The sequence below is a fragment of the Helianthus annuus genome, chromosome 12 (genome assembly GCF_002127325.2).
Source record: "Helianthus annuus cultivar XRQ/B chromosome 12, HanXRQr2.0-SUNRISE, whole genome shotgun sequence".
Classification (NCBI taxonomy): Eukaryota; Viridiplantae; Streptophyta; class Magnoliopsida; order Asterales; family Asteraceae; genus Helianthus; species Helianthus annuus.
The window spans coordinates 33,966,760-34,038,848 of NC_035444.2; the positions used below are offsets into that span (position 1 = coordinate 33,966,760).

Consider the following 72,089-nt stretch of genomic DNA (forward strand, 5'->3'; position numbering starts at 1 on the left):
GTCAATGCATTCAATGAAAGCCTTGAAAGTAGAGCATCCACTTCAGAAGGTTACGCCAACATGCTTGAAAATGACAAGAAGGCTTATGAATTGGAGAAAAAGGCCTATGCCACACTTACTCAAGCACTCAACAAAGACATCTACCATCAGTTTTCATATTGCAAGACCACGAAAGCATTGTGGGATGCCTTAGTTGCTAGAGGAGAAGGCAATGCAGCTGCTCGAAAATCTCGGCATGATTTGTTGAAGAAAGAGTTTGAATCCTTTCAGTTTTTGGAAAACGAGACTCTGAATGATATGACCACACGTTTCTATCATTTGATTAGTGAAATGTGTGCTTATGGGGTGGCAGCTACTCAACAAGACATGGTGAATAGGTTTGCTGACGCCCTACCCCCAAAATGGAGTTCGTTTATTGAGTTGTTGAAGCATACTAAAGCTCTAGATGAAATCAACATCTACGAGTTCATTCAGAAGCTGGAACATAAAAATGATGAAGAAATTAGGAAAGCAAGGCGTGCTCCAGCTCCTCAGAATACAGAAATGTATCTTCCAGGATTCGATGCTTTGGCAAGATCCGCTGCAGCTCAGCAACAGCAACCTAAGCTGCAGACTGCATTTATGTCCAATACAAGTTCAAGTTCCTTTCCGTTTCCTCAGTCAACAGCTGCTCCACCACAACCTCAATTCGATCCGAGGTCTTACATTCCTGTTCCAACACAGCCACAACCACAACCTCAACAACAACAACAGCAAGCTCACTATACAAGCAATCCTCAACCTCAATCCCAAAGTCATCACACAATCCGAGTCGACAACTCAAATCTTTCACACCTTAGCATTGAAGTTGCTAAAGAACATATGGAGATTATCAACACCATGGTCAGTGCATACTGTGGTTTGGTAGCTGGTCAGCTTGGAAACATCAACATGACCAATGAAGATTATGATCAGATCGACAAGGAAGAAATGGAGTTGATGGATATTAAATGGGCTTTTGCTAGTGCGGTTAGAAGGGCAAAAGATTTCATGGCACGAACTGGAAGAACTTCGTTGGAAGGAAAGAAAAACACTTAGTATGGGTTTGATATTAATGCCGTCACGTGCTTTAACTGTGGCGAGAAAGGGCACTTTAAACGTGAGTGCACTCGACCAACAAAACACGGCAATCACAACCCTTTCAGAAACCAGAAGAATGTGAATGCCCAACAAGAAAACCGTGAACGGAGGATGGTGGCAGTGAACAACAATCAGGGACAGCCTGGAACTGCAAATCACAATCGGGCTTTGGCTGTTCAAGCTGATGAAGGCTGTGACTGGTCAGTGCAGTTTGGTGAAGGTGATCAGGGAAGTGGAACTGCTTTGTACGCTAAAGTCATCGAGCAGGTTCATAAAGAAGAATCTTCTGGAAGTGATGACAGTTCTGGTTATTCTGGAAGTTCAGATGAAGAAGGCTCTGTTTCTGGGGATAATCACTCAGAGCCTGATGAGGAGGAAGAAGGTGAAGATATTCAGGATCTTCTGAATGAAGCTGATGAGCTTAAATGTCAGAAATCAATTCTGATTAGGAAGGCTGCTGCTACATCAACGGAAATGGAAAAACTGTTTTCTGAAGATGGAGCTTTTTCTTTTCAAACTGCCTTTATGGCAAATGGTTCAGCCTCTACTAGTCAGGTAACTTCTGAACCTTCTGCTCCTAGTATTTGTAAATCATGTGCAGATATGAAGCTTGAATCAGAAAAGCTTCATAGTCATAATCAGAATTTGGTTATTGAACTGTCAAAATGCCAAGAGGCAAACATGGCTTTAACCCGGAATGAAAAAGAATTTAAATCTGTAATAGAAACATTAAAGAAAAATGTGTCCGAGGTTAACAAAGTAGTTTACCACAAACAAGTAAGTATAAACGAATACATTAACCTTGTGGAAGAAACTAAGAAGCAATTAGCCATTGCCCAATGCAAGCATGATGCGATCAAACAGAAATTGGATAGTTATTCTAACTCCCAATTTGTGCTTGATCACATAATTGACGTTCAACAACTGAAAGGGAACGTGAAAGGAGTTGGGTATAAGGCATGTCCACCTCCTTTGATGAGCAACTATACCAAGATGCCTGATGAAGAAGAAATGCCTCGGTATGAACCCAGTGTGCCTTTGAACTTTGAGGAATTTTCTACTGGCCTAGGGTTCAAACCGGAGAATTCTGAAAATACATCCACAAAGCAACAGGAAGCTTCAACATCCGTGAAACAAAGTCCTCCAATCATCGAGGACTGTGAGTCATCGGATGATGAACCGGAATTGGATGTAGGTGATCAGGATAAATCACTTAGCAAGATGAAAGGAGTAGTCATTCCACCAGAGAATCACATCCTTTGTGATCCTGATACTCCTGATGTTCCATCTGTTAAGGAGCAAGTGATTGATCCTGTCAAAGTTGATAAAACAGGTGTGTCTACTGTTAAAAGCAGTAATGTGTTGTACACTTTGGTTGGAGATAATAAAATCTACTCAGATCATGTTTTTCCAATTAAAAATGTAAATAAATCTTTGATTGACAAAGTCTTTGAAGACAATACAAACAAATTTTTGGGAAAAACACTTCCGGGAATTGTGGTAACACAATGTGATCCAATTCCTAAGGCTGAGATTAGGAAACAGTTTGGTAATCAAAAATCTCCAACCACTCGACAACCTACTGCTTCTAAGGGTAAACAACCTCAACGAGCTCCAAAGCCAAAGGCTAAAGTTGAATCAAAAGGAGCTCGTTACATGAAGAAAGGAAAAGATGTTAAATTTGTAGCATCAAAAGGTACTGATAAAATTGAGACTTTTGAAAACAAATCAAACAATGATTTTGTGCAACAAGTCAAAATTTTGAAACGTAACAGTGATAACAATTACACCCAACATACAAATGGGTGTGATGAACGAGCAAGTACCTCAGGTTCTACAGGTTCAACATCTGTCAGTCGATCAAGCTCTCCTAAGTTTGTTGAAAGGAGAACTTGTTTCAAATGTGGGAAGGTTGGGCACATCATTAAGGATTGCACCAACTTGCCCAAACCAAATTTCGTTGAGCGAGCCCCATCTGAACAGTCTCACCCACAACGTCGTCCTGTTCCTCCAAAACATGATAAACGAACTGTTAAGGAACAAGAAACAAAACAACGACGTCATAACATTAAAACTGTTGAAAAGGCTTTGAAATCTGAAGTCAAAACAGTTAAAAGGAAACCTAGTTTGTCACAACCTTTAAAATCAGAAACTGTACATAATACACAATCTGGTAAACAAAAACAAGCTAGGAGACCTAAAAGGGGTGCTAGTTCAGGGGGAGTAAATGTGTTTGAAAACCATCAGCAAATCGAGCTCATTATTCGAGATGCTCAGGGACGACCCAAGACCACTAAGGCTTGGGTCCCCATCCTCAACTAATGTGTTCGAATGACATGTGCAGGATGTTCTAGGAGGAACTATTAATAGTCATTGGATTGTTGATAGTGGAGCATCCAGGCACATGACTGGCGACTTACGGCTCCTGTATGACGTGAGAAATATTAGAGGAGGGTATGTTGCTTTTGCGGGTGACAAAGGTGGATACATCACTGGAGAAGGAAGCATCTCCAATGGTATCGTGTGCTTTGATAAGATCAATTATGTGAAGCAAATTGATCACAATCTTCTGAGTGTGTCGCAAATCTGCGATAAAAAGTTCTCAGTGATTTTTGATGACGCTGGCTGCTATGTGCTGAAACCTGGATTCAAAATTCCACAAGAATGGATTCTCTTATCGGCTCCGAGAGTTAATGATCTTTATATTCTCGACATGAGCCAGGCGATTACAACATCTGCACAAGTCACTTGTTTTGTCTCAAAAGCCACAGAAAAGGAGTCTATATCTTGGCACAGAAGAATGGGACACATTCACTTGAGAAAGATGAACCATTTGGTGAAAAATAATCTTGTGAATGGTGTGCCGGTAAGAAGTTTTCATCTACAAGATATCTGTGTCGCGTGTCAAAAGGGGAAGCAAACAAAGAAGTCTCACCCTTTGAAGAAAATCAACACTGTCAGCATGCCTCTCGAGCGTCTTCATATGGACCTTTTTGGACCTATGAAGCACAAGACAACGTTTGGTGATGCCTATTGTTTAGTAGTTACTGATGACTACTCTAGATTTTCTTGGGTATCTTTTATGGCACACAAGAGTGAAACTCCTGGCATCCTCAAGGATCTTCTTACAATGTTGGAGAATCTCTATACGTTGAAGGTGAAAAGGATCCGAAGCGACAATGGAACTGAATTCAAGAATCAAGTTATGGATGAGTTTTGTACTTCTAAAGGCATTCTTCATGAGTACAGTTCGCGTTATACTCCACAACAAAATGGTGTCGCTGAGAGGAAGAATCGGACTATTATTGAAACTGCAAGAACAATGTTAGTAGAGTCGGAACTCCCTATTCAATTCTGGGGAGAGGCTGTATCGGCTGCTTGCTACACGTTGAACAGAGTTCTTACAGTAAAGAGACATGGCAAGACTTGCTTCGAACTCCTTCAGAGAAGGAAACCGGATCTTTCTTACCTTGAACCGTTTGGTGCTCCTTGTACTATGATTGAGCCAGATGGAAAGTTTGGTGCAAGAGCTATCGAGGGTTTCTTCCTTGGATATGCAACTCCGAATTTTCGTGTTTGGAATCTAGCTACCAAGAAGATTGAGCTATGGAGTGAAGTTAGGGTTCAAAGGTACACGAGTCCTGTTAGGGCTCCGGGTGATCCGTGGATGTTCGATTATGATGGGCTATTTGACTCCTTCAATCTGCCAACCTTTGACGAAGAATCAGCAGCGGCTCGAATGTTGTTGGAAAGTGACAACGCTGCTGTCTCGCCATTGGTTAGACCTATTGTTGTTGACCCTCAAGCTTCTACGTCAGTCAACAATATGGTTCAAAATGAGGTTTATGAAGATGCTGCTGATTATAATGACTCTTCTGAAGATGATGAATATCATGATGCAGCCGAAGGATCTTCAGCTCCAGCTGCTCCTGTTCAAGGTGCTTCTGTAGATACACCTCATACGCAGAATGTAGACACTGCTGAAGGGAATGCATCCACCTCTAACCACATTCCTGGTGTGGAGTTGGTTGTTGATCTTAATCTTACCAATTTGGGTATCAATGCTCGTGTGCCAGATAATCCTGAAATGAGGATTCACGATACCCATCCCCAGCAGAACATAATAGGAGATGTCCATCGCGGTGTGCAGACGCGTAATCAGCTGAGAAACAACCGGAATGCTGGTTTGTATTCTGCTATAAGAGAATCTGGTCAACAAAATGACTGGTCCTTCGCGTGTTACGTGTCACAAGAAGAACCAAAGTCGTGGAAAGAAGCATTGAAAGACAGTGCTTGGGTTGAAGCCATGCAGGAAGAATTACAGCAATTTCACAAGCTTGGAGTTTGGAAGCTCGTTGAAAAGCCTGAGAACTACAAGAAGATTGGCACTCGATGGGTCTTCAAATGCAAGAAAGACGACCGTGGAGTGGTTATTCGGAACAAAGCTCGGTTAGTCGTTCAAGGTTTTCGTCAGATTGAAGGGATCGACTACAACGAAGTCTATGCACCAGTGGCACGTCTGGAAGCTATTCGGATCTTTCTGGCTTATGCCTCATTCAAAGGATTCAAGGTTTACCAGATGGACGTCAAAAGTGCATTTCTACATGGTGTGGTTGAAGAAGAGGTATATGTCGAACAGCCTCCAGGTTTTGAAGATCCTGTCCATCCCGATCGGGTTTGGTTGCTCAACAAAGCTCTCTATGGTCTTCATCAAGCTCCACGAGCTTGGTATGCAACCTTATCTACATATCTGCTGGAGAACGGTTTTCGAAGAGGTCTTATCGATTGTACTCTCTTCATCAAAGAACAAGATGGAGATCTTCTTCTGGTACAGGTATATGTTGATGACATTATTTTTGGTTCTACTAATGATGTTTTGTGTAGGAATTTCGAGCGCATCATGCAGGATAAGTTCGAGATGAGTGCTATGGGGGAAATGAATTTCTTTTTGGGCCTACAAGTGCAACAAACGGAGTCTGGGATATTCATCCATCAGACCAAATATGTTGGAGACATCTTGAGCCGGTTCCAGATGTCCGATGCAACGCCCATTGGTACCCCACTGCCAACTAATCACGGAATAACTCCTGACTTGAAGGGTGAACCTGTTAGCCCTTCATACTATCGCGCGATGATCGGATCCCTAATGTACCTCACAGCATCAAGGCCAGATATAATGTACCCAACGTGCCTACTTGCCAGATATCAAGTTAATCCGAAGGCCTCACATCTTGCAGCTGTCAAAAGGATTTTTCGTTATTTGAAGGCGTACCCTGACACCGGTCTGTGGTACCCTAGGGATAATAACTTTGAATTGGTAGCTTTCAGTGATTCTGATTTTGGCGGATGCAAAATCGACGGTAAATCCACAACGGCTGGATGTCAGTTCTTAGGAAATCGCCTAGTCACATGGCAGTGCAAGAAGCAGACGTGTGTCGCTACATCAACATGCGAAGCTGAATACATTGCTGCCTCAAGTTGTTGTTCACAAGTTCTTTGGATCCAACAACAATTGCGGGACTACGGTTTTGAATTCCTAACTACTCCTATTTACGTTGATAATTCTGCTGCTTTAGATATCACTAAAAATCCCGTGCAGCATTCAAAGACCAAACACATCGAAATCAAATATCACTTCATACGTGATTGCTTTGAGAAAAGGCTAATCGATGTTGTTAAGGTCCACACCGATGACCAACGTGCCGACTTATTTACCAAAGCTTTTGACAAATCTAGATTTGACTTCTTATTATTGGTAAATGGCATTAAGGTCAAGCAAGAGTAAACCAACATCGGAAAATCATTTTTGTAAATATCTTTGTGTGTTTTTAAATTTCTCTTAGTTTATTGATTTTAGGGGGAGTAAATTCAAAAATCAGAAAATCCAAAAACATCGAAAAAAGTTCAAAAACACAAAAACAATAGAAAAACAAAAATGAGTTTCCTGGCGAGCAAAAGAGAAAATGATAGTACATCAGTGGTCTATCCAAACCTCTTTAAACCTTAAATGCAAAACGATAAGCAGCTCTATATAAGATGTATCGGTAGGCTCACAATTATTTTAAAGTGTGCAGGGTGATATAAATCTTAATCGACTGAAGACCAGGTGGGAACCATTCATTGGCATATGGTCTTAGTACCGAAATTTCGTTTGATAGATTGCCGAGGTTCTGAGATATTCGGTCTTTATGCTGCTTATCATCTGGGTATCATGGTTGTATCTTTTACCGAAAAATAACGGGGACGCAAGTCTAGATCTTCCATGATACTATACATACGTGTATATATTACATACTGCATTCGACCTCAATAAGTGATAAACAATCACATGTCCAATCAAATAAGTGATAAAATATCACATTTATCCGGGTGTCAAGTTCGTCTCTCTGCTGTACGGAAGTACTGACCTGTTCACGGACTTGCACCTGTGCCCTCATGCATATGAAAATCAAGTTCCTCATCAATAAGTGATTATATCACAAAGGGCTTGTTTTCAAATCAAAATAAGTGAGTATCTCACAATTTATACGTTCAAACAGATGATAATCGGTATACTCACCGGTAAGATGAACTCTCGTGCATACCTTGATACGGGAATGTGTCGTGATGTGGATGAACACCGGTCGGTAAGTATAAATCATACCTTAACGTATCCCCTCGCCATGATTACATCTGATAAGTTGAGTTTAAGTGGACAACAATACCGATAATTGTTATAGGATGCTTATCTTAATGATAACTAACTGAACAACAAGAATGTTTTGGCATGACCGTACACTGATATGATTCTCTTACCCTCGAAACTCGCAAAAAGAATGTCTGTATATAGTTATTTACTGCTTAACTTTTATTGTTTTTTCTTTTAAACAGTTTCGTCGTTTGGTGCATATCAGCACGACATTAGCGGTGATGTCGTTTGATAACACTCAAAGGATTTTAAATTGTTGTCTTTTAATTTCAAAAATACCAAAAAGATTTTAGGCGTGTTTTAATATAAACTTTATAAAAGCCAAAAAGATTTTCTTTCTACTTTATTTTCGATCGTACGATGTTGGAGCTCGAGTCTTCGTTACCTGAAACCTGAACGAAAACCGAACTGACTAAATCTTCATAAACGGTCGAAATTCGCATGTTTTTGAAAGTTAAAGACTAAAATTGACAAATTTATTAAACTTTCAAACTGTCGGACAGTGTTTGATTATGACATGGTCATTCGTGTGTCATTTGTTTATACTATATTCCAAGCAGTTGTTCTCATTACGCGTTTAGATTTCTTGCATGTGCAGATTCTAAAGGCTAGGAGAACATGGTCGATGACAAGCTTTGGAATGAAGACACGACGAGAAGGCGCTCAAAAGATGAATATGATCGAGTTGCCGCTGGCCATCATCAACACCACAAGGATCTCACTTCATAAAGTTAAAGTATTTCACGAGCATAACTCAAGGGGGAGCTTATGTTAAGGGGGAGTTTGTTAACACAGTGCCTACATGATACGGGTAGTTTGTTGATACACTCTCTGCTTTCAAGACGTGAAGACTTTGAAGATCCTCCGACATTGAAGACTTGAAAGGACATCAGAGTTTTGGTAACTCGAAGACCAAAGACCGTCGAAGTTCGAGACGAGTCTACAACTATAGAAGATAAAGACAAAGCTACAGCCAAGGGGGAGTTTGTTGGTGCACTTGTGTCTGTACTTTGTCTGTATTCGGTCTGTATATAAACGATGTCCTCGGTAGTCTGTAAGTTGACCAAGTCAACCATCCTCCGGATTGACTTGGCCAACAGTTAACATATGTTTGATATGTTAGTCAGTCTCGAAGGATAGCCTCGAAGGATAGACTCGAAGGATACTATTGATCCTTCGAGATGGTCGATAGATATGGTTCGACTGTTAGACCTCGAAGGATCATCCTTCGAGGTCCCTGCTCATCCTTCGAATGGCTTGTCCTCGATAGATGATCCTTCGGACCATCTATCGGATCCTTCGGGATAGACAACCTGTGCTGGGTATATATATACCCATGCAGTGTAGTGTGAAAGTAAGATGCACACATAGAGAGTTAGAGAAACTCTGCTGAAAAACACACACACACACACACACACACACTTCAGAGAGTTTGCAAACAGATTGTAAACATTGTGCTTGTAACCGTAAACCTTCATACGTATTAATACAGTGGTGTTAATCGGTGAACTTTGTGTGTTCTTGTGTTTGTTCTTGCTTCATCCCGGTTTGCCTACTAGCTTGGATTCCGCACTCGCTAGTGGGTTAGTATAACAAGGTTTAGGTTGTTCTCGATCCTCCGAGAAAAGGGACCTACATAATTTTATTTTCTATAGACAGCAATGAAACACATATAAAAGACACTTATATGACCATAAAACTTAGATCCACATAAAGTTTTACATGAGAAGATTTCAATTACAACATCTAAACATAAACGTCTTAAGAATATAGTTTTGCGTGGATTTTCAAGAAAGAGTTTCCTAGACTCTCTTGCTCTTCCTGAATATTCATTGCAGATCTATATGCAGAAAGGCTGCATCCATTTACCTCAATCATCTCCAATGTAAAAATCTTCCCAAGAGTAGGTGGGACACTGTCGAGTTTTAAACAACGATAAACCATTAAACGTTGTAATCTTGGAAAATTATACCTCGAACAAACCCATTGCTTTATGTCCAGATCTTGCAATTTCAAGACCTTGAGTTTCCGAAACTCCGCATCCCCTGTCTCCCATCTTTCCCCAGTGCATGCTTGAAATTTTAATTTTAAGATCTCAAGGTTAGGTAGCAAGGAGAAGGTCCACATCTCTTCCCAATCCATGCCAGTATTCGACAAAGTTAACTTCTTAAGCTTTTCAGGAAACTCAATAGGATTGCAGGATCTCGTTGCTATACGATATGAAAATGTATTCAGTAACTTCAGTTTTTGAAGGTGTGCCAAAGAGCCTAAGTTCGGAAATATCAGCTCACCTAGCCTTGAAATTAAGGGTCCACAAAACCCAAGCTTCCTTAGATTGGGAGTCCTTGAAAATATATTGTGGCAAGATTGAGGACTTACTTGGGATAAGGGTTGTAAGCTAGCCAATGCAGTAGGACAAGGACAATCATCCTTACGATTCACTTGTAGACAAATAGGATCCTCCATTAGATTTTCCCCAGATTTGATGTATATGTGCCTTAGATTTAGCATATTCCATATAGTTTTGGGTACGACAATATTCTTCCTTGAGGATATTATGAGTGTTTGTAGGTTAACAAGATTTGATATTGATGCATGTGGACTTCCATCATGTGCTCGAAAGGCCAAGTATCTCAGATTAATCAGGGGCACTATATCTAAAGGGAATAAGGAGATATAAAAAGACTCTACATCCAAAATCCTAAGGTATTTGTATGAGTCGATACAAATTGATCCACTCAGTTGAAGATATCTTCGTTGAAGATATTTTCTTATCTCAACGGATGAGACCATGTCATACCTGCAAATTTAATTAGTTAAAGCATGTCCATATCTATAACTGTTTAGTAAGTTAATGCAGAAACATGTTCATACCTAGTATTGTTTGAAAGAAAATTTTCTTCGTCGGCTTTTCTCAAGCAAAAATCATGCAATAAGTCATGGATTTGACATGTTTTAACTTGGCCATCAGCCTTTATTCTGCGAGTCATCAGCAGACTTCTCTTGATTAAATCCATCAAGAAATCCTCTGCAACATCCTCCAACATTCTGTTTCCAGTTTCATGTATGAATCCTTGAGCAATCCATAGCCGAATCAGCTTTGTAGTGTGTACTTCAAAGTCCTCGGGAAATGCTCCAAAAAGGAGAAAACACGGTTTTAAGTGCGAAGGCATGTGGTTATAACTTAAAGCCAACGAGTCTATGTATTGCCTTGGATCACTAACCATAAACGAACGTAGACTTGCAGCAATTTGCTCCCACCAGGCAACCGAGAAATTATTTTTTACAAGACCAGCAGCTATAACAATTGCAAGAGGCAAACCTTTACATTTAATGTTTATCACCCTTCCAGATTTCTCTAATCCTCGAGGGCATATCCCCATTCTAAACACTTTCTTCTGAAATATGTCCCAACTTTCATCTTCAGTACGAAGACGTAAAACATGAGCAGGTCTTGCTGACTGTACATGTAAACTCATATCTGTGTCACGGCTAGTAAATAGAACTCGGCTTCCGGTTTTATCATCCGGGAAATACATTTTGAGATCATTCCATACGCTACAATCCCAGATGTCATCGAAGACCACCATATATTTACGACCCTTTAGCCTTCTGTACAACTTTTCCCCCAACTGTTGCTCGCTCATTTCATAAAATTCGTCTGTAAGATCATCGATAAAAGAGCTTAATATGCTGAGTAACAAATCCTTCTTTCGATATTCTTGAGAAACACAAGTCCAGGCTCGAAGGTCAAACGTATATTTAACTAAATCATGGTTATGTAACGTTATAGCCAAAGTCGTCTTTCCAAGCCCAGCCATTCCTGTAATTAAGATAATCTGGAGCTGCTTTGTAGAAGTTGCAGTAAGTTGATCAAGTAGTGTCTCTATTTCATTATCAAAACCCAATACAATTTCTTCCTCCTCTACGTTTGAGTTATATCTGATATTACAGAGTTGTTCACAAGTAACTATCATCTTATCCAATCTTCTTTTGATATGTACATCAACCGGCTCTGTTCGTTTCATAAGGCTTCTATATCTACCATGCCTATCCCAAGCTTCTATATCTACCATGCCTTCCATTTCTTTCATTAAAGACAGCACTTGCTCATTTTCATACCCTACCATCATGTCTCTAAGGTGATTCATGAGACCATCCAAAGTTTCAATCAGCATTCTTTTGGAATCTGGTGCTTGTGCCTCATAGTGTTGGACTAATTGCTTGAAGCGAAGACCAAGCACATCAGCCATGGTTTTCTCCCGGTATGGTATAACTATCTGGTTCTGAGTAATGATCTTGATGACTTGATTGCCAGTGAAACTTCTCTTTCTCCAACTGTCATAGAGCACAAGCCAAGCATCAAAGCTAATTGATTTTTAAAGTGTAAACAATCTTACTAGTAAACTGAATCAAGTTATGAATTTACATCAAGATATATGGTAAACGGGCAACAAGCTGCGCCGCTACCCATTTTTGAATAGCAAAACTAAGTCTTTTAAAAACTACGTCCATAGATCTCCATAGATCTCGGGGTCATAACATTACTATGCATGACCCATTGAACTCGACTAAGTAGGTCCACAGCCTCTGACGCCAGGAAATCAAAAGTATCAAAAGCAAATGGGATAAACATGTGCTGGTTATCAAGGCAATCTTTCTCGTGTTTGGTCACTTTACCTGAAACAACCTTTCACTACCCCCTAAGCCCACAAGCGGGGAAACCCCTGTTAGATCCACACACGCATGTATTCCTCCTACCCATCGAAAGACCAGAATGTCGGCTGGTCGAAGGGTAGATCTCCCTTCCAACAACGGAATGTGATTAGATGTACAACCACCACAACAACAACCGTACCCAGTAAATCCCACCTATAGCAAAGCTATTGGTAGGGTTTAGGGAGGATGTGATGTAGACAAACCTTACCCCTATCCTAGACATAGAGGCCGCTTCCAAAGAGACCCCCGGCTCCAAATACAAACACTAGACAAACACACGGTACTAAAATATACATAAGCTAGGAAGCTACTAATTACCGAAGAAGTGGTGAAAGATAAAAAAGAAACATACGGTCGTAGGATTTAAAAAAATAAAAATAAAAAGTAAGAACCTAAGAGAAAGCTAAAATGCATCTACCCGCTAAAAATCATAACCTTAAAACGCAATGTGATTAGATGTATAAATTCTTCAAACTACTCATATACATCAAAATTTCATTGTGATGCAATAAAAAAGACGCACCATACACTACTAGAAAACTGCTATTATTCCTATCAAAATTTACTACGCATTTCCTACGAACGAAAATGGTGACACATTTCCTACGAAATTCCGATGTATTAGAAAGGGTCTTACTTTTGTGACAAAAAAGCGACAAAAAAACGACAAACTGGTTTACGTAGGAAAAATGTAGGAAAATTCCGACATATCTCCGACGAAATCCGTTTTGATTTAAACCATTAGTCGGAAATTCGTAGGAATCGTTATGCGTAGAAAAAGTGTCGGCAATTCCCGACGGGATTCCTACGGAATCCGTTTTCATTTTATATATATATTACCAGTTTTGTACTTAATCTTTAACTCTCATATATGTAAAATTAACAACATTTGCAGAAATACTCCTCCATGTTATGGGGAGGGGGGTGGTTACTAGTGATAGGATTCTATCACTCCCACTATCCAATCAGATCATGCCATGTCAGCACCCAATATTCTATCACTAGTGATAGAAATGTAGTGGGGGTGGTATCAATAGTGATGAGATTCCAATGTACAAGTATTAATGCACAATGTACAAGATACACATTCATCACCATTGATCTTCAACGCGTTATATATATATAACGAGTTATACTCCATAACTCGTTATGGAAGTGGAGGCGGCGGTGTTCCACGAGTGATAGAATCCTATCACGGTAAATAACGTCCCGCCCCGTGTGCCCTAACTAAGAAAAGCATTTAGAGCAATCCAATTTTACAAACTTTCATTTTCATTTCTCAGGGTGATCAATCAAATACTTACCGTATGAATATGTTATAGGTAATTGGATGTCACTAATGATACAGTTTACAAATCTACAAGAAAAAATCTTAATTACTTCACTTCTTTAAGCCAATCTTATGAAAATACAGACCGTAAAACCTAACAAAGTAAGTATACTAGTGTGTAGATTGTGCTATTATTATTATCATCGGAATGACTGAACCTGACTGACATACATAAATAGTGGTGCTTAAAACCTTAGATTTGAAGGGTAAAGTTACTGTATAAATAAACTTAAAACGTACTAAACATACGAATTGTATGAAAAGGAGAAAAGGAGGCGGTGGCAAATTTGTAATTATCAGTAACTATAAAATTACTCTTGTAGAGTAATTTTGATCTTTTGTAGAGTAATTTTGTAAAATGTTCATGTAGAGTAATTTTGGTCTTGTTGAAACAGTGATTATCACAGGGATAATCAATGGGGTTGTTTCGTCCAATGGGTTCAACCTCTTCTTCTACTCGTATTGATGACTCGGAATCTGCAAAACAGTAAACACCGTTAGTCTCGTTAAGAGGGGGGAAGGGGATTTTCCCTCTTAACCAGGCTCCGGCGTGAGAATAAGTACTGTTCCGAGAGGAAATAAACAGTGTGTGTATAGAGTGAATAAGGAGAGTAAAGATCCTGAACCTGAATGATGAAGGGTCCTATTTATAGCCGGAGGGTGAAGAAGGAGGAAGCAGCTGTGCCAGCTGTGTGCGCGCGCCAGCTGTCCGACCAAGGGGAATATCCTCTTGGTCTGCTCTGTCACGGCGAGTGTAGTGGTACACGTGGCGTCATTGCATTCGCCTGCGCTGGGTACCTCGTACTGGCGTTGTCAGTCTTGCTCCCTGGATTGTCGCAGGCCTATGTGGCGTTCTGCTAGTGGTGACACGCGTTGTCCTCTATGTCGGATCGAGCATCTTTGATGCCAGCTGTGAATCGCCCAGAAGTCTTCTGGAAGCTTCTAGAATGTTTAGGTGACATGGACGCCTTGTGTGCGCAAAAGTGGTGTGGTCCCTGCCATGTAGGCAGGGAATTGGGACCATACCTCTTCAAGTCCCCCCAGTCCAGTGTGCCTTCTAGTTGAGTTGATCGTCTAGGAGGGATTCTGGAGTTATGAGAGTTGTGATCTCTTTGCATCGCGTTGAGGTTGGTGCGTATATAAAGTGAGCCGAGTGAACGCATGCTGCATGAGGTGTTGTTCCTTTGAAAAAAGTGAGCCAAATGGACGCATGCCGCATGGGTTTTGGTCCTTTGAAAAAAGTGAGCCAAATGGACGCATGCCGCATGGTTTTGGCCCTTTGAAAAGAGTGAGCCAAATGGACGCATGCCGCATGGGTTTTGGTCCTTTGAAAAAAGTGAGCCAAATGGACGCATGCCGCATGGGTTTTGGCCCTTTGAAAAAAGTGAGCCGAATTGACGCATGCCGCATGGGTTTTGGCCCTTTGAAAAAAGTGAGCCAAATGGACGCATGCCGCATGGGTTCTGGCCCTTTGATGTTTCCTTCTGATAGAAGTTTGGTGGGTATGGGGAAGTGTTTGGTGTGACCGTCTGACATCCCTGTCTTATCGGAGGTGAACAGTTGCTTTTGCAGTGACTTTCTGTCACGTCAGCCGGTCCTGTCGCCCATGCTTCCCGAAGAACGAGCCGACGTCTTTTCTCTCATCTGACGTGTCAGTCATCCATTGGATGCTTTTTCTGTGCTCTGCCGTTCCACTACCTATCGCATTAAATGCGATGGGTATAAATAGGGGGCGGTTATCTCTTTCTTCCCTCATTTTCGAATTCTAAGTGTGATTTCTCTCTATCGTCCTATTTTATTCTCCCGTCCTTCATATTTTCCTTCGATTCAGATCTTCCACTTCTTGATTTTTATCATGTCTGAGAAGAATCCTACTCAGAAAAAGAGGAAAAATAGAAGCAGGGCTCCTCCCGGTCCGGACCAGGCTGTTATTAACTAGAAGGAGGAGGAGTTTCAGAATCTTGTGAGGGGGATGAACTTCCGTTCTGAGTGGGGGGCTCAGTATCCTCCTCCTGGGTCTACTGCTTTGGATGCCCCTCCGGGCTATATCACGTTGTATGCTGCTTATTTTCGTGAAGGTAGTTTTAGATTGCCTATTACGAAGTTTACTGCCGCCGTTTTGAGGGGATATGGGCTTCACATTTCTCAAGTGAATGCGATTGGGCTTCCTCGTGTTACTCATTTCGAGTTTGTCTGTAGGTCTTACCGTGTTAAGCCTACTTTCGAGATGTTTAACGTTTTCTACAGCGTTTCATACACCGGTGGTTTTTATTCTTTTCAAGCGAGAACGGGAGTTGCTCCAGTGTGTTCTGTGCCATTAAAGGGCATTCATGTCTGGAAACATAAGTTCTTTTACATCCGTCGTGGTGTGATTCCAACAGATATGTTATATCGGCAAGTGAGTCACGGGATCCCTAAGGTGGATGTTCTTCCAAACTTTGCTGCTCAAGACTGGTATAGGAAGATAACCGCGAAGGCGACTGCTATTTCTCAACTGGATGAGATGGCTTTAGTTGGTGCAGGGATGAGTTTGCTGTGGGTGCCCAAACATCCGCTGGGTCAACCTGCGTATAGCCATAAGGGAAAATGTATGGTTCTTTCATGTCTTACAACTTGATTATTTCCCTTTATGTTTACTATGTGTCCTTATTTTTGTTGTCATTTTGCAGTTGGTTACAGTTTGTTGAATGCCTTGGACCCTAAATCAGCGGGTGCCATGGTTGAAGCTATCCAGGCTGATGGGAATCCGACGTGGTTGGATCAGATACGGGGTCGGTTTTTGCATCCTACCGACGAAAGCCTGAGCAGATATGCTGATGAAGTTCTAGGTGAAGATGTTTGGGATGACTCTGTCGACTCGGGTCGAGAGGGAGTCATCATCCTTTCTAGTGGGAGTTCTGACCAGAATGTTGAAGATCTAACCTCTCATTGCGCGCGTGCAGGTACCGCGCATGGTGGTGCTGCTGAGCCCGTGCATGAGGTTGTTGGTGATGAGGATGATGCAGAAGCATCTGTTGATCCCTCTGCCCAGTTGGAGACGAGAAAGAAAGCACGGACTGATAGATCTGGAAGGAGAGAGGAGAAACCTGAGGGTGGAGCTGCTGGATCTTCTCGTAAGCGATCCTCTACTCTTCCTTATCTAGATTATGTGGTAGTGTCTGATACATTGCCTGGCCTAGGGGCTGGTGAGGGGCGTCAAGGATCAGATCTTGACGATAAGGCCACTTTGACTGAGCATATGAAGAAAAAAGCTCTTGATGATCGCAAGCGTCAACTTGATGAGCAAGCAGCTGCCCTTCTTGCGGCCAAGAAGGCTAAACTTCAAAAGGATGTTCCCCCAGCACCTTCGGAATCTGAAATTGATTTGGGTGTGTTTAGTGGGGGTCGTGGGAACCTTTTGGAGGAGATATTTGCTGCCTCTGCTCCTCCAACTGGTAAGTAGCTTCTAGTTGTGCATTGTAGTGTTTTTCCTTCTTGGTTTTTTTTTTGTTTTCTCGGGGTTGTTCTTGATTCATGTTTTATGATAGCAGTCAAGATTGGGAAGAAACCTCGAGCGGTAGATATTTCTCAGATTACTCCACCTACTTCTCCTCCGTCGAGGACAGTTGGTTTGACCCCTCCTCGTGGTGGTGTTGAGGTGAACGTGGAAGGTGGTGAAGGGTTTGCCGAAGGTATGTTTGAAGTAGGTGATGCTGCTGGAGGTGACGGTGGAGGTGATGGTGGAGGTGACAGGGGAAAAGGTGTTGAAGTGCAGATGGAGTCTAGTGAGACCACCCCATAACAAACCATCTACACTAAACGTCCTCCTGGTGGGGGTGGAGCTACTTCCGGCGTTGTCCGGAGTCCGCACTTTGAGCGTAATCCTGATGATTCCTGGGGTAACCCAGCCTGCGACGATTTGCCCCACGCCCCCCGTTGGAGCCTTACTCAGGGCTCTCGGATGGATGATGTTAAGAATTGTCATGAGTTTTTCTCATTGTCTCTTCCGCCTGCTGAGAGGATGTTTCAGAAGAATCGTAACCGCTTTGCCCTTATGGACGATCATGTTAGTGCTGGGGTTCATTTCTTTGCCACCTCGCAAGAAATTCTTCGCGAGTGGCGGTCGATGGGAGAGGAGACTCTTGCGTTTGAGGAGGCGAAGAAGTCGTTTGCTGAAGAGAGGGAAAAGTTTAATGCTGAGAAGAAGGGTTTGCAGTGGAGGGTTGCTGAAGCCGAGCGGAAGCTTGAAGAGCAGAAACAGTTAAATGAGCAAAAACAGAAAGATTGGGGGTCTGCGTGTGCGCGTACGAATTTGGAGATGCAATCGCAGCGTGATGCCATCGTGCGGTTATCTGGTGAGAAGACGGCCCTTGCTGAAGAGGCGCAGCAGGCGCGTGTTGCTGCTGAGAAAAAGGAGAAGGAGTATGTTGCCCGGATTGACAAGCTGGAGCTTCTTGCTCAGGAGAAAGCTACTGAGTGTGAGACTGCTCAGGGCTTGCTTACTGAGAAGACGGCTGAGTGCCAAGCTTCCGAGCTTCTTGCTGAGGAGGCCTCAGCTGACAGCAGGTGGTTGCTTTCACGTGGCGTTCCTTTGGTAATGTTCTTTGTCTACCTTGTATTCATATTTCTTTTTGCTTTTGCCTTTGTGTATTCGTTTCTGCTATCTTATTCGACCTTGTTTTTCATGCAGCTTGCTGATCGTATCTTGCATTCTTCTGAGCTTGCCCGCTATATGTTTGAGTTGGGTAGGGCAGGGTATAATAGTGGGCGTAAGTTTGGGTATGCTGAAGGCAGGTTTGCAACTGTCAACAATGAGAAGGATTACCACTTTGAGTTATTTAAAGAGGATTGTGACGGTGCTTATGCTGCTAAGCGGCAAGAATTTTCGATGCTTGATTTTGCTGTTGTTCGAGCCGCTGGGAAGTTGGCTCACAAAGTGGATGGAGTAGCCTTATTGAAGAAAGCTTTGGGAGAAGATGGAGATGCATCAGGAGGTGCTGGCCCTAGTTAGACCTGTTGTGCGGATTCCGGCCTGTGTGCCGTGTATAGCCTTGAATAGGCTTGTACTGACGGTTGCCTTAAGACAATTTAAACTTTGTTTACCTGTGGGTGTGTGTACTTTGGATTTTTGTAAACATTTTATGATTTATTTCTGTGGTTATGCAGATTTTGTTTTCGTCACAATATGTGCATGTTTAATTACTTTGATCAGGTGTCACGAATGAATGATGGCGCTGACAGGTGATGTTGTGTTAGTACAACGTTTTTATTCTGTCGTTTAGGTATGTGCGCTTTGCATGTGACGTACGAAGTGATCGAGTTGCAGGTTATTGTGTGGGCTCGGCTGTGTTCAGCCTTGGGAGCATTACAATGTTTAATGATCCTGCTATCGATGTTTTCGTGTTTATGTGGGCACGAAGTTATATTTTGGCGTTTTGTAGGCTTTGGTTGTGTTTCTGACCCGGCTGTGCACTTTGTTGTGACAAGCCTTGGAGGTCTACAACGTTTCCTATGGTCGAGCCATTGATGTTTTCGTGTACGCCCAGAGTAATAAATGCAGTTGTGACAAGAAATTTGCATGAAATAAAGGTAGCCAAACACTTCTTGTATTAAGTAAATGTGTTGGCGATTCGCCTTTTACGGTTACATGGTCGTATTATATGTAGCACTTTCGTAGCTGTTGGGCATTCCAGGTTCGCGGAACCTCTTTGTCGTTCATGGTGCGCAATTTGTATGCTCCCTTGCCGAGTACTTCGTCAATGATGTATGAGCCTTCCCATTTGGGAGCCAGTTTCCCCGGTTTTTCTGCGTTGGACGCTTCATTGTCTCTTAGAACATAATCTCCCGGGTTGAAAGTGCAGATTCGGACTCTTGAGTTGTAATACTTTTCGAGCTTTGATTTGTATTTGGCTTCATTGATTGCTGCCATCTCTCTCCGTTCTTCTAGGAGGTCTAGGTCGATCCTCCTTTCTTCTTCGTTATTGATTAAGTTCATGGAGAGCATTCTCGGAGATGGGAGCCCGATTTCTGCTGGGATCACGGCTTCGGACCCATAGACCAAGCTGAAAGGCGTTTCGCCATTGCTTGTTTTTGGCATTGTTCTATGGGCCCATAGTATGCTGGGTAGTTCATCGACCCATCCTCGTCGTTTTTCACCGAGCCTTGCCTTTATGCCATCGACGATGCTCTTGTTGACTGCTTCGACTTGACCGTTCCCTTGCGGGTGAGCAACCGAAGAGAAGGTATGTTCGATGTTCAGTTCTTTGAACCATCGTTCGAGATCATCTGCTGCAAAGTTTGTTCCGTTGTCGGTGATGATTCTGAGGGGTAAGCCGAACCGGCATATGATTTGCTCCCATATGAATCGTTTAACGACTGCCGATGTGGTTGATGCGAGGGCCTTTGCTTCTACCCACTTGGTGAAGTAATCAACCGCGACTATTATAAACTTGACTGCTCCTGGAGCCTCTGGGAAAGGGCCTACCATGTCTATGCCCCATTGTTGAAAAGGCCATGCGGTCGTTACTGGCACCAGTTCGTTCTTGGGGCGCATGGTCTTTGGCGCGTGCCTCTGGCAGCCACTGCATTTTCTCAATTCTTTCACGGCGTCAAGATGCATCCCGGGCCAGTAGTATCCGGCATTCATTACTTTTGCCACTACCATTCGCGGCCCGGCATGGATACCACAAATGCCTTGATGCACTTCCCGGATTAGATAATTCGCGTCGTCGGCGTCAACACATCTTAGCAGCGGGCCGAGATATGACTTCCGATACAGTATCCCGTCTGCCATCTGATAATGTTCTGATTTGTATTGGATCTTTTGCGCCTCAGCTTTGTTTTCTGGAAGTATCCCGGACTGTAAGTACATGATTATGGGTGTCATCCAGGACGTGGTTCCTGTTTGGATGACGCTTACTTCTCTGAGTGGAACAGATGGGTTGCTCAAAACTTCTATGCGCACATCTTTTGCTAGGTGCTGGAAACTTGTCGACGCAAGCTTGCTTAAAGCATCTGCCGGCTTGTTTTCGCTGCGGTTTATGTGATGCACCTTGTAGGAATAGAAAGTTTGTAGCAACGTCTTCGCTTGGTTGAGATAGAGTGCCATTATGTCGCCCTTGGCTTCATACTGGCCGTTGATTTGGCCTGCTACTAACATGGAGTCTACATGTGCTTCGATGTGTCGGACCCCCATTTTGATTGCCAAACGCAAGCCGGCCAGAAAGGCTTCGTACTCCGCTTCATTGTTTGTGCTCTTGAAGTCTAGGCGTATGGCGTATGTGAACTCGTGTTTGTCAGGGCTTACTAGCCTTAGCCCTGCGCCTGCCCCATCTTCGTTAGATGCGCCATCTGTGTACAGTAGCCATGGCTCTTCTGTTTGTTTTTTCTCAGCTTTCTCCATCGCCTTACATTCTCTGTCTTTGTCGTCTGGGACTTCTGTCATAAAATCTGCCAAGACTTGGCCCTTGATCGATGGACGTGGTCTGAAAACCACATTGTGTCCCCCTAGCTCTATTGCCCATTTGGCCAACCTTCCCGATATTTCTGGCCTTGCTAGGATATTTCCGATATTGTAGTTTGTTAGCACGTGGATGACGTGATTAGCGAAATATCTGCGCAGCCTTCTTGACGCGTGGATCAGTGCAAGGACAAGCTTCTCCATGATTGCGTATCTGGTTTCTGGGTCGGTCAAGGTTCGAGATACGTAATATACAGGTGTTTGGACACCTTGACGATCAACGAGCAGTACGGCCCCGACTGCCCTATCGGAAGCTGAGAGGTAAAGTACCAAAGGCTCTCCTTTGTTTGGTGTGGTTAAAGTTGGTAGCTTGATGAGACAGTCTTTCATCTCGCGGAATGCGCTTTCTGCTTCTGGAGTCCATTGGAACTGGCTTTTCTTCATGCAGTTGCGCAAGGTCTTGATGAATGGGAAGGATTTTGCGGCATGGTTAGCTAGAAAACGATTGAGTGCTGCTAATCGTCCTGCTAGCTTCTGCATGTCTTTGATGTTTGACGGCGAAGGCATTCTTTCTATGGCTTGGACCTTCTCTGGATTCACCTTGAAGCCGTCTTTTGTGACTATAAAGCCCAAGAACTTCCCTTCTTCCATTCCGAATGAGCACTTTGCTGGGTTCAGTTTGATACTTACGCTGCGCAGCGTGTTGAAGGTCTTTTGGATATTTGCCAGCATCGCGCTCTCTTCCTTGCTCATGATTACCAGATCGTCCATGTACACTTCTATGTACTTACCAATGGCGTCACTAAATGTTTCGTTCATCAGTCTTTGGTATGTTGCGCCTGCATTCTTTAAACCGAACGGCATTTTGGTGTAACAGTACAGCCCCGTTAGTGTGCGGAATGCGGTTTTATCCTCGTCCTGAACGGCCATTTGGACCTGGTGGTACCCCTTGTAGCAATCCAGAAAACATTTCCACCGAAATGTTGCCAAAGAATCTATTTTCTCGTCTATGTCTGGTAAAGCGTAGCAGTCACGGGGACATGCTTTGTTCAGATCTTTGTAGTCAACACACATTCTCCAACTACCATTCGGCTTCTTTACCATTACTGGGCTTGCTACCCATGTTTGGTACCGGACTTCCCTGATGATTCCTGCGTTTAGCAACTCTAGCACTTGTTCTTTCATGGCATCGTGTTTGATGTCGCCTAGGTGGCGTTTGGCGTGCACCACCGGCTTTGCGTCTTCTGAGACATTTAGACGGTGTTCTGCTATGTGCCGTGGAACGCCAACCATATCAGCCGGTGTCCAGGCGAACACGTCCATGCTGTCGTGCAGTAATTTCTTGAGCGCCGCGCGCGTCAGGTCGGACATGGCGGGCCCCAGAGTGACCGTTTGTTCTGGGTATGCGCTGTTCAATACCCATTTTTCTGCCTCTATGCGCGGTGCTGGCTTGCTTGCTTTGGCTGGTCTGATTTCGTCTGTTGCTAAAACTTCCTTACTGGCATATATCAGCGCAATGCCTGTTTCGGTGGGGAATCCGACAGCAGAATGTGGTGCAGAGCAGATCATACTGAAATCTCCTTGGGATTCTCTTCCCAGAAGGATGTCATGTCTTGAGTGTGCCGGCAACACCATGAATGTGACTTCTTCAGTTCTTGAATTTCTCCCGTCTGAAAGCAACACCGGAAATGATATTTGTCCCAGGGGAAAACGGCCTCGTTGCAGAAACCAGTTAGTGGATAGTCGACTGGCTCTAGGCGCGCCTTGTCTTCTTGATCAAATTGATTGAAGCACTGTTCATATATAATATCCGCGGTGCTCCCGGGATCAATGAAGATGTAATCTGTTTGGTAGTGGCCAACCACACCTGGAATGATTATTGGTCGTTTTTCTCTTGGACCCCCTCTAACAACTGGAAAAATAACTTGCCTTTCGCGCCATGAATCATCCTGCACGCGCTTGTTGTAGTTTTTCCTTGGTCTTCGTGGACCTCCTTGCACCATGTGGGTTTCTAGCTTTCTGAGCTTTTTGTTATCTGGTCCCTCGTCTCTTCTTTGTATTTGGCGGTAGTCGCGCTTTCCGCCTTTGACCAGATGAGTGAGCTTTCCATCTCGCAGGGCTCTCTCGATTTCTTGCTTTAGACTGAAACAGTCGTCGGTTAAGTGGCCCGTATCTTTGTGGAATTCACAGAAGAGATTTGGGTCTTGGCCTCTCTTGTTGCGCATTTGCAAAGGTGGTTTGAACTGATGGTTCTCTGTGGCCAAAACTTCAGAAGGTGTTTTGGTTAGTGGAGTCCACTGCTTTTCTCTATTTTCGCGCTTCACTTCTTTTCGATGGGCTATCTGGTTGATCGTATGGCGTGCATCGTCCCGTGGGGGGCTTCTTTCTCTGTGCCCAGAAGCCCTCCAGGGTTGATTTCTACCCCTTCTGTTGTTTCGATCGTTATGGTTGTGTGCGCGCTGACGGTGATCGTCACCGGTCAGTTGCCTGTCTGTCTGCGCGATAGTCTTGGCTGCTTCGATGAAGGTTTCCCAGTCTTTGGGTCCTCCATCTCGCCCTTTGATTCTTTTAACCAGATCGTCGCACTTGACCGCTCGCATGAAGTGTGCGCGCATCATCTTTTCTGGTATGTCTCCGATCTCTAAACATTCTTTATTGTACCTTGTAATGAAATCTTCTACGCTTTCATAGTCTTTTCTCCATATGTTCAAACAATCACCTGGATCTCTGGCTTGTCTTTGCTGCTGAGAGAAGTGTGCTAGGAACTTCTCTCGGAAATCGACCCATGATTTGATTTTGCCAGCCGGTAAGTTGTCGAACCAAATGCGCGCCGCGCCAACGAATGTCTGAGCAAACAGGTGGCACCATGTTGGTAAGTTCCATCCGCCTGTTGCTCCTGCACCTTTAAACACCTGGAGGCGATCGTCTGGGTCTATCAACCCGTTGTATTTACCCACGTTGTGTGGTAATTTCGTTTTGTCGATGGCCGCGCATGCGATTTCTCGGATGAATTTTGGATTTTCTGCCATGTCCTCAGGACGATAGCTCAAGGTGTAATCATGCTCTGCCTTGGGGTTGTACCCCGCGCGCTTGGTTGGTTTGTATGCTTCGTGCTCCGGATGGAGTCTACTGAACATTGTGGATTCCTCCTTGTAAGTTGGGTCGTCTTCTTCTTCTTCCCATTCCGTATTCATGTTGCGCGCGCCCAAACGGGTTTGGATCGGCCTTCGTTGTAGATTGGAGTTTTGAACGAAGTTGCTCTCTGTCTCAGCATAAGTATCGCGCGTGTCGTGTACGCTAGGTCTTCTTACATTTTGCACTGGTCCTCTTTCTGGACGTAAGTTCCACGCGTTTGTCTGCTGAGCCGTGTGTGTACTCAGAGACCTTGGTTGTGGAGTTACGAATGCTGATTGGTTAGCCTGTGCTTGGAGCAAGGCTTGTTGTGCGCTGAGCTGCGTATAAACGAGGTTTATGGACGCCATTTGTTCGGCATACCAGGAAGCCAGAGTTTTTCCCTCGGGTAGCCCTAAAAGTGCAGAGTAGTTGAGTTGTACTTGTTCCGATGGAGCAGAAGGGCCTGCTCCATGGCTTAGAGTCTGCATCGGCGGAGGTGTTTGGTGTAACATCCCCGTTGGAGATTGGAGAGCAGCTCCGTTTGTGGTTTGAGTGATGATTCTTGCTGGTGTTTGGAAGGTGGGTCCAGTTGTGGTTTGGCTAACAGCCCTGGATGCACTTCCAAAGATGGATGGAAACTCGTTGTTCAGCTGACCCTCTTGGATGGTCTCGTTCCTTTGACCCCTTTGGACGTGTGCCGTGTCCGAAACGAGTTCAAAGGAAGAAACTTCTCCATCAGCTGGGTGTGAATGATTTTGGTCTGCCATTTTTACGAGTGTTTTTTAGGAAAGAAAAGAGGTGAGAGTGGTTTTGCAAAAAAGCGGATGGCGCCAATGTTGAAACAGTGATTATCACAGGGATAATCAATGGGGTTGTTTCGTCCAATGGGTTCAACCTCTTCTTCTACTCGTATTGATGACTCGGAATCTGCAAAACAGTAAACACCGTTAGTCTCGTTAAGAGGGGGGAAGGGGATTTTCCCTCTTAACCAGGCTCCGGCGTGAGAATAAGTACTGTTCCGAGAGGAAATAAACAGTGTGTGTATAGAGTGAATAAGGAGAGTAAAGATCCTGAACCTGAATGATGAAGGGTCCTATTTATAGCCGGAGGGTGAAGAAGGAGGAAGCAGCTGTGCCAGCTGTGTGCGCGCGCCAGCTGTCCGACCAAGGGGAATATCCTCTTGGTCTGCTCTGTCACGGCGAGTGTAGTGGTACACGTGGCGTCATTGCATTCGCCTGCGCTGGGTACCTCGTACTGGCGTTGTCAGTCTTGCTCCCTGGATTGTCGCAGGCCTATGTGGCGTTCTGCTAGTGGTGACACGCGTTGTCCTCTATGTCGGATCGAGCATCTTTGATGCCAGCTGTGAATCGCCCAGAAGTCTTCTGGAAGCTTCTAGAATGTTTAGGTGACATGGACGCCTTGTGTGCGCAAAAGTGGTGTGGTCCCTGCCATGTAGGCAGGGAATTGGGACCATACCTCTTCAGGTCTTGTATACGAATTGCATGAAAAGGAGGCGGTGGCAAATTTGTAATTATCAGTAACTATAAAATTACTCTTATAGAGTAATTTTGATCTTTTGTAGAGTAATTTTGTAAAATGTTTATGTAGAGTAATTTTGGTCTTGTAAGGTAATTATCAAAAATACACTACCCACCCCTCCCCCCCCCCCCAAAAAAATAAAATTAAAAAAATAAAATAATAATAATAATAATAATAAAAACTAACCCCCCCCCCCACACCCCTCAAAAACCTAAAAAAAGATCAAAATTATTCTACAGTTTTTCGATAAACTTGCATGGTAATTTTGATTCACTTGTAAAAGTAATTTTGATGCAGAGTAATTTTACAAAATTACTCTACAAGAGTAATTTTGATAGTTACTCATAATTACAAAAATGATACCGTGCTTTTTTATATCTTTTCCTTCGGTTTGTATGTTTAGTACGTTAAGTTTATTTGTATTTGATCTTATCCTATAAAAATAAAATATATTATAAGTACAATAATTCGAGCTAAGCCGAGTCGAGCTACCAAGCGAGTTAAACCAAGCCAATTTGGCTCGTCACGAGCCGAGCCGAGCTAGGCTCACTTTCTGACCAAGCCGAGCCAGCTCGGCTCACTTTTAAACCGAGCCATATCGAGCGAGTTCCGAGCTACGAGCTTTTTGGAGAGCATACTTTTAACCTCTTCTAACAACTTAGAAGAAGCAAAAACCGGTTGGTTGTTGGAATATTAAATCAAGCAGTAACACTTGCAGGTCTAGACTAATAATACATCACACCCGAACTTGAAAGCAGAAAATACTTGTTTACTGCAATCCCGTTTTAATTACGATTCAAAATTAGAGATTCAGGTAATTGAATTTCATTACTAGCACTTATATGGATTGTAACACCCTACGTAAACACAATATGTTTGTTCAAAATCATAAGAACTCACCTCCAATCCAATGATGATTATCAGAACCTCTCGTTGTTGTGGAAGAAAGACTAACCAGCATTCAAGTCAAGAACTCTTTGATATCTAAATACGGCACCAATGTCAACACGAATGACACCAATGTCAACATACCATGTGGAGCGCACCGCACAGGGTCCACTATTACGTGTGACTCAAAATTTCTAAAAAACTATATATAACTTGTATATATTATCTCATATATAAATTTACAACTTTCTTATGCATCATCACTTGTACTCTATGCTTTGGGGTTTTTTCAAAAAAAAATTTGATTTTCCACTTTCTACCCTAAACTTTTATCTTTTAAATTTTAACCCATTACTTGATTTCCACTTTCAACCTTAAAGTTTTATTTTTTTCATTTTAACCCATTTGAATTTTTACTTTTAACTCAAACTTTTCATCTTTTGAATTTAACACAACACTTTATTATTTACAACTTTGGTCCCCATACTTTTTATCTTTCGCAAGTTTTTCGTTTTACGTTTCGTTCTAAATTTTGCGAGTTAACATGTAGTGACGTGCATGTGAGTTTCAACGTTTTTGCTCTATTTTCCCATATTTGACAGACCCGTCGCAACGCGTCCATTTTTTCCCTTTTGAAAACTTCACCGCAATGGGCGGGTCCTAGATCAACTAAGTTGTTATTTTCTACGTTTTACGTTTCCGGTTAATTTCTTCGCATTAACACACTGTAACGGGTGTGTATGGTTCAACAATTTTAGTCTCCTTTTCGTTCAGTGTAATTTTTACCATTTTATCTATAGTATTTTTACGATGTTGAGAGTCGATGCCGTTGTTGCATTGGTGCTACTTGGCATGGTTTTACGAACGGTTTTAACCTATTAATTTTTTTACTAATATTTTGTTTCGGTTTACCCCTATACTTCCTTCACTTAAAAACTATTTTTACGTGCATATTTTATGTACGGGTATGTATAAATATGATTTCTTTTACATTCCGACGTAAACTTTTTTTATAGACGAGTCAGGTCAAATATAATACGTTTTCGTTTAAAGAAACAATTTTTACGTGCATATTTTTATGTACGTTTTCGTATAAATTCAAGTTATTGTTCGATATGAATTTCATTTACTTTACGTTTGATCCAATGACAATGCTTATACAGGCTACACTGAGTTCAACTAGATACGTCGAAATGTGTGTTTTCAGATGGTTAATGCATCATATAATGTTTGGACTAATCTATTCAATGTTTACGATGCACCCGCGCCGCAACGCGGGCGGATCTTTAACCCTAGTTTGATTAACTTTGAAAATTTTGAGTAAACTTCCGTTTTACTCCCTGTGGTTTGGTCACTTTAACGGTTTTGCCCCAAACCTTTTAAAATAGCCATTTTACTCACTGATCTTTGAAGGCCTTCATGATTTTGCTCCCCGCCCCTTAACCTCATCCATTTAAGCAGTTAAACCATGTAACGTGCAAATCACCTGAGGGGCAATGATGTCTTTTCCCAACCATGATTACATTTAAAACCCTAAATTATCTGGAGCCCCATTTCATCTTCTTCCCCATCATATTCAAAACCACCTCCATCAACACCAACCGTCATCGAGCATTGCGACTGTTTAACTTCGATAAAACTAGTAATGGTTTAGAAAGTTAAGCGGCAATTCCTCTCCTGAATGCTAATATTTCCACAAATTTGGCATCAATCTAAAGCAAATGAAACATCAAGTTAGTTAACAAAGATTATCTATAAGCCTCAAATTATCTTACTCCGTTTACATACACATAATATGTATGTTTACAAAGGTTCAAAATTCCCAAAACTTGACCTTCAAGGTCAAATTGTTGCTATTTTGTCTCAGGTGAAGAGAGTGAGTATTATTATTCAAAATTCATGTATTGTTGAATAGAGAGCAACAAATTGCAACTTACTCCGGTCTCTTCTTTTACTTCTCTAACAGCTGCATCGCAAATATCTTCACCCTGTAGAAAACCACTTCAATTATTGAACATTCCGCGGCTGTGGAGTGTGGATACTGTGCGCGCTTGGTGACCAAATCTACATATATACCTCAAAACTACCTCCTTCAACATCAACCACCTCCATCAACACCAACCGTCATCAACACCAACCACCACCACTATCACCGTCACCAACACCAACAAAATCAGAATCGAGAGTACACTAGTCCCTTTTTCATCAGATCTGAGAATACCCCTATAGTGTATTAACTCCGGCCACGAGATTTGCAACTTCCGGTAGCGGTGCGGGGTGTGGTGGTGATGGCGGCAGGTGGTGGTTGTGGGTGGTGATAGAAAAGGTAGAGAGAGACAGGTGAGAGAGAGTGTGTGGACTGGGCGGGGGTGGTCGCTGATGGTAGTGATGGCGATGATGGCGGCGGTTGGTGGTTGTGACGGTGGTGTCCACGGGTTGTGGTGGTGGCCATGGATTTTTTTTGAAGCTTCCACAAGATGCAGATATGTTTTGTTTGATTCTTCAAACAGATAGCAGATTATGATAAGTTAGAGTTTTAAAATGAAGGGTATAAAATATCTTGGAAGGAAAAAGACTGAAATGCCCCTGATGTGAGGGGCACGTGGCTAAATTTAACGACTAAAATGGATGAGGTTAAGAGGCGGTGAGCAAAATCATGAAGACCTTCAAAGATCAGGGAGTAAAATGGCTATTTTGAAAGGTTTGGGGCAAAACCGTTAAAGTGACCAAACCACAGGAAGCAAAACGGAAGTTTACTCAAAAATTTTCATAAAACTTTAGATGTGATATTGGTTTGCTTACACTTTGCTCATAAAAAGCACCCGCGTTCAACTCCCTGTTCGGAGTTTTCGCTTCCCGATTTCTTTTATATTTTCCACTATTTAATAATATTTTCATCTTGGCACTTCACTTGCCTAAATCTTGAGGTGGTCTCTACTATTTAACTTAATAGAAATTTTCATCTTTTAGCTAATGCGTAGTGGGGCTTTATATGGCGCCCTTTTCTCTTATAACGCTCTCATGACGCCTGCCTGGCACACCATTACGGGCGGCGTTATGAGGCAAAAAAAGTGGGGGAGCGCGATCTATATAGCGCTGGTATGGGGGAAGTTTTCAAAATTTGGACCAATCAAATTTAAGCAGGGTTTTTTATAATTAATTAATAAAATTGAAAATTATTAAATAGGTAATGATGGGTAGGGGCTTTATGACTACGGGCTCTAATGATATAACGCCCCATAAAGCCCCCGTATGACGTGGCACAACACGTGTCGCACAACGCCCCACAAGGGGCTTTATGACTACACATGGCCTTAGTTTTCCCAATACAAATAAAATCAAACTTTTAATAAATCAGATATGTCTATTATAAGGCCCTGGGGTTAGGGGTGTTCATGAGGCGATCCGATCAAGGATCTGCTCATGCTCGGATTGAATTACAACTGATCCGATCCGAGCGGATCGGATTTACAAAACCGAGCGCAAAAGTGATGCTCATGTTCGGATTGAATTTGAATCGATCGATCGGCTCGTTTTCGCTCGGTTTTTATCAAATCCTAAAAAAAATCGAGCGGATCGTTTTCGCTCGGTTTCGCTCGATTGAATGATAAGGCTTCGTTCAACAAAAATAAATTCTAACTTAATTAAAACATGCCCAAACACTTTACTAACAAAAGCAATACATAACTCAAATCATTCAAAAAATGTTCTTAACAATATCAAGAATCACAAAATAAAGTATGAATACAAATTGTCATTTAGTTCAAAAGCCATAAACTTCTTCTTTAAGCTTGATCATCTTCATCCACAAAATTCAACTTCAAATCAACATATTACCTATAAACACAAGCATTAAACAAAACCATTAATTTCTACACATTACATAACAACTTTAAGGTTTTGTTAATTATAAAAATACCTTTCATTTATTATCAGACCCATCTGGAGTCAACACATCAATTTCCAATCTTTCTTCATCTCTTGCAGCTTGCTACACATTAAAAAACAAAATACAAATGTTAATGCATAAACTACAAAAGTATAAGTAGATTATAAATGTAATAAAAACTCACTTTCAATGTTTTTAAGGTTGTTTTTGAGCTCGCCTTTAACCAATCACTTCCACAAACAAGAAGTTCCACCATATCCTTTGAAAGAGAGCTCCGGTACATCGTATCCAACTTCAAACTTGTTTCTTATTGAAATTTATGAAGTGAAGAAAGAGATATGTACTGCATTTTTTAATGATTAATTAACATAAAAACATACTATAACAGAACAAACATACAGAAGACTGAAACAAACATAACAGAAACATACAATGATGGCAGGCTGGCAGCGAGTCCGAAGAGGCGACGAATGAAGACTAGAGCGACGTGATATTTAAACCGAAACAGAAGCAGATTGCTATTATATGTTGTAGATTGAAGACTGAAACAAGTGATATTTAAACTGTACAATTATTGAAGACTGGAGCGACTAACCTGTTTGATTGTCCGTCGGATGACCTATTGCAGAATAAACACAGGAGCGGCTCACTTGTTTGATTGTCCGATGAATCGATGATGTGTGTGAGTGTGACTGTGGACCGGAGAGGGTGAGTGAGAGTCGGAGACACTTGAGTGGCGATATGAATTGAATATGATACGACTGATGACTGAATTCTGTTTTAGGAAATAGATTTAGGGTTAGATTTTTATATTAAATATTAAGTTGGGCTAATATTATTGGGAAATTGGGCTGTAATAATCTCACCTAGACCTTATTGGCCATTAATAATCCCACCTTAGAATATTCCCCACATCAGTCCCACCTTTCACCTATTTTTCCTACAACGGTCCCCCGTTAAAAAAACTTAATGGAGTTAAGCTTTTTTCCAAATTACAAACAAATTTTCTAGGGCTTTTGATTAGAACGACGAGTCCATTGATGTAAAACTTGTTTCGAAACGGTGCTCCAAACGATGAAAACGTCGCTTCAATTCGGGTGTTTAAATTTCCAATTAACCAAAATCAAGTCACTTGGTGCACCATTTGGAAGTAAGTTTTACATCAATGGACTTGTATCATCGTTCTGATCAAAAGCCCTAAAAAATCTGTTTGTAATTTTGAAAAAAACTTAATTCCGTTAAGTTTTCTTAATGGGGGACCATTATAGGAAAAATAGGTGAAAGGTGGGACTGGTGTGGGGAATATTCTGAGGTGGGATTATTAGTAGCCAATAAGGTCTAGGTGGGATTATTACAGGCCAATTCCCCAATATTATTTGGGCTTTTAATTTTTTTGGCCTATTATATTTTTTTCGGTTTTTAATCTATAAAATCTATAATATATATATATATATTAATTATTAATAAAAATAATTCGAGCGAAACCGAGCGATCGACGAGTGAGCGAGCTTTGCTCATGCTCGGATTGAATTTGAATCGAACCGATCCGATCGGCTCATTTACAAACCGGGCGGGAATCGAACGAGCACTTTTCGAGCGATCTTCGATCGTCGAGTAGTTTGGATAGCCCTACCTGGGGTATACCCTAGCATCCCATACATTAAAGATTACATGTCATGTTAACAAGCCATACAAACCACTTACTCTTGGTGTTAAGGGGCGTCAAAGCTTCAATTGGTTAACGGGATAACTTTATAGAAATGTAATCAAGTTTAACAATTGTTCTAATTAAGTCATCGGAACTTTTTTTCTCTCCCTAAAGTCACTAAAGTTTCGTTTGATGTTCTAAATTCTAATATTATGTAATTATAAGGTTATCAGGTTACCAATGATGATATGTAGGTTTCATTGTTTTAATATTTAATTAACAAAAAATAAATAAATACTATTTGTAGTTTTAAATGATTAAAAAATGATTTAACCATATGTTCCTCTTTATTTCCTCTACTAATATACTCACTCAGATCCAAAACGATACATACTTCTTTCTCTAACTCATAACTCAATTAGGCTATAGGGTGTGGTCATGACCCTCATGGTTAGCATGACCCTCCATATTAGTGCCATGTCACCCACTTTTAATTCATCATCCAAAACCACTACCATGATGTGTGGTCATTACCCAAACAACTATTTTCTTATTTTAATTTATTTTTGTGAAAAGAAAAAGGAAATATTGAAAAAGGAAAGGAGGCTCATGGTTGTCATCGTTTAATCCATGCCAACCATGGTGGATGATGCAATGAGGTGGTGTAGCAATCCAATAACGCTCCTATGTGGCATTAATGACCCAAACCATGCCCCCACACACAAATAAACATGCATAAATTAGTTATAGATAAACAAACATGCATAAATTAGTTATAGGGAATCACTTTAGTATCTCAGTTGTGAAAGTGAAACACATTTGGAAAACAAATGTCGCCAGAAAATCGCGGAACGACAGTTGGGAGTTTCTGTGGGGCTACAATGGAAATGTAGATCGGCGGTATCGGCTACGGGATACAGTACAGTGTCGCTTTTGTTCGCCGGTGTATCAAGTTTCTTGCGGGAACATCGAAAGAAAATAGAGTAGAGAGAAGTGAGCAAGGGTTGAGATAGATGTTGCCGACAAACTAGAAGCGGTGGTGGGGGTGACCACCGTGCCATTGCTTGCGTGTGGTTTGCAGCGGCGACTTAAAGCCGGTGCTGTGGGTGTTTTCAAGGTCAAAATTGCAGATACATAAACATTATATATTTATCTTTTTAATTTTAATCTTTTGGTATTTTTTATGATTTTATTTGTTTTATATATTCACGTTGAAGGTTTTAACAATAATTATAATAAATATAAATATTTTAAACATATTATTATTATCCCTAATTTCTGGATATATCAAAAAGAAAATAAAAAAATAAGAAAAATAAAAGTTAACCTGATGACCTGGTAATTACACATTATTAAAACACGAACTTAAAGTTTAGTTAGTTTAAAGAGACAAAAAAGTTTGAGTGCCTTAATTGAAACAATTTACAAACTTGGTTACATTTTTATGACATTTTCCCTTAGTTAACATGTTGTCAAAAACATGTATCAAGAACAGATGTACCCAAACCAAAGTCTTATTAACCCTAAAATTTACACAAACAAAAAAATACAATGAACTTTACAAATCACTCTCACAACTCCTCTCACCAGCAGATTATCAACTTGATAATCTGCATAGACAAATACAAGAATCGACTCAAAGTGAATCAGGGATTTTCACTTTATCAAGAAACCCTAATCGCCTAAGATAGAGAGAGAACACGAACAAAACTAAGAGATGAATATGAAGTTAGCCAGTTAGGTGTGCACAACAACCCAGGGGAGATATTTATATTGACCCAGATATCATAACAATCTTCGGGTAACCCGTAGTCTTCATATGCGATCTTTAAAGTATTCTCAAGTTCTTAGCCCATGCATGAAGCCCAATAACTTTAGCCCAACAACATTGTGTAATAACTCCAATAGTCCAACACCTCGGCATGTATGTATATGTAAGAAAAAGAAATAAACAACAATTAGAAATAAAATCAGTAATAATGGAATTAAAGATATGTATATGTAACATTATGCAAATCATATTTTTAACAACCCCCCCCCCCCCCCCCACACACACACAATTCCATTAACTGAACACATCATACAACTTCAACTCTTGACGTAAAATTTGATGTTCTTTGACTAACACTCCTTTTGTGAAGATATCACCAATTTGTTTATCAAATTTTATGCCAACACATTTTGCAATTCAAGCTCTTAGAAAGAACAAGTCTAATTCGAAATGTTTGGTCCTATCATAGAAAATTGGATTGGCTGCTACATATATAGCAGCATTGTTATCATAAAACAGTTTAATAGGAACTATAATAATAACCTTTAGCTCACTAAGCAAATTTTTTTAACCAAACAGACTCACATGTAGCAGCATACATAGATCTGTATTCAGCCTCAGCTGAAGATCTGGATACAGTAGACTGTTTCTTACTTTTCTAGGATACCAAAGAATTACCAAGAAAAACACAAAACCCTGTAACTGACTTCCAGGACACCAAACATTTTACCTAGTCAGAGTCAGCAAAGGCTGTCAGCTTAAATGAATCATTTTTACTAAATAACAATCCTTTTCCTGTAGAAGATTTAAGATATCTTAACAAACGAAAAGCAAGTTTTAAATGTCCCTCAGTGGGACTATGCATAAACTGGCCTAGTGCATGACACGTGATGTGTGTAAAATACAACATATAAATTACATCAAATAAGGCATAAAACTAACCCTTTTTAAGTACTAATGTTGGAAAAAGAGTGTTTTTGTCTTCCTTTTGTATTTTCAGGATGAAATGAGCTCAAATTCACTAAAGAAGCAAAAAGACAGCTAATTCTAACATAAATACAAGAAAAGGAATGAAAGTAGACTGCCCGAACCCTCAACGGCATCCTCCCAAGCGAAGAAGAGAAAACAGAAGCCTGAACACGCCCCGTGCTCAGCCAGCACGGGGCCGTGCCCAAGAAGCAGCAGAAAAGACAAACCTGTAGAAGCTTCTATTGCCCACCACGGGGCCGTGTCCAGTGAGCACGGGGGCGTGGCGAAAGTACAGCAGGCGCATTAATTGTAATTGCGAATTACAATTAATGAAGAGAGAGAGTGTCAGACGGGCACGGGGGCGTGTCCAGCGGACACGGGGCCGTGCCCAGCCTTCTGTTCAGCCTATAAATAGGAGTGCTTGGTTTCATTCCAACTCATCCCTTGGCACACCACCTCTCTCACACTTCATCCACCACCCACCACCACCATAACACCATCATCCACCACCATCATCCATTGTCCATCATAGAGTGTGTGAGTCGTCTCGGGATCCAAGATTGATCGTAAGAGTTCTTGACAATCAAGGCCATGTTTGCCTAAGTCTCTTACATCACTTGGTGAAGACAAGTGTTTAGTATAATACTTTTTATTTTTAATCTTTTGCACTTTTTATTTGGTTTTGTATTAATGACTTTAATAACTAGTTACTTATGTTGAAGGTGATCTTTCCTTATCGTTTGTCCGTGGTGTCTTGGCATTATTTTACTGTCTATATAAAATAAAAGATTTTCACCATTCATATTTCCACGGTCTATATGGAGGTATGTTGGCTACCTGGTCGGGGGTTAAGGGAACGGTTTGGTAAGGGTCTTGCCTTTGTTCAGCGTTTAGAGGTCCTGCAAGGGACCTGGGTCAAATTTAGTAGGATCTCCTTCAATGCCCATAGGTATTGGATGGCGGGGATCCAAACTCTTTGACCCCCTCATAAGTTAACTACTATTAATACTATAACCCGGCTATTTAGGACTGTATCCCTGCTGACTCAGACTACTTAGTCGAGGGTAACGTCACCGCCAAAAGCGGGGCCTACCATAATTTGCATTAATAACTTAATTCATTATCTTCCAATAATCCAACCCTTTAGGATTGTATCCTTGCTGACTCAAACTACTGGGTTGAGGGTAACGTCGCCTTCAAAAGAGGGGCCTACTACAATAACTAAGATAATCTCTTAAACAAGTGCAAAAGTGCGAAAATAATCAAAGGTTATACTAATACACGAGTCGGATCCAAGTGATTCATCTTGTCTATCTGTTTTTATTTTATTTTTATTTTTCAGCATTTAGTTAGTTTTTATTTTCTTAGTTTAAAAACATTTTTTTAACTTTTTGATTTGATTAGACGTTGAGGATAAACCGGTACTAAAAGCTCTTGTGTCCTTGGACGACCTCGGTATCTTACCAACACTATACTACGTCCACGATGGGTGCACTTGCCCATATGTGTGTTTAGTGTTAGTGAATATCGTGTTTTATAAATTTAAAACTTGGCTAAAGGTGTAAAAAAGGGGCTTAATTATATTCTAAAAATATATTACACTACACACGCATCAAGTTTTTGGCGCCGTTGCCGGGGACACAAGGATTTTAAGAAAGTTAGGAATCAACGGCCTAATCATATTTAGTTTTCCAAGTTACAGAAGGCTGACCACGGGGCCGTGTCGGTGCAACACGGGGCCGTGTCCAACTTCCAGTAACTGGGATCTGGAAAACAATCACTGTAACTCCGACCACGGGCCGTGTTCGCTGAACACGGGGCCGTGGTGAACTTTCTGACCAGCATTCTTTTCTGTTTTTATTGCAGGACTTGGAACCAGACGCCAATCTTACATAGTGTATGAGCTCCAGTTCTAATAGGGATATAAAAGAACCTCTAGAAGAACCCGAACGCTTTCTCAGAAAAAGACTAAAAGCTAAAAACCAAGAGAAAGTTTCGGGTGATCTACCTCCAATGGCGGACCAACGTACCCTCATGGATTACCTACGACCCACCGTAGGTAACCTAGGCGCTGCTATCAATGCACCGAATGTCGAAGCAAATAACTTCGAACTTCGACCGCACTTGATACAAATGCTCCAAAACTCCGCAACTTTCCATGGGCTTGCGGACGAGGATCCCCATCTACATATTACTAATTTCTTAGAAATATGTGATACCTTTCGGATCAATGGAGCATCAAATGACGCCATCCGCCTCCGAATGTTTCCTTTCTCATTAAAAGACCGAGCGAAAGCTTGGCTCAACGCCCTCCCAGCTGGATCGGTAAACACCTGGGATGAACTAGCCCAAAAATTTCTATATAAGTATTTCCCTCCCGCTAAAACGGCTAAATTAATGACTGAAATTAATACATATTCACAAGAGGACGGGGAATCCTTATATGAAACTTGGGAAAGGTTCAAGGAGTTATTACGCAAGTGTCCACATCACGGCCTTGCGATATGGCAACAAGTATCCACTTTCTATAATGGATTGTTGCCACATACAAGGCAGACACTTGATTCTAGCTCCGGGGGACTTTTAAGTAATCGATGCCCGCATGAAATATATAACCAAATTGAGGAAATTGCTCAAACCAATTTTCAATGGCACACCCCCCGAGGCAATAAATCTATTGCCCCGGGCGCTCATAAGGTCGATGAAAGCACTTCTTTACAAGCCCAAATCGAGGCCCTTTCTTCAAAAATAAAAAAATTGGAAATGACAAAAACAGTCTCGGTTATGGCTTGTGAAGGGTGTGGTGGGTCACATGAAAATTGGAGTTGTATGAAAGAAACGGACGATCAACAAGAATTGGTAAACTACATTGATAATAGACCTAGGCCGTCGGGTCCTCCAACGGGAACTTACAACCAAGGATGGCGAAACCACCCAAACCTTGGTTGGAGAGAACCCGACAATAGTAGTAACCAACAAACCCAACGAACAAACTTTCAACAACCAAGAAATGAGTCACAAAATTTCACTCAACAACAAAGTGGACGAGAAAGGCTTGAAGATACTGTATCTCGCCTCATCTCTGACACTGAAAAGAAAAACTCGGAAAGATTTCTACAATTAGAATCAAATTTTAGAAATCAACAAGCTAGTATTCAAAACATAGAAAAACAATTAAATCAAATAGCTTAAAATTTTGCCGAGAGACCGCAAGGCGCATTACCTAGCAATACCGAAACAAACCCAAAAGCGCAAGTTCATCTCATCACGCTACGAAACCGCACCGTAGGGCCTGCAGAAGCGCCGCCGCCAACAGAAGAAACAGTACCCACACCTCTGCAGGAAAAGAACTCCCCTCCATCACCAGAGCCTACCAAAGCTCCTCGAGTTCCGTACCCCGGTAGGTTAATTCGTCAGAAGACCAATGAGCAATTCGCGAAGTTCGAAAGTCTATTAAAGCAATTGCATGTCAATATTCCTTTTATTGAGGTCCTAACCCAAATGCCCAAATACTCTAAGTTCATGAGGGACTTCCTCACTCACAAAAAGAAAATTGAAAATTTGCAATTAGTCAATTTAGGCGAAGAATGCTCTGCCCTCGTACTCAATAAACTTCCCCAAAAGAAAATCGATCCCGGAAGCTTCACGATTCCTTGCTCAATAGGGGAGTCCCCCGTTCGTAATGCCCTAGCCGACCTTGGGGCTAGCATTAACCTCATGCCCTCATCAATGTTTAAAAGACTCGGCCTGGGAACCACGAGTCCTACAAAAATGAGCATACAACTCGCTGATCGATCCGTCAAATTCCCGCAAGGTGTCATTGAAAATGTCTTGGTAAAAGCAAGGTTGGAGAACTCGCTAGTCGCTAGTCGGCCGGTGAAGTGGGGACTAGCGACTACTCGGGATTACTCGGGATTAATCAGGATTAATCGGATCGGGTTTTTTATATGTAATTTTCAGTTTTATGTATAAATATATACATTTTTATAGGTAAATATTTTAAGTAGCTAGGTTTTAAATCTTACTCAACTCATTTACTTAAGTATACATGATTAATTGTTGGAATCCCAATGATTTGGTTGGAAACTGACCGGAATTTAGAGGTTTTGGCTGGAATATACAAGTTTTTTGCTGGAATCGTCGACTTTTGGCTGGCCTAGTCGGACCTAGTCGTGCCTAGTCGGACCTAGTCGGTTAATGGACCGATTTAAGAAAAATTACTCAGTAACTGGACGACTAGCGATTAATCGCCGACTAATCGTCGCCTAGTCGCGATTTTTACAACACTGGGTAAAAGTAAGCAGATTCGTCTATCCAGCCGACTTTGTCATACTCGATACGGAGGAAGACACCGAGGTCCCCCTCATACTAGGGAGACCATTTCTTGCCACCGCACAAGCAGTGGTAGATATGAATGACGGAACACTCACCTTGAGGTATGGGGATGATGAAGTAAAATTCGGAGTTGGGAAGAGAATTGAGGACGACGACCCGGTCAACTACATGAAGGTTATTGATTCAAGCTTGGATGCTGCTCTCCGACGGTATAACATGGGACGCCACACATCCCACTCAGAAAATATATAACCTCACATTGGGTCTAGCCAAGGACCCTTATAAACGTGGCGCACCACGGAGGCATTCCGCGGAACTATCCTTAGTTTAGTTTAATCTTTTAGTTTTAATTTGCAGGAATAAAACACACTCGTGGTGGTAATGGATGAAAAAGGGAACGAGGAAAATGGCCCCATGCACAAAGAACGAAGCAACCCGACACAAATCTCCATTACAGAAGGCTCAACACGGGCCGTGCTCAACCAACACGGCCCCGTGCTGAACCACCTGCAAAAAAAATGCCCAGTTCAGGTAACTGGACACGGGCCGTGTTCACCAGACACGCCCCCGTGTCCAGGCTTCTGTCTCATTTCTTTAATTTCTGTTACTGGCACCTGAACACGGGGCCGTGTCCGGTCCCCACGGGGCCGTGTCCAGACTGCCAGTAACATAAATCTTTGGTTTTTAACACCACATTACACATCCAATCAACCTAAAAATTTATTTTTGGGACACATTGAGGACAATGTGTAATTTAAGTGTGGGGGGGAAGCTAACACTTTGAAATTTTGTAAGTCCTAACAACAAGCCTTACACAAAACTCTATTGGAACCGCTAAACACCCCAAATTTTTTCAAAAAATTTTTTCATTTTTTTTCTTTTTACTTGTCTGAAGTTTAAGTTAGGAATCCCAAGATTAATAAGGTTATATTTTTATAAAATTTACAAACGAGAGCGTCGTGATAACAAGAACCAACATAAGAAAATTATGAAACGGCATATCAAGTCTAGTTAAGATTCGATTATATATACTTGATCACATTAAAAACCCATTCCCACAAAAGTGAGTTTTGAGCCTTTATAGAGCATACAAATTTACATCTTTAGACTAAATGCTCATTTTTCGTTTCTTGTGTGAATAGTCGCTTGGTTCTTACAACTCTAGAACTTGCCACGACGATTCATTCCCGGTCCTTACCAACTTAATCCCAAGTAAGTAAATGACAGAGGCATTAGGACCAACCATTTTTCTTTCTACACCATTATTTTTCAATTTTTTTTACCACCTACCCAAAAATCCCCCTAGTTAACCCCTTTGAGCCTAAACCTTTCGTTTCTTTACCCTAAACCCTTTTTACCCACTAAAAACCCTTTTTATATTTTTTCACCCTTTATTTTAGTAACAAGCTCGGTTTTTTGCATGCTCGTTCTTTTATGTGACTAAAAAAAATGATGGTGAAGTTAAAAACAAACAAAGCTATGCAAACAAAAGCTTGTTTGGAGAAATACTTCAAAATAGAAAGTCACTAAAAAACAAAATGTGTTACGAAAACCGACGCTTTTTACGCTTTTCGCCCTTTTACTAACCACTAACCCAACCACCCACCTTTAGCCCAAGCCTAACCCTTCACCCAAAAAGTCCTCATGATATTTACAAAGGTATAAAGTTAAAAAGGAGGAGGATTGATTGCTTGGCAAGCCTATGGAAGGCGTAAGTTCCATGCCGCTCTCGAGTGATTCACTAAAAATACACCTTCGGCCGAGTGTTGAGTGATTTCTCCCGTGAGGTATGTGAACTTGTATATAAATGAAATTTAAAAAAAAAGGCATGTTATGCCCAAATAAGTAATTTGTCTTATGAAACGTTCTAAATAAATCATAACGAATAGGATTGTAAATAAATAAAAATAAAACCCAAAAGATCTTGGATTCCCGACACTCTATGACAAGCCAAAAACCTTCTCTTCTACCCATTCCATTTGGGAGTGTAAGCCACATTTAAAGAGTTTTGCTTGAGGACAAGCAAAAGTTCAAGTGTGGGGGTATTTGATGTGTGTAAAATACAACATATAAATTACATCAAATAAGGCATAAAACTAACCCTTTTTAAGTACTAATGTTGGAAAAAGAGTGTTTTTGTCTTCCTTTTGTATTTTCAGGATGAAATGAGCTCAAATTCACTAAAGAAGCAAAAAGACAGCTAATTCTAACATAAATACAAGAAAAGGAATGAAAGTAGACTGCCCGAACCCTCAACGGCATCCTCCCAAGCGAAGAAGAGAAAACAGAAGCCTGAACACGCCCCGTGCTCAGCCAGCACGGGGCCGTGCCCAAGAAGCAGCAGAAAAGACAAACCTGTAGAAGCTTCTATTGCCCACCACGGGGCCGTGTCCAGTGAGCACGGGGGCGTGGCGAAAGTACAGCAGGCGCATTAATTGTAATTGCGAATTACAATTAATGAAGAGAGAGAGTGTCAGACGGGCACGGGGGCGTGTCCAGCGGACACGGGGCCGTGCCCAGCCTTCTGTTCAGCCTATAAATAGGAGTGCTTGGTTTCATTCCAACTCATCCCTTGGCACACCACCTCTCTCACACTTCATCCACCACCCACCACCACCATAACACCATCATCCACCACCATCATCCATTGTCCATCATAGAGTGTGTGAGTCGTCTCGGGATCCAAGATTGATCGTAAGAGTTCTTGACAATCAAGGCCATGTTTGCCTAAGTCTCTTACATCACTTGGTGAAGACAAGTGTTTAGTATAATACTTTTTATTTTTAATCACTTTTTATTTGGTTTTGTATTAATGACTTTAATAACTAGTTACTTATGTTGAAGGTGATCTTTCCTTATCGTTTGTCCGTGGTGTCTTGGCATTATTTTACTGTCTATATAAAATAAAAGATTTTCACCATTCATATTTCCACGGTCTATATGGAGGTATGTTGGCTACCTGGTCGGGGGTTAAGGGAACGGTTTGGTAAGGGTCTTGCCCTTGTTCAGCGTTTAGAGGTCCTGCAAGGGACCTGGGTCAAATTTAGTAGGATCTCCTTCAATGCCCATAGGTATTGGATGGCGGGGATCCAAACTCTTTGACCCCCTCATAAGTTAACTACTATTAATACTATAACCCGGCTATTTAGGACTGTATCCCTGCTGACTCAGACTACTTAGTCGAGGGTAACGTCACCGCCAAAAGCGGGGCCTACCATAATTTGCATTAATAACTTAATTCATTATCTTCCAATAATCCAACCCTTTAGGATTGTATCCTTGCTGACTCAAACTACTGGGTTGAGGGTAACGTCGCCTTCAAAAGAGGGGCCTACTACAATAACTAAGATAATCTCTTAAACAAGTGCAAAAGTGCGAAAATAATCAAAGGTTATACTAATACACGAGTCGGATCCAAGTGATTCATCTTGTCTATCTGTTTTTATTTTATTTTTATTTTTCAGCATTTAGTTAGTTTTTATTTTCTTAGTTTAAAAACATTTTTTTAACTTTCTGATTTGATTAGACGTTGAGGATAAACCGGTACTAAAAGCTCTTGTGTCCTTGGACGACCTCGGTATCTTACCAACACTATACTACGTCCACGATGGGTGCACTTGCCCATATGTGTGTTTAGTGTTAGTGAATATCGTGTTTTATAAATTTAAAACTTGGCTAAAGGTGTAAAAAAGGGGCTTAATTATATTCTAAAAATATATTACACTACACACGCATCAAGTTTTTGGCGCCGTTGCCGGGGACACAAGAATTTTAAGAAAGTTAGGAATCAACGGCCTAATCATATTTTTATTTTTCTTTTTAAGTTTTTTAGGATTTTCTTAGTTTTTCAGCTTCTGCAAAGCTCATCACGGGCCGTGCCTGGTCGGACACGGGCCGTGCCCAGCATCGTTACTGGCAGTTTTTAGTTTTCCAAGTTACAGAAGGCTGACCACGGGGCCGTGTCGGTGCAACACGGGGCCGTGTCCAACTTCCAGTAACTGGGATCTGGAAAACAATCACTGTAACTCCGACCACGGGCCGTGTTCGCTGAACACGGGGCCGTGGTGAACTTTCTGACCAGCATTCTTTTCTGTTTTTATTGCAGGACTTGGAACCAGACGCCAATCTTACATAGTGTATGAGCTCCAGTTCTAATAGGGATATAAAAGAACCTCTAGAAGAACCCGAACGCTTTCTCAGAAAAAGACTAAAAGCTAAAAACCAAGAGAAAGTTTCGGGTGATCTACCTCCAATGGCGGACCAACGTACCCTCATGGATTACCTACGACCCACCGTAGGTAACCTAGGCGCTGCTATCAATGCACCGAATGTCGAAGCAAATAACTTCGAACTTCGACCGCACTTGATACAAATGCTCCAAAACTCCGCAACTTTCCATGGGCTTGCGGACGAGGATCCCCATCTACATATTACTAATTTCTTAGAAATATGTGATACCTTTCGGATCAATGGAGCATCAAATGACGCCATCCGCCTCCGAATGTTTCCTTTCTCATTAAAAGACCGAGCGAAAGCTTGGCTCAATGCCCTCCCAGCTGGATCGGTAAACACCTGGGATGAACTAGCCCAAAAATTTCTATATAAGTATTTCCCTCCCGCTAAAACGGCTAAATTAATGACTGAAATTAATACATATTCACAAGAGGACGGGGAATCCTTATATGAAACTTGGGAAAGGTTCAAGGAGTTATTACGCAAGTGTCCACATCACGGCCTTGCGATATGGCAACAAGTATCCACTTTCTATAATGGATTGTTGCCACATATAAGGCAGACACTTGATTCTAGCTCCGGGGGACTTTTAGGTAATCGACGCCCGCATGAAATATATAACCAAATTGAGGAAATTGCTCAAACCAATTTTCAATGGCACACCCCCCGAGGCAATAAATCTATTGCCCCGGGCGCCCATAAGGTCGATGAAAGCACTTCTTTACAAGCCCAAATCGAGGCCCTTTCTTCAAAAATAAAAAAATTGGAAATGACAAAAACAGTCTCGGTTATGGCTTGTGAAGGGTGTGGTGGGTCACATGAAAATTGGAGTTGTATGAAAGAAACGGACGATCAACAAGAATTGGTAAACTACATTGATAATAGACCTAGGCCGTCGGGTCCTCCAACGGGAACTTACAACCAAGGATGGCGAAACCACCCAAACCTTGGTTGGAGAGAACCCGACAATAGTTGTAACCAACAAACCCAACGAACAAACTTTCAACAACCAAGAAATGAGTCACAAAATTTCACTCAACAACAAAGTGGACGAGAAAGGCTTGAAGATACTGTATCTCGCCTCATCTCCGACACTGAAAAGAAAAACTCGGAAAGATTTCTACAATTAGAATCAAATTTTAGAAATCAACAAGCTAGTATTCAAAACATAGAAAAACAATCAAATCAAATAGCTCAAAATTTTGCCGAGAGACCGCAAGGCGCATTACCTAGCAATACCGAAACAAACCCAAAAGCGCAAGTTCATCTCATCACGCTACGAAACCGCACCGTAGTGCCTGCAGAAGCGCCGCCGCCAACAGAAGAAACAGTACCCACACCTCTGCAGGAAAAGAACTCCCCTCCATCACCAGAGCCTACCAAAGCTCCTCGAGTTCCGTACCCCGATAGGTTAATTCGTCAGAAGACCAATGAGCAATTCGCGAAGTTCGAAAGTCTATTAAAGCAATTGCATGTCAATATTCCTTTTATTGAGGTCCTAACACAAATGCCCAAATACTCTAAGTTCATGAGGGACTTCCTCACTCATAAAAAGAAAATTGAAAATTTGCAATTAGTCAATTTAGGCGAAGAATGCTCTGCCCTCGTACTCAATAAACTTCCCCAAAAGAAAATCGATCCCGGAAGCTTCACGATTCCTTGTTCAATAGGGGAGTCCCCCTTTCGTAATGCCCTAGCCGACCTTGGGGCTAGCATTAACCTCATGCCCTCATCAATGTTTAAAAGACTCGGCCTGGGAACCACGAGTCCTACAAAAATGAGCATACAACTCGCTGATCGATCCGTCAAATTCCCGCAAGGTGTCATTGAAAATGTCTTGGTAAAAGTAAGCAGATTCGTCTATCCAGCCGACTTTGTCATACTCGATATGGAGGAAGACACCGAGGTCCCCCTCATACTAGGGAGACCATTTATTGCCACCGCACAAGCGGTGGTAGATATGAATGACGGAACACTCACCTTGAGGTATGGGGATGATGAAGTAAAATTCGGAGTTGGGAAGAGAATTGAGGACGACGACCCGGTCAACTACATGAAGGTTATTGATTCAAGCTTGGATGCTGCTCTCCGACGGTGTAACATGGGACGCCACACATCCCACTCAGAAAATATATAACCTCACATTGGGTCTAGCCAAGGACCCTTATAAACGTGGCGCACCACGGAGGCATTCCGCGGAACTATCCTTAGTTTAGTTTAATCTTTTAGTTTTAATTTGCAGGAATAAAACACACTCGTGGTGGTAATGGATGAAAAAGGGAACGAGGAAAATGGCCCCATGCACAAAGAACGAAGCAACCCGACACAAATCTCCATTACAGAAGGCTCAACACGGGCCGTGCTCAACCAACACGGCCCCGTGCTGAACCACCTGCAGAAAAAACGCCCAGTTCAGGTAACTGGACACGGGCCGTGTTCACCAGACACGCCCCCGTGTCCAGGCTTCTGTCTCATTTCTTTAATTTCTGTTACTGGCACCTGAACACGGGGCCGTGTCCGGTCCCCACGGGGCCGTGTCCAGACTGCCAGTAACATAAATCTTTGGTTTTTAACACCACATTACACATCCAATCAACCTAAAAAATTATTTTTGGGACACATTGAGGACAATGTGTAATTTAAGTGTAGGGGGGGGGGAAGCTAACACTTTGAAATTTTGTAAGTCCTAACAACAAGCCTTACACAAAACTCTATTGGAACCTCTAAACACCCCAAATTTTTTCAAAAAAAATTTTCATTTTTTTTCTTTTTACTTGTCTGAAGTTTAAGTTAGGAATCCCAAGATTAATAAGGTTATATTTTTATAAAATTTACAACCGAGAGCGTCGTGATAACAAGAACCAACATAAGAAAATTATGAAACGGCATATCAAGTCTAGTTAAAATTCGATTATATATACTTGATCACATTAAAAACCCATTCCCACAAAAGTGAGTTTTGAGCCTTTATAGAGCATACAAATTTACATCTTTAGACTAAATGCTCATTTTTCGTTTCTTGTGTGAAAAGCCGCTTGGTTCTTACAACTCTAGAACTTGCCACGACGATTCATTCCCGGTCCTTACCAACTTAAACCCAAGTAAGTAAATGATAGAGGCATTAGGACTAACCATTTTTCTTTCTACACCATTATTTTTCAATTTTTTTTACCACCTACCCAAAAATCCCCCTAGTTAACCCCTTTGAGCCTAAACCTTTCGTTTCTTTACCCTAAACCCTTTTTACCCACCAAAAACCCTTTTTATATTTTTTCACCCTTTATTTTAGTAACAAGCTCGGTTTTTCGCAAGCTCGTTCTTTTATGTGACTAAAAAAATGATGGTGAAGTTAAAAACAAACAAAGCTATGCAAACAAAAGCTTGTTTGGAGAAATACTTCAAAATAAAAAGTCACTAAAAAACAAAATGTGTTACGAAAACCGACGCTTTTTACGCTTTTCGCCCTTTTACTAACCACTAACCCAACCACCCACCTTTAGCCCAAGCCTAACCCTTCACCCAAAAAGTCCTCATGATATTTACAAAGGTATAAAGTTAAAAAGGAGGAGGATTGATTGCTTGGCAAGCCTATGGAAGGCGTAAGTTCCATGCCGCTCTCGAGTGATTCACTAAAAATACACCTTCGGCCGAGTGTTGAGTGATTTCTCCCGTGAGGTATGTGAACTTGTATATAAATGAAATTTAAAAAAAGGCATGTTATGCCCAAATAAGTAATTTGTCCTATGAAACGTTCTAAATAAATCATAACGAATAGGATTGTAAATAAATAAAAATAAAACCCAAAAGATCTTGGATTCCCGACACTCTATGACAAGCCAAAAACCTTCTCTTCTACCCATTCCATTTGGGAGTGTAAGCCACATTTAAAGAGTTTTGCTTGAGGACAAGCAAAAGTTCAAGTGTGGGGGTATTTGATGTGTGTAAAATACAACATATAAATTACATCAAATAAGGCATAAAACTAACCCTTTTTAAGTACTAATGTTGGAAAAAGAGTGTTTTTGTCTTCCTTTTGTATTTTCAGGATGAAATGAGCTCAAATTCACTAAAGAAGCAAAAAAGACAGCTAATTCTAACATAAATACAAGAAAAGGAATGAAAGTAGACTGCCCGAACCCTCAACGGCATCCTCCCAAGCGAAGAAGAGAAAACAGAAGCCTGAACACGCCCCGTGCTCAGCCAGCACGGGGCCGTGCCCAAGAAGCAGCAGAAAAGACAAACCTGTAGAAGCTTCTATTGCCCACCACGGGGCCGTGTCCAGTGAACACGGGGGCGTGGCGAAAGTACAGCAGGCGCATTAATTGTAATTGCGAATTACAATTAATGAAGAGAGAGAGTGTCAGACGGGCACGGGGGCGTGTCCAGCGGACACGGGGCCGTGCCCAGCCTTCTGTTCAGCCTATAAATAGGAGTGCTTGGTTTCATTCCAACTCATCCCTTGGCACACCACCTCTCTCACACTTCATCCACCACCCACCACCACCATAACACCATCATCCACCACCATCATCCATTGTCCATCATAGAGTGTGTGAGTCGTCTCGGGATCCAAGATTGATCGTAAGAGTTCTTGACAATCAAGGCCATGTTTGCCTAAGTCTCTTACATCACTTGGTGAAGACAAGTGTTTAGTATAATACTTTTTATTTTTAATCTTTTGCACTTTTTATTTGGTTTTGTATTAATGACTTTAATAACTAGTTACTTATGTTGAAGGTGATCTTTCCTTATCGTTTGTCCGTGGTGTCTTGGCATTATTTTACTGTCTATATAAAATAAAAGATTTTCACCATTCATATTTCCACGGTCTATATGGAGGTATGTTGGCTACCTGGTCGGGGGTTAAGGGAACGGTTTGGTAAGGGTCTTGCCCTTGTTCAGCGTTTAGAGGTCCTGCAAGGGACCTGGGTCAAATTTAGTAGGATCTCCTTCAATGCCCATAGGTATTGGATGGCGGGGATCCAAACTCTTTGACCCCCTCATAAGTTAACTACTATTAATACTATAACCCGGCTATTTAGGACTGTATCCCTGCTAACTCAGACTACTTAGTCGAGGGTAACGTCACCGCCAAAAGCGGGGCCTACCATAATTTGCATTAATAACTTAATTCATTATCTTCCAATAATCCAACCCTTTAGGATTGTATCCTTGCTGACTCAAACTACTGGGTTGAGGGTAACGTCGCCTTCAAAAGAGGGGCCTACTACAATAACTAAGATAATCTCTTAAACAAGTGCAAAAGTGCGAAAATAATCAAAGGTTATACTAATACACGAGTCGGATCCAAGTGATTCATCTTGTCTATCTGTTTTTATTTTATTTTTATTTTTCAGCATTTAGTTAGTTTTTATTTTCTTAGTTTAAAAACATTTTTTTAACTTTTTGATTTGATTAGACGTTGAGGATAAACCGGTACTAAAAGCTCTTGTGTCCTTGGACGACCTCGGTATCTTACCAACACTATACTACGTCCACGATGGGTGCACTTGCCCATATGTGTGTTTAGTGTTAGTGAATATCGTGTTTTATAAATTTAAAACTTGGCTAAAGGTGTAAAAAAGGGGCTTAATTATATTCTAAAAATATATTACACTACACACGCATCAAGTTTTTGGCGCCGTTGCCGGGGACACAAGGATTTTAAGAAAGTTAGGAATCAACGGCCTAATCATATTTTTATTTTTCTTTTTAAGTTTTTTAGGATTTTCTTAGTTTTTCAGCTTCTGCAAAGCTCAGCACGGGCCGTGCCTGGTCGGACACGGGCCGTGCCCAGCATCGTTACTGGCAGTTTTTAGTTTTCCAAGTTACAGAAGGCTGACCACGGGGCCGTGTCGGTGCAACACGGGGCCGTGTCCAACTTCCAGTAACTGGGATCTGGAAAACAATCACTGTAACTCCGACCACGGGCCGTGTTCGCTGAACACGGGGCCGTGGTGAACTTTCTGACCAGCATTCTTTTCTGTTTTTATTGCAGGACTTGGAACCAGACGCCAATCTTACATAGTGTATGAGCTCCAGTTCTAATAGGGATATAAAAGAACCTCTAGAAGAACCCGAACGCTTTCTCAGAAAAAGACTAAAAGCTAAAAACCAAGAGAAAGTTTCGGGTGATCTACCTCCAATGGCGGACCAACGTACCCTCATGGATTACCTACGACCCACCGTAGGTAACCTAGGCGCTGCTATCAATGCACCGAATGTCGAAGCAAATAACTTCGAACTTCGACCGCACTTGATACAAATGCTCCAAAACTCCGCAACTTTCCATGGGCTTGCGGACGAGGATCCCCATCTACATATTACTAATTTCTTAGAAATATGTGATACCTTTCGGATCAATGGAGCATCAAATGACGCCATCCGCCTCCGAATGTTTCCTTTCTCATTAAAAGACCGAGCGAAAGCTTGGCTCAACGCCCTCCCAGCTGGATCGGTAAACACCTGGGATGAACTAGCCCAAAAATTTCTATATAAGTATTTCCCTCCCGCTAAAACGGCTAAATTAATGACTGAAATTAATACATATTCACAAGAGGACGGGGAATCCTTATATGAAACTTGGGAAAGGTTCAAGGAGTTATTACGCAAGTGTCCACATCACGGCCTTGCGATATGGCAACAAGTATCCACTTTCTATAATGGATTGTTGTAGGATCGATCTCCGACCTAAATGAGTCGTTAGGAAGAGCTCAAATCCGTTTCAGCGGCGGAAACAAAGAAACGGACGTATACACAGCTTGTATCACACTTTAATCCTCTTGTATATTAATATTACAGCGTTTACAGTAAGAGGAAATACCGGCAGCACTTCGGTATCGGTTCTGAACAACAGTTACAAATGAAATGAACAAGTATCCTATTTATACTATCTATGAACCGCTCATAATGCATTGACATAAAGGCGGTCCATGAATATTACCCTATGAGCGATTCCAACAGTTACCGAAAAAGCGGCTCCACTAGTTGTCTTAAAAGCGAACTGACATCATTATAACCTCAATCTTTTTTGTCATCTTGTGAGTTTACATTTCATTGGCCTTCATTTTGGTGGATTCTCATAGGATATCTCAAACGGCCATGCATGCATAACCACCATGTCTTGTGATTGGACCTTTTTGTATTTTGTCTTTTGTGGACATGCAAGTTATGATCTAAAATATAAACGGCCAATATCAATTTGTTGATTCATGACATCACTTGTGATGTCACTTGGTGATGTCACTCGTGATGTCATGCCCCGATCGGATCCGCACCGTGACTGAGACTCGACATGAGACGAAGACGACAGATGACTGCACCAACAGACTCCCCCTCAGATGTTGACGAGTCTTAAGTGTCGAGTCTTCAACGACTTCAGTCTTTATCAGTCTTTGGGCTTCTCTCTCTCTATCTTCAGACTCCCCCTCTCGATTTGCTGGCATTCCTTTGATTTTCAGCAACATCTTCAGGATCGACGTCTGGCTTTCCTGCATAAACTCTACCTCAGAGTAAATTTCTTTCACATATATTTCAAACATATGAACTTACACCAATTCACACTCTCTATCAAAACAAACACAGATTGTGATGAACCACTTGAAAATGTTAGATTATGAAAACAAAATTTCACACAAACACTCCCCCTCAAGTATTGCTCATCATGTTTAGCACTCGGAATTTTGAAAATCAGCTATTCAACATCAGTTGTCGAAAATCTTTTTGAATTTTCAAAAATTTATACTAAAACACACCAAAAATCTTTTTGTATTTTGAAATAAAGAAACTAAAATGCAGAAATAAACTATTTACAAACAATATTTTTTGTGAGCTCGTGCAAGAGGATCATAACAGTTTTGAGACAAATCACTAACACCGTTAAGCTTTAAACATATTCAGTTATAAACAATTTACCTAGATTGTCAGTATGTTTGTCCACTTAAATCTTCACACAAATTTCAATCGATTCGAGATACGATATTAATGTTTTAGAGACTTAAACTTAATTGTGTATCACTCCACTTGAATATACTCCCGTATCCAGATCCCAAATATTCAGTCTTACAGGTGAGTATACCACAGATGATATCTGAAAAGGGGTTAAATGCGAAACCGTGAGAGCTCAGGTCAGAACTTCCGTTCAGCAGAGAGATGACGGCTCGACTTTTGGTGGGTCCCCTTTAGAGGATCTTTTTGCATTTCAACAGCAGCGACTATCAATTTTATTGTTTCATCAGCATGCTGAGGGCGGCGCTTTTTCAAGCATTTGCAGAAAGTATTATCCGGGGACTAGGTCAGTACTTCCATACAACAGAAGTCCCGGGATAATACCCCAGATATCACTGAGTATAAAGACCTAGTATCTCAGAATACGGGACCTTTCAAACAAGATTTCGGGGGTTACCCATATATCCAAGAATAGTTACCCACGAATTAAGTAAGTTTGATTTAGGTTTATATCTCGTTTCAATCTACTAAATGTGCGAAAATCTACTGACACATCCGCAGTAAGATCGTTTATCACATTTAAACTTTCCAATTCTTTAGCGTGTTGTGATAGTCCACTGATGTACTATCATTTCCTCTTTTATGCAACAAAAACTCATTTTTGATTTTATCATGTTTTTGACTTTTTCAAATTTTCTGATGTTTTTGGAATTTCTAAAAACTAAACTCTTACTCCCCCTAAAATTCAAATACATCTAAAGAAAATTGAAAACAAACTGTACAGAATATGACAACTGATATCAAAACACTTCAATTCTCCATTCATTTGGCGTAAACAATCAGAACTCCCCCTCACAACAAACTATTTTCCCATAATGATTTCAAAACACTTAAGTTTGTTTTAATCAGAATGGTTTTTCCGGAAAATAAGTTTAGTTGTTTTTATCTTTTGTAAAATGGGGTTCAAATCATCACTTTGTTTACCAAATTCTTGAATGATAATTAAATCAAGTCCAATTTAATGACCCTGATTTAACCACTTGTAAGATCTACACCAATTACTACCATACAACCACTTGTAAGTGTAGCAATTCAATCTCTTCAAACCTGTTTTTCAACCAATTACCATCTTTAGGTTGAATTCTCAAGATGCCGATTCCTACTCCTCGCTTACAAACCTGGGAGTTCCGGCAAGTCCTTCAACTTCACAAACAAATTTAGAAAGATGCCGATTCATGATCCGCAATACCATCTTGGGATCTCCGGCAAGTCAGGATTTTATTCTTGGAAAAATATATCCACCCAAGCCTGACCATCCTTGGGTGTAACCTCATCATTTTCATCCCTCTTTTCAACCGACTTGTAAACCCATCCTTTGGAAGCATAAAACTCCTGAATGCTTTGGGCCTTACCACTGGCCATTCTTCCAAAGATGCGTTTCACATTGTCGTTGAAAGTTTTTCCAACATCAATTTTCTTCTTGTCTGAATAAAATTGATTTGGAACATCAACTTTTCCGATTTTAGATTTGTAATTGTTAGCATGTAGTGGCGGAAAATTCACATCGTCCACTTTCGGAGTTTTCTTTACAACCTTTCTTTCAACACATGGCTCCTCTGATTTTATGGAATCAGATTCATCACCAGAACTGTTACCTGAACCTTTCACAACCCATTTCTGATTTGATTCTTTGGCTATGCGTTTGGAAGCACTCTTTGAAGATTCTCCTTTTTCATAAGTTGAATTCTCAAAGCCTGTAAACTTCCGGGTTGATAGTTCAGTCGTTTCAACAACTTTTTCTTTCATTTTTCTTGAGATTTCCTGTTTTGGTCTGAATGTCTTCGGACAATCTTTCGCAAGATGACCAACAGCTTTACACTGAAAACAGGATCTCTTTTCAACCTTCTTCAGAACTTCGGTCTTCTTTGGTTCTTCTTGCTTCTTGGCAAGGAATTCCTGATTTGTCTGATTTCTGAATAATTTTTCTTTTTCAGCTTCCGAAGTTTTCCCTGAAACAAACACATTTTTTTGTTTATAAAATTTTTCATTTTTATAGTTTTTCGGTGGAATAAAACCAAGACCTTTCTTTTTGTAATTACGATCATGGTTTGGTTTCTTTTGGAAACTATAACCACAATTGTAACCCATTTTCTTGTTGATTCTTTGTTGATCTCTTGAAGTGTATTGTTTAGGTTTTCCATTAAGATTAAAATCTTTTATTTCAGAAATATTAATTTCTGTGATTTTGAAAACCTTTTGAATCATTTCAATTCTGACACTTCTTATTGGAAAGCTTTCATCTGAATATAATTTGTCAGAACCTTTCAAAGTATATGCCACTTTGACCGATTCATCATTCAAATTAGATTTCGAAAATAAAAACTCTTTATCATAAACCCGTTTGTCCTTTTTGACTGTTTGCTTTGACGCATTGGACCCAGACTTTGACTCGGGTTTTGACTTCGTTTTTGATTCCTCATTGTCATCTGTGTCTAACACCTGATCGACCATACTTTTTATCAACTTTGACTCATGATCAGTGTCTGATGACGTATATGTGACATCAATACTTTCTGGTAAGTTATCCGACAACCCAGACTCCCATTTCAAATTGATTGCTTGATTGACTCTTTCTGAATTTGGATTTCGAGGTGAATATCCATTTTCTACTGGGGGCGGACATCTGTTGTAAGATACACTCGATTTCTTACCAGAAGTCTTCAATTTTTCTTCATCTTTTGTCACAGATTTTTCTTCTTCAAATATCTTCACTTCTTCAAACGTCTTCAAATCTTTCATCACTGGATAAATCCTGTCAACAACAAAAGTAGAACATGAGTAACTGTCTAGTAATTTCTTAACTTTTTCAGTTTCTATCTTTTGTGTTGCCAACTCAAGCTCGAGATCTGCACATTTCTTTATGTTATAGTTCGCTGTATCAAGCTGTCTCAGATATGCTATCTTCAAAGTATTCATAGCTTCAGCTTGTTCACCACCAGAATCTGTGTATTTGTTGATCTCTCTGTTCATAGTATCATATGATTCTTTCAGCTTGTGAATATTGTGCAACAACTCATTGTTCTGTTTAATCAGCGAATCACAGTTCATGCACTTTTCTTGGACCATGACCGGTTCAGCATCCACTTTAATCTCAAATTCAGGAACTTCTTTCACTGTCCTGCCTGAATTTAAAAAGTGAGCTCTTCTCAATTTTTCAGCTTTTGCTTCTTCCTTCAATCTCTCTTCCTCTTCAGCCTCCTCTTGAATCTTTCTTCGTCTCTCTTCAGCAGCTTCCATGACTTTTCTGCATCTTTCTGCACATTTTAAATCATAAGCATTAGCAAAGAAAGCATGAGAAGTATTTTTGGCCATAAAGTCTTGATCTGTACAGAAATCATTCCAAGTAAATCCTTCAGCCAACTTCTCATCATTTTGTTCAGCTACACACACTTTGCTTTCTTTCGGAAGATATTTTTCCCAGGTAAAATTATCATATTTTCCCTGACTAACAACACATGCCTTTTTATCAACCACGTCTCTTCCATGAGCTGTTTGTGCTTGATGCTGCTGTGCTGGTTGAGTGATTTGATGATAGATGGCCTTCTTGTGATAATCATTGTTTCCGAAAGGATTCTGGGCACCGGTAGCTTCACGGTTTTTGCATTCCCTCTTGAAATGCCCCTTCTCCCTGCAACGAAAACATGTAACTTTAGATTTATCAAAACCTAAAGTTGAAACGTTTGCATCACGAAAATCATCACGGCCAGTAATTTGTTTGAACTTTTCAGCGCGTCTCATCACACTCGCCATACACCATTTTATATCCATCAATTCCATTTCTTCTGCATCAATCTGATCGTAATCCTCTTTCGTAAGCATTGGATTTCCGATCTTTCCTGCAACAAAACAACTATAAGATTCTAAAATCATCCCTAACAAAGACATTTGATTCTTAGCAATACCTTCAGTGTAGTCTTGATCATTTTCAAGGCTCAACACTATGTTACACTGAAGTTTTCTACCATTCTTTGTTACAGAGATGTTAGGATCAAAAGATGAAAATCTTGTGCTGCTGCTTGATCCCTGGGGTGTCGTCTTCTCAGCAGAATCTTTAACGCTGTAAGCAGTTTCGATCTTAGGAGAGAACTTTGTTGAATCAGTAGCACCATGCTTGTAGTACAGACTGATATCCTGCTCTCCATCGTAGTTCTTCATCCTAGCGATCTTTCTCTGCTCCATCTCTTGAGCTTCCAAATGCTTTATGAAGTCCCCGAGTTTCATCTTTTTGTATTCCACTTTATTAGACTTCAGCATCATCAAGAATGTTCCCCAGATTTCATATGGAAGTGCATCTGCAAGTTTTTCAATTAATTCATCAGTATCTTTCTTAACACCTAACTTTGTCATATTTCTCACCAAATTACAGTATCGATCAATAATTTGTTTGGTGGTTTCATTTTTTAATCCCCTAAACAAGTCAAATTCTTTCTTCATGAGAGACATTTTGTTCTTTAACATGTCATCACTTCCTGTAAACTTTGCTTCCAATTCTGTCCAAATCGAATATGCAGTTCCATCGTGTTGAAGCAAAATCAAGATATCTTCTTTTATCGCTTGCTGAAGTAGACTGACCATTAATTTCTCATCTCGATACTTCTTTTTCTCATCTGTACTCATCTCTCGAAGTGTTAGTTGCACACTATTTTTAACTGGTTTAACATATGGTTCCTCGGTGTGTTCCCACGCATCAAGATGATAAGCTTCTACCCAATTTCCGAATCGTTCCGACCACACATTATAATCATCAATATCCATGAGTTTCGGTGGTTTTTGAGACATTCTGGTTTCATTTTCAATCAAAGCACTTTGGGTAATCGAGGTCGGAGTAGCAAAAGCGTTATAAAAATCAGAATCCATTCTTCAAGAATCAGATAATACTTCGAGCAATACAGTAATGCTTCGGGAAAATACCTGAAAGACAAACAAACAACACAATCAGTTTACGGTATTATCAATTAATAGAAGCGAACTGGTACTCGAACTGATGATCAATTCTGTGCGAATTTGAAGGTTGACAAACTGAGTGAACTAAACGTTGACCAACTGTGCGGACTGAATGACACACTGAGCGGACGGCGATGACTCGGATCAAATACAGATGACTTGACACTTTTTCGTACAAACTGACGAACTTTCAAATGAACTGAGCCTTTTGAGACTTTTGAATCCCAAACTGTACGAACTTGAACCTCACTTCCAAGCAAACAGAATTCTTTAAACGAACTGGATGATTGGGCCACAAAGGTTTAATGGGGCGGTGGACTTAATTGTTATTTAATTTGACTGATATATGACACAAACCCACCTATCTGACAACACATTTTAATTGATTATGATAGGGCCCTTAATGTGTAATAATCAGACAAACACCATGACCAAGATGATAGGACCGAATTTTTTAAGTGGCCGACAATCAGATCATTAAAGCGAACTAGTCTTATAGGCGGTTCATAAATGTGTCATAAAAGCGGTCTCAAAAAGCGGTCCTCACTATGCTTTTGGAGCGGTTCAAAGACGTTCCTATGAGCGGTTCATGGCAGTAATTTTCGAGCGATTCCAGAAGTATTTCGAGCGGTTCCAGATATATAGCACCCGCTTTTAAGGCATGAATTACGGGCTGTTCACGAAGTGATGTCAGCAAACATGGATCGCTTTTAAAGCAAAAATTCAATTTTAACCAAAATTAAGCCGAATTAAAGTCTGAAACTTTCCAGGCTTTGTTAAAACATGATTCCGCACACAATATGTAAATTTGAAGCAATTTTGACCGTAAAAAGTTGCGTTTTTCGAAAAAGAAAGGTGTAGAAGCAGAAAATTGATGAGAAACGAGCTGTATATGCGAGATCTCCTCCTCCTTGGCTCTGATACCAATTGTAGGATCGATCTCCGACCTAAATGAGTCGTTAGGAAGAGCTCAAATCCGTTTCAGCGGCGGAAACAAAGAAACGGACGTATACACAGCTTGTATCACACTTTAATCCTCTTGTATATTAATATTACAGCGTTTACAGTAAGAGGAAATACCGGCAGCACTTCGGTATCGGTTCTGAACAACAGTTACAAATGAAATGAACAAGTATCCTATTTATACTATCTATGAACCGCTCATAATGCATTGACATAAAGGCGGTCCATGAATATTACCCTATGAGCGATTCCAACAGTTACCGAAAAAGCGGTTCCTGTTGGTGCACTTGTGTCTGTACTTTGTCTGTATTCGGTCTGTATGTAAACGATGTCCTAAATCAGTCTGTAAGTTGACCAAGTCAACTATCCTCCTAGTTTGACTTGGACAACATGATGTTGTCTGGATCGAAGGATAGCCTCGAAGGATACAACTGATCCTTCGAGGTGCTCGAAAGATATGGTTCGACCATGGTTCGACCATTAGGCATCGAAGGATGATCCTTCGATGTCCATGCTGATCTTTCGGACACATTGTCATCGACAGATGATCCTTCGGACCATCTATCGATCCTTCGACCAAGACCTGCTGTGTATGGGTATAAATACCCATGCAGTGTGTTAGTGTGAGACAGACACACAGACAGAAAGAGAGAGTATTCTTTGAGAGCATTCTGTCCAAACTCACACACACATCTTAGAGAGTTTATAGAACACTTCTGTAAACATTGAGCTTGTAACCGAACCCTCATTGCATTAATACAAGTTGTGTTAATCGGTGAACTTGTGTGTTTGTTTCTCTACTTGCTACTAACTCGGTTTGCTTGCTAGCTTGGATTCCGCACTCGCTAGTAGGTTTGTATAACAAGGTTTAGGTTCGTAATCCTCCGCGAAAAAAGGGACCTACAAGTGGTATCAGAGCTTGGCTCTTTACCTTGTTTAAAACCGGGTTTTTTTACAAGTTTTGGTGTGTTGAAACACTTGGTTTTGCACCTGTTTTTACTTGGTTTCTTGCATTTTCTTTGAGTAAAAACGTGTCTAAACTAACCGGGAGTGTTTAAAGTGGGGTTGGGTAACTTGAAAACTTGTTTTTGAGTGATTTGGTGAATTCCGGCAATATTCCGGTTAAGGTTCCGGTCACCGGTTTCTGGGTTAAGTTTTCCATTTTTGGGCAAATTATCTTTCAAAATCGTGGTTGGTGGGAAAGTTGTCAGCCTGCCATACCTTTCTGCCGAAAGTTGACTTACCTACCCATCACCTTTTCACCAACCCGTCACATCTGTGTCAGTGTGTCAGTGCTCATTCGAAAGATATCCTTCGACATCGAAAGATATCCTTCGACATCGAAAGACCATCCTTCGATCAGTGACAGCTCGATAGATAATCATCTTTCGAGTAGTCCTTCGAAGTTCGAAACACATCTTTCGATCAGGGAATCTTTTCGAAAGATAGTTGTTTTATCTCGAAAGATAAGGATCTTTCAAGTGAGAATCTTTCGAGATTTTGAGTCTTTCGAAGCCAGTGCTCGAAAGTCAACAGTGATCCTTCGAACACTGTTGATCATTCGAACAAGTGTGATCCTTCGGAAGTTAGCTATTCGAAAGATAAGTGTCCGAAAGATAGGGATTGACTCGAAAGATAAGGATCTTTCAAAAGGGAATCCTTCGAGTTCTTGAATCTTTCGAAATTATTGTTCAAGACTCAACAGTAATCTTTCGAGTACTGTTGATCCTTCGAACAAGATTATATCTTTCGATTGTGATCTGTTTATTGTTAACAATTTTCTGTGATTTCAGATCTTTCGACCAGGATCTTTCGGTTGTGTATCTTTCGGATCTTTCTTACTTAGCATTTATTTTGCTTATCTATCATGAATCCGAGTTGGTGGGGAACTCCGGCTCCAGACAATGGTGAATATACAAGATCAAATGTCACTCCTTCATGGTGGGGTACATCGGCTCCAGACGATGGAAAATACACGAATACCAGGTCATCTCCTTTATGGGCCGAGTCGCCGGTATCGACATCTTCTCAGGGAAATCAATGGGCTTTGGTATCGAATCAAACTCCGAGCATTCAAAGTATTCTACTAAGCGAAAGTGAATCAGGAAGTTTGAATCGACCTCCAAAGTTGATGCATTTGAATGAATATCCAGGATGGGTTGAGAGATTTAAAACATATGTTCTTGGTCAAAATACGGAACTGTGGATACGTTTCACCACAGATTTCGATCAAGCCATAGAGGTTGCTGCTTCAGATTCTACTACGTTTGCTGATCTTCCAGAAGATAAAAAGAAAACCTATGATCTGGAAAAGAAGGCATACGCCATTCTCACTCAGGCGTTGAGCAAGGATATCTACCATCAGTTTGTCAGCTTCAAGACAACAAAGAAGTTATGGGATGGATTGAAAAACAGAGGAGTGGGAAATGCAGCAACACGTCAAATGCGTCATGATCTTCTCAAGAAAGAATTCGAAGGCTTCACTTGTATGGATAAGGAGTCCTTGGGAGATATGACAAGCCGATTTTATCATCTGCTTACGGAATTGGATAATTACAGTGTAGTGACAACTCAAGCTGAAGTTGTGAAGAAGTTTGCTGATGCTTTGCCTCCTCAATGGAGTAGTTTCTTGGAAATCCTGAAGTACAACGGGGTGTTGAGGACCACTAATATCAACGAATTCGTTCAACTGTTGGAAAACAAGGATCAGGAGGAAACATTGAAAGCGAAGAGAGTTCCATTGCCACAGAATCCAGAAATGTACTGTGGAACTTCCAATTCTTCGTCTGCAAGAACCGGTTCACATGCTCCACTTCAAACAGCGTTTGTCACAAGCACAGATTGTTTTGGCAATCCAATACAAGTTCCTGTTAAGCCACCTCCCACCACAGACATGTATGGAAATCCAATCCAACCACCTCCACCTCCTCCTGCTCAACAACAACAACGTGCATGTTATGGAGGAACATCATCTGCTGGTCAACAATCAAAGTCAAGTACAGTACAGCTCGACACGTCAAGCTTCTCTAAAATCAGTGTAGAAGTGGCTAAGGAACACATGGAGCTGCTTAACACTGTAGTGAGCGCGTACTGTGGGTTGATAGAAGGTCAGATTGGCAACATTAATCTGACACAAGAAGATTACAGGCAGATTGATAAAGAGGAGATGGACTTGATGGACATCAAGTGGGCCTTTGCGAGTGCTGTGAGAAGAGCAAAGGATTGGATGGAGAGTACTGGAAGAACCAGCTTGGAAAGTAAGCGAGATACCAAGTATGGGTTCGATAAGCAGGCCGTTAAATGCTTCAACTGTGGAGAACGGGGCCACTTTAAACGGGAATGTGCAAAGCCAGCACAGCATGGAAACCAGAATCCCTTCAGAAACCAGGGCAACCAGCAGAACCAGAACAGAAATAATGAACGTACATTAGTGCCTGTCAACAATCAAGCCAACCGGGCACTTGTAGTTCAGATGGATGAAGGGTGCGACTGGTCAATCCAGTTTGGTGGTGATGGTCCTAATGGTACAGCTTGCTTTGCTCAAGTTGTGAAGGATGTAGTTAGCACCAGTGGTGGAGAATCTTCCGCCAGTGGTGGTGAATCTTCTGAGGATGAAGACTCTTCTGGGTACAGCAGGAGTGTTGATGAAGATTCATCTAGGTCAGGCGATGAGAATATGGGCGAGACATCTGGTGTCTCAGTTGATGCTGATATTGATGAACTTTTGGAGGAAGCTGCAGCAGAAACTCAAAGAAGATCTGTTCTGGTGGATCAAGCTGCTTGTACTTCGTCTTCTCTCCATTCAGCCTTTATGGCTAATGTCGACAGTTCTTCAAGTCAGGTATGTGTCGATGAACCCATTGCTGTAAACTGTGATAACTGTGATAGCTTGCAGGCTAAATGTGCTGAGTTTGAGGCAAACATGTCTGAGTTGCAAGCCAAACATGATGCTTTACAAGCTAGTTTGTTTGACTTGCAAGACAAACATGATTCCTTGAATGCTGAGTGGTGTGCATTGCAAAGCAAACACGAGGCTTTGCAAGAAAAATATGATGTGACATTCATCCACAATCAGAAGTTGACTGTGGATCTTTCAAAATGCACAGAAGCCAATATGTTTTATGAAAACCATGAAAAGGAATTTAAGTCAATGATTGAGACATTAAAGAAAGACAAAACTGAATTGACTAAAATGGTTTCCAGAAAACAAACGGACATTAATTTGTACATCTCACGTCTTGAGGCAATGCAAAAAGAAATGGTCTGTGTAAAAACGGAAAGTGAGGCAATCCAACTCAAGCTAGACAGCTATTTGAGCTCTAGCTACGTGTTGGATCACATCATTGACGTTCAGAAAGAAAAACGGGATGTCACATGCATAGGATACAAAAAATGTCCACCACCAGTCAGACACAATTATGATGCCATGCCTGATGAGGAGGATAGAGTGTTCTTCGAACCATCTGTTCCTCTTGATGTGAAGGAGTTTGCAGCAGGACTCGGATACCAGAAAGAAGTATCCTCAGATTCGGATGTGTCAGCAGATACATCTGTAACTGCTGAACAGAAACAGGATCCTCCAGTTGAGGTTGAGGATGCTGATTCTTCAGATGATGAATCTGATGATGCTGCTCCAGCAAAGTCTGATGCGGTAGTCAAAAATGAGGACATACCTCTTGAGAATCACATTCTATGTGATCCCCCTGCCACACCCGCTAAGACTGTTGCAACTGAGTCCTCGTCTGAGAAGGAGTCGGAGAGTGTGACCTTGCTGTACACTTTGGTTGGTGATGATAAAATTTACTCAGACAAAGATTTTCCTATTAAGAACGTTAATCAATCCTTAATCGATAAAGTCTTTGAAAATTCGACAAGTAAGTTTTTGGGGAAGAAAGGACCACATGTTACAGTTACACAGTGTCCTCCAATCCCAAAGGCTGAAGTTCGAAAACAATTTGGCAACAAGAAATTACCAGCAATGCCAAAACAGCAAAATCACACCAAGCCCAAAGGAAAGGCACCGGCTCAAGTCCAGAAGAAGCCGAATCAAAAGAAGAAGAAAAATGTTAACTTTGTGAAATCGACGGGAACGGACAAAATTGAAACGTTTGAAAATAAATCTAACTTAGATTTTGTCAAGAAAGCTACTGTTTTGAAAAGGAATGAACAAAACAGCTCAAAGCCTAGTACCTCGAGTTCACAAGGTTCAACATCATCGGCTAAGAGAACACATGATTCTTCGAGGTATGTTGAACGAAGATCATGTTTTGAGTGTGGAACCATTGGGCATATAATTCGAAATTGCCCTTACCTTCATAAGCAAAAAGGGAAGGTTGATGATCCCCGTGACAAGACTGACCGTAAGCCATCTACTTCCACAAAACAAGATCCCCGACTTGTAAAAGAAAGGGAGAAGAAGCAGAAACGCCAACAGGTCAAAAGGATTGAAAAAGCAATTAAAACCGATGTGGTTCAAAAACAATCTGTTTCTGTAAAATCAACACATTCAAAAACTTCAAACTGTAATGAAGTTAAAATGTTAAAGAATGACACTGATAAAACAAAACAGACATGGAAACCTAAATCGGTTACTGAATCAGGGGGACCATCACAATTTACAAACCATCAAAGACAAGAAGTTATTGTCATTGATGAAAATGGAAGACCCAAGACCACAATGGCTTGGGTCCCTCTCTCCAACTAATCTCTGAGTGAGTGTGCAGGAAGTTCCAGGAGGAACTATTGATAGTCTTAGGATTGTTGATAGTGGAATGTCCTTGCACAAGATAGGCGACAGAAGAAATTGTTGCCTTTGATGGTGAGAGAGAAAAGAAAAAGAAAATGTGGCTGAATGAAGATGCAAATTCGACCAAATGAAGAACGTGCCGAAAATTTGGTCATTCTGGTTTTGATCGGGTCCTCAGGAACGAATGAAGTGAAATGTGTGCCGATGCCTTGGCGTGGATTGAACATCCGCACACCATTTCTGAAAGAGAAAGTCAAAGACCTTCGCTGGTGAAATGTGGAAGACCAGCCGGACCCGGAGGTTTATGAGCTTATTGCTGTCAAGAGACTTCTCAGCAGTTGCAAATTCGATCTTGAAGTCCACACCGGGTGGATATCCAGTTGGGAGAGTGCTTAGTTTCCTTGCAATGCACGGAACAGTTGCAGGATACGCCTTTAATTCTTAATCTCTCCTATACTTGTCGATATTTTAACTGCTTTGTGAATTGTTATTATCTCGTACAGCACTCTTTGACCTGACACGTTGATCTCGGATATCACCTCACAAGTGATTGTTTCAATATGAAACTCATCAATGTTGTCATGGTCCGCACCGCTTACCGACATGCCAACTCATTTTTCCAAATTTGTTAAATCTTTTCGGATAAAACTTAATTTTGGTAAACGGCATTAAGGTCAAGCAAGAGTAAAACCAACATCGGAAAATCATTTTTGTACATATCTTTGTGTGTTTTTAAATTTATCTTAGTTTATTGATTTTAGGGGGAGTAAATCCAAATATCTGAAAATCCAAAAACATCGAAAAATTTCAAAAACACAAAAAACAATAGAAAAACAAAAATGAGTTTCCTGGCGAGCAAAAGAGAAAATGATAGTACATCAGTGGTCTATCCAAACCTCTTTAAACCTTAAATGCAAAACGATAAGCAGCTCTATATAAGATGTATCGGTAGGCTCACAATCATTTTAAAGTGTGCAGGGTGATATAAATCTTAATCGACTGAAGATCAGGTGGGAACCATTCATTGGCATATGGTCTTAGTACCGAAATTTCGTTTGATAGATTGCCGAGGTTCTGAGATATTCGGTCTTTATGCTGCTTATCATCTGGGTATCATGGTTGTATCTTTTACCGAAAAATAACGGGGACGCAAGTCTAGATCTTCCATGATACTATACATACGTGTACATATTGCATACTGCATTCGACCTCAATAAGTGATAAACAATCACATGTCCAAATCAAATAAGTGATAAAATATCACATTTATCCGGGTGTCAAGTTCGTCTCTCTGCTGTACGGAAGTACTGACCTGTTCACGGACTTGCACCTGTGCCCTCATGCATATGAAATTCAAGTTCCTCATCAATAAGTGATTATATCACAAAGGACTTGTTTTCAAATCAAAATAAGTGAGTATCTCACAATTTATACGGTCAAACAGATGATAATCGGTATACTCACCGGTAAGATGAACTCTCGTGCATACCTTGATACGGGAATGTGTCGTGATGTGGATGAACACCGGTTGGTAAGTATAAATCATACCTTAACGTATCCTCTAAACATGATTACATCTGATAAGTTGAGCTTAAGTGGACAACAATACCGATAATTGTTATAGGATGCTTATCTTAATGTTAACTAACTGAACAACAAGAGTGTTTTGGCATGACCGTACACTGATATGATTCTCTTACCCTCGAAACTCGCAAAAAGAATGTCTGTATATATTTATTTACTGCTTAACTTTTATTGTTTTTCTTTTAAACAGTTTCGTCGTTTGGTGCATATCAGCACGACATTAGCGGTGATGTCGTTTGATAACACTCAAAGGATATTAAAATTGTTGTCTTTTAATTTCAAAAACACACCTAAAATCTGTGTTTTAATATAAACTTTATAAAAGCCAAAAAGATTTTATTTCTGCTTTACTTTCGATCGTACGATGTTGGAGCTCAAGTCTTCGTTGCCTGAAACCTGAACGAAAACCAAACTGACTAAATCTTCATAAACGGTCGAAATTTGCATGTTTTGAAAGTTAGAATTTAAAATTTGAAAAATTTATTAAACTTTCAAACTGTCGGACGGTGCTTGATTGTGACATGGTCATTCGTGTGTCATTTGCTTATACTATGTTCCAAGCAGTTGTTCTCATTACGCGTTTAGATTTCTTGCATGTGCAGATTCTAAAGGCTAGGAGAACATGGTCGATGACAAGCTTTGGAATGAAGACACGACGAGAAGGCACTCAAAAGATGAAGATGATCGAGTTGCCGCTGGCTATCATCAACACCACAAGGATCTCACTTCATAAAGTTAAAGTATTTCACGAGCATAACTCAAGGGGGAGCTTATGTTAAGGGGGAGTTTGTTAACACACTGCCTACATGATACGGGTAGTTTGTTGATACACTCTCTGCTTTCAAGACGTGAAGACTTTGAAGATCCTCCGACCATGAAGACTTGAAAGGACATCAGAGTTTTGGAAACTCGAAGACCAAAGACTGTCGAAGTTCGAGACAAGTCTACATCTATAGAAGATAAAAACAAGATAAAGACAAAGCTACAGCCAAGGGGGAGTTTGTTGGTGCACTTGTGTCTGTACTTTGTCTGTATTCGGTCTGTATGTAAACGATGTCCTAAATCAGTCTGTAAGTTGACCAAGTCAACTATCCTCCTAGTTTGACTTGGACAACATGATGTTGTCTGGATCGAAGGATAGCCTCGAAGGATACAACTGATCCTTCGAGGTGCTCGAAAGATATGGTTCGACCATGGTTCGACCATTAGGCATCGAAGGATGATCCTTCGATGTCCATGCTGATCTTTCGGACACATTGTCATCGACAGATGATCCTTCGGACCATCTATCGATCCTTCGACCAAGACCTGCTGTGTATGGGTATAAATACCCATGCAGTGTGTTAGTGTGAGACAGACACACAGACAGAAAGAGAGAGTATTCTTTGAGAGCATTCTGTCCAAACTCACACACACATCTTAGAGAGTTTATAGAACACTTCTGTAAACATTGAGCTTGTAACCGAACCCTCATTGCATTAATACAAGTTGTGTTAATCGGTGAACTTGTGTGTTTGTTTCTCTACTTGCTACTAACTCGGTTTGCTTGCTAGCTTGGATTCCGCACTCGCTAGTAGGTTTGTATAACAAGGTTTAGGTTCGTAATCCTCCGCGAAAAAAGGGACCTACAGTTCCACTAGTTGTCTTAAAAGCGAACTGACATCATTATAACCTCAATCTTTTTTGTCATCTTGTGAGTTTACATTTCATTGGCCTTCATTTTGGTGGATTCTCATAGGATATCTCAAACGGCCATGCATGCATAACCACCATGTCTTGTGATTGGACCTTTTTGTATTTTGTCTTTTGTGGACATGCAAGTTATGATCTAAAATATAAACGGCCAATATCAATTTGTTGATTCATGACATCACTTGTGATGTCACTTGGTGATGTCACTCGTGATGTCATGCCCGATCGGATCCGCACCGTGACTGAGACTCGACATGAGACGAAGACGACAGATGACTGCACCAACAATTGTTGCCACATACAAGGCAGACACTTGATTCTAGCTCCGGGGGACTTTTAGGTAATCGACGCCCGCATGAAATATATAACCAAATTGAGGAAATTACTCAAACCAATTTTCAATGGCACACCCCCCGAGGCAATAAATCTATTGCCCCGGGCGCCCATAAGGTCGATGAAAGCACTTCTTTACAAGCCCAAATCGAGGCCCTTTCTTCAAAAATAAAAAAATTGGAAATGACAAAAACAGTCTCGGTTATTGCTTGTGAAGGGTGTGGTGGGTCACATGAAAATTGGAGTTGTATGAAAGAAACGGACGATCAACAAGAATTGGTAAACTACATTGATAATAGACCTAGGCCGTCGGGTCCTCCAACGGGAACTTACAACCAAGGATGGCGAAACCACCCAAACCTTGGTTGGAGAGAACCCGACAATAGTAGTAACCAACAAACCCAACGAACAAACTTTCAACAACCAAGAAATGAGTCACAAAATTTCACTCAACAACAAAGTGGACGAGAAAGGCTTGAAGATACTGTATCTCGCCTCATCTCCGACACTGAAAAGAAAAACTCGGAAAGATTTCTACAATTAGAATCAAATTTTAGAAATCAACAAGCTAGTATTCAAAACATAGAAAAACAATTAAATCAAATAGCTCAAAATTTTGCCGAGAGACCGCAAGGCGCATTACCTAGCAATACCGAAACAAACCCAAAAGCGCAAGTTCATCTCATCACGCTACGAAACCGCACCGTAGGGCCTGCAGAAGCGCCGCCGCCAACAGAAGAAACAGTACCCACACCTCTGCAGGAAAAGAACTCCCCTCCATCACCAGAGCCTACCAAAGCTCCTCGAGTTCTGTACCCCGGTAGGTTAATTCGTCAGAAGACCAATGAGCAATTCGCGAAGTTCGAAAGTCTATTAAAGCAATTGCATGTCAATATTCCTTTTATTGAGGTCCTAACCCAAATGCCCAAATACTCTAAGTTCATGAGGGACTTCCTCACTCACAAAAAGAAAATTGAAAATTTGCAATTAGTCAATTTAGGCGAAGAATGCTCTGCCCTCGTACTCAATAAACTTCCCCAAAAGAAAATCGATCCCGGAAGCTTCACGATTCCTTGCTCAATAGGGGAGTCCCCCGTTCGTAATGCCCTAGCCGACCTTGGGGCTAGCATTAACCTCATGCCCTCATCAATGTTTAAAAGACTCGGCCTGGGAACCACGAGTCCTACAAAAATGAGCATACAACTCGCTGATCGATCCGTCAAATTCCCGCAAGGTGTCATTGAAAATGTCTTGGTAAAAGTAAGCAGATTCGTCTATCCAGCCGACTTTGTCATACTCGATATGGAGGAAGACACCGAGGTCCCCCTCATACTAGGGAGACCATTTCTTGCCACTGCACAAGCGGTGGTAGATATGAATGACGGAACACTCACCTTGAGGTATGGGGATGATGAAGTAAAATTCGGAGTTGGGAAGAGAATTGAGGACGACGACCCGGTCAACTACATGAAGGTTATTGATTCAAGCTTGGATGCTGCTCTCCGATGGTGTAACATGGGACGCCACACATCCCACTCAGAAAATATATAACCTCACATTGGGTCTAGCCAAGGACCCTTATAAACGTGGCGCACCACGGAGGCATTCCGTGGAACTATCCTTAGTTTAGTTTAATCTTTTAGTTTTAATTTGCAGGAATAAAACACACTCGTGGTGGTAATGGATGAAAAAGGGAACGAGTAAAATGGCCCCATACACAAAGAACGAAGCAACCCGACACAAATCTCCATTACAGAAGGCTCAACACGGGCCGTGCTCAACCAACACGGCCCCGTGCTGAACCACCTGCAAAAAAAACGCCCAGTTCAGGTAACTGGACACGGGCCGTGTTCACCAGACACGCCCCCGTGTCCAGGCTTCTGTCTCATTTCTTTAATTTCTGTTACTGGCACCTGAACACGGGGCCGTGTCCGGTCCCCACGGGGCCGTGTCCAGACTGCCAGTAACATAAATCTTTGGTTTTTAACACCACATTACACATCCAATCAACCTAAAAATTTATTTTTGGGACACATTGAGGACAATGTGTAATTTAAGTGTGGGGGGGAAGCTAACACTTTGAAATTTTGTAAGTCCTAACAACAAGCCTTACACAAAACTCTATTGGAACCGCTAAACACCCCAATTTTTTTCAAAAAAATTTTTCATTTTTTTTCTTTTTACTTGTCTGAAGTTTAAGTTAGGAATCCCAAGATTAATAAGGTTATATTTTTATAAAATTTACAAACGAGAGCGTCGTGATAACAAGAACCAACATAAGAAAATTATGAAACGGCATATCAAGTCTAGTTAAGATTCGATTATATATACTTGATCACATTAAAGACCCATTCCCACAAAAGTGAGTTTTGAGCCTTTATAGAGCATACAAATTTACATCTTTAGACTAAATGCTCATTTTTCATTTCTTGTGTGAATAGCCGCTTGGTTCTTACAACTCTAGAACTTGCCACGACGATTCATTCCCGGTCCTTACCAACTTAAACCCAAGTAAGTAAATGATAGAGGCATTAGGACTAACCATTTTTCTTTCTACACCATTATTTTTCAATTTTTTTTACCACCTACCCAAAAATCCCCATAGTTAACCCCTTTGAGCCTAAACCTTTCGTTTCTTTACCCTAAACCCTTTTTACCCACCAAAAACCCTTTTTATATTTTTTCACCCTTTATTTTAGTAACAAGCTCGGTTTTTCGCAAGCTCGTTCTTTTATGTGACTAAAAAAAAATGATGGTGAAGTTAAAAACAAACAAAGCTATGCAAACAAAAGTTTGTTTGGAGAAATACTTCAAAATAGAAAGTCACTAAAAAACAAAATGTGTTACGAAAACCGACGCTTTTTACGCTTTTCGCCCTTTTACTAACCACTAACCCAACCACCCACCTTTAGCCCAAGCCTAACCCTTCACCCAAAAAGTCCTCATGATATTTACAAAGGTATAAAGTTAAAAAGGAGGAGGATTGATTGCTTGGCAAGCCTATGGAAGGCGTAAGTTCCATGCCGCTCTCGAGTGATTCACTAAAAATACACCTTCGGCCGAGTGTTGAGTGATTTCTCCCGTGAGGTATGTGAACTTGTATATAAATGAAATTTAAAAAAAAGGCATGTTATGCCCAAATAAGTAATTTGTCCTATGAAACGTTCTAAATAAATCATAACGAATAGGATTGTAAATAAATAAAAATAAAACCCAAAAGATCTTGGATTCCCGACACTCTATGACAAGCCAAAAACCTTCTCTTCTACCCATTCCATTTGGGAGTGTAAGCCACATTTAAAGAGTTTTGCTTGAGGACAAGCAAAAGTTCAAGTGTGGGGGTATTTGATGTGTGTAAAATACAACATATAAATTACATCAAATAAGGCATAAAACTAACCCTTTTTAAGTACTAATGTTGGAAAAAGAGTGTTTTTGTCTTCCTTTTGTATTTTCAGGATGAAATGAGCTCAAATTCACAAAAGAAGCAAAAAGACAGCTAATTCTAACATAAATACAAGAAAAGGAATGAAAGTAGACTGCCCGAACCCTCAACGACATCCTCCCAAGCGAAGAAGAGAAAACAGAAGCCTGAACACGCCCCGTGCTCAGCCAGCACGGGGCCGTGCCCAAGAAGCAGCAGAAAAGACAAACCTGTAGAAGCTTCTATTGCCCACCACGGGGCCGTGTCCAGTGAGCACGGGGGCGTGGCGAAAGTACAGCAGGCGCATTAATTGTAATTGCGAATTACAATTAATGAAGAGAGAGAGTGTCAGACGGGCACGGGGGCGTGTCCAGCGGACACGGGGCCGTGCCCAGCCTTCTGTTCAGCCTATAAATAGGAGTGCTTGGTTTCATTCCAACTCATCCCTTGGCACACCACCTCTCTCACACTTCATCCACCACCCACCACCACCATAACACCATCATCCACCACCATCATCCATTGTCCATCATAGAGTGTGTGAGTCGTCTCGGGATCCAAGATTGATCGTAAGAGTTCTTGACAATCAAGGCCATGTTTGCCTAAGTCTCTTACATCACTTGGTGAAGACAAGTGTTTAGTATAATACTTTTTATTTTTAATCTTTTGCACTTTTTATTTGGTTTTGTATTAATGACTTTAATAACTAGTTACTTATGTTGAAGGTGATCTTTCCTTATCGTTTGTCCGTGGTGTCTTGGCATTATTTTACTGTCTATATAAAATAAAAGATTTTCACCATTCATATTTCCACGGTCTATATGGAGGTATGTTGGCTACCTGGTCGGGGGTTAAGGGAACGGTTTGGTAAGGGTCTTGCCCTTGTTCAGCGTTTAGAGGTCCTGCAAGGGACCTGGGTCAAATTTAGTAGGATCTCCTTCAATGCCCATAGGTATTGGATGGCGGGGATCCAAATTCTTTGACCCCCTCATAAGTTAACTACTATTAATACTATAACCCGGCTATTTAGGACTGTATCCCTGCTGACTCAGACTACTTAGTCGAGGGTAACGTCACCGCCAAAAGCGGGGCCTACCATAATTTGCATTAATAACTTAATTCATTATCTTCCAATAATCCAACCCTTTAGGATTGTATCCTTGCTGACTCAAACTACTGGGTTGAGGGTAACGTCGCCTTCAAAAGAGGGGCCTACTACAATAACTAAGATAATCTCTTAAACAAGTGCAAAAGTGCGAAAATAATCAAAGGTTACACTAATACACGAGTCGGATCCAAGTGATTCATCTTGTCTATCTTTTTTTATTTTATTTTTATTTTTCAGCATTTAGTTAGTTTTTATTTTCTTAGTTTAAAAACATTTTTTTAACTTTTTGATTTGATTAGACGTTGAGGATAAACCGGTACTAAAAGCTCTTGTGTCCTTGGACGACCTCGGTATCTTACCAACACTATACTACGTCCACGATGGGTGCACTTGCCCATATGTGTGTTTAGTGTTAGTGAATATCGTGTTTTATAAATTTAAAACTTGGCTAAAGGTGTAAAAAAGGGGCTTAATTATATTCTAAAAATATATTACACTACACACGCATCAAGTTTTTGGCGCCGTTGCCGGGGACACAAGGATTTTAAGAAAGTTAGGAATCAACGGCCTAATCATATTTTTATTTTTCTTTTTAATTTTTTTTAGGA

The 72,089-nt window shown here is 41.0% G+C and overlaps 2 protein-coding genes and 3 non-coding genes across 5 annotated transcripts; all 5 read right to left on the bottom strand.

The window, feature by feature from the left end:
* Window positions 1-9,568: 9,568 nt before the first annotated feature.
* LOC110907599 (putative late blight resistance protein homolog R1B-16) lies at window positions 9,569-12,060 on the bottom strand. The gene is made up of 2 exons (XM_022152556.2): window positions 10,682-12,060; window positions 9,569-10,607 (listed from the first exon to the last, which is right to left on the bottom strand). Exons 1-2 carry the CDS (start codon window positions 12,058-12,060, stop codon window positions 9,569-9,571), a joined length of 2,418 nt encoding a protein of 805 aa, XP_022008248.1.
* A 7,490-nt stretch (window positions 12,061-19,550) lies between these two features.
* On the bottom strand, window positions 19,551-22,863 carry LOC118485033. Its single transcript, XM_035981246.1, has 2 exons — window positions 19,894-22,863; window positions 19,551-19,640 (listed from the first exon to the last, which is right to left on the bottom strand). Exons 1-2 carry the CDS (start codon window positions 22,861-22,863, stop codon window positions 19,551-19,553), a joined length of 3,060 nt encoding a protein of 1,019 aa, XP_035837139.1.
* A 14,640-nt stretch (window positions 22,864-37,503) lies between these two features.
* On the bottom strand, window positions 37,504-37,610 carry LOC118485163. The gene has a single exon (XR_004875468.1). It is a non-coding gene; the product is annotated as a small nucleolar RNA R71 (small nucleolar RNA).
* A 6,467-nt stretch (window positions 37,611-44,077) lies between these two features.
* Window positions 44,078-44,184, bottom strand: LOC118485164. The gene has a single exon (XR_004875469.1). It is a non-coding gene; the product is annotated as a small nucleolar RNA R71 (small nucleolar RNA).
* Window positions 44,185-50,203: 6,019 nt separating this feature from the next.
* On the bottom strand, window positions 50,204-50,310 carry LOC118485165. The gene has a single exon (XR_004875470.1). It is a non-coding gene; the product is annotated as a small nucleolar RNA R71 (small nucleolar RNA).
* Window positions 50,311-72,089: the final 21,779 nt, after the last annotated feature.

Excerpts from the sequence above, each read along its gene's own strand:
- LOC110907599 (XM_022152556.2), bottom strand. The coding sequence starts at position 12,060 with ATGGCTGATGTGCTTGGTCTTCGCTTCAAGCAATTAGTCCAACACTAT. Across the intron at positions 10,608-10,681 it reads TTTCTTTCAAACAATACTAG|GTATGACATGGTCTCATCCG; the intron begins GTATGAACATGT and ends TTAAATTTGCAG.
- LOC118485033 (XM_035981246.1), bottom strand. The coding sequence starts at position 22,863 with ATGATCTGCTCTGCACCACATTCTGCTGTCGGATTCCCCACCGAAACA. Across the intron at positions 19,641-19,893 it reads GCGAAACGCCTTTCAGCTTG|AAAAACCGGGGAAACTGGCT; the intron begins GTCTATGGGTCC and ends CGTCCAACGCAG.